Raw genomic sequence first — 72,089 nt, 5'->3', positions numbered from 1 at the left:
TCTCTCTCTCTCTCTCTCTCTCTCTCTCTCTATCTGTCTATCTATCTGTCTATCTATCTATCTATCTATCTATCTATCTATCTATACCAGGACCCTGAAACTAGCTCACCTAAATGGAATGCACTTGATTTTTAGGTTATCAATTACACTTGTGCTTTTCCTGTTATGACAAGCCAAAATGTCTGCTGTGAAAAAGGTCTATTGAGAGAAGCTTAACACTGAGCAAGGTGAACACATGACTTACTTAAAGCTTCTTTGCAAAATCTTTAAACTGAAGGAAAGGTCTGATTCTTGCAATATTCCTCCCTTAGAAAAAAAATAGGACTGAACACGGGATTTCATATGGAGCTCAACATTTTTGATATTTTTGCACTGGGTTTAACATTTGTGGCAACTGAAACAATTACATTTTAGTAACTGTGCATAACGGCATCTGGGCCAATGTAAAAAATTACCGTTTTGCCAAGTTGTAGAAAACTGCCCTAAGGCAATTTTGGACTGTGTCTACGGGCATTGAAAGAGAGACAGCGTGTCATCAGCTAAACGTTTTGTGGCTAAACGTAACTAAATGTAAATAAAAATATAATAAAATTCAAATAGTTGTGAATAACTTTTCATATGAGGTCATTCAAACCTGTTTATGAGAATGCGTTGCCAGAGGACTGCATGTATGTGATTGGACTAAAAAGAAATGCATATTATAGGGCCTAATAACAAAACACGATAATTTATGGCGATACAGAAAGTCCGTTGAACCACTCTATCCAGTTATCAGTAGGCCTTTGTCAGAGCTTTTTGAGATGTCACAAAAGTAAAAGCACTTTTACTATTAAAAGCACATGTTATGGCTGAATTTCATTTAGCAGCTTAATTTTCAGGGTCCTGGTATTGTTCATGTTGGCTCACTTTCACACTGTCATGGCTTACTGGGACACTTGAATAGAGCCATCGTTACCGTTATAATTACACCTATGACGAGTCAAAGTTTCCCTATAGTGTCAAATGCAGTACTACAGCTAAATGGAATTCAGTTGTCATTCATTTCATTATTTACACCTGTGCTTTTCCTACTGTGGAATATGCGTCTTGCGGGCGGCAAAATTACGAATCCCACTATGGCCACGCCAAGACCCGCCCTACGAAGCAGCTCGATTGGTTGGGGTTAGGCATTTCACCTCGAGAGGTTAAGGTTAGGGTTAGGGGATTGGTCAGGGGATGGGACCTCTACATGTAAGAATAGACGCCTGGCCAATAGTAGTGTGTAAATGCTATTGAAGGGCAAGTCTTGGCGTGACCATAGCGGTATTCGTAATATCGCTTGCGGGAATCTCCTGTTGCTCCAGACCTGGCTCATCATCTGACCGAGCTGTTCCTCGTCAGCAATCAGTCCCGCCTGGTTGCGCCACATTGTTTTTTTTTTTTTAGTCAGCCTTTTAAACATACTTTTTGGTAAAACATTTGTAATCCAGGGTTAAAGCTTTCATCAGTGTGTGCTGTTAGTAATTGATCATCACTACATTCATTTGAAGAACCGAGTACATTTTCCACTATATGGGAAATCTGAAAAATTGAATTATGGCACAACATAGGTGGACTGTGCTATTCTTCAAGCAGAAGGTTTCAAGGTTTTTAAATGAATGGAACAAATGAAAGATTGATGGACAAATCACTTTAGTTATTAATGACTCTGACACCAGGGAAAAGAGAGGAGGAGGAGGAGGAGGAGGAGGAGGAGGAGCGACATGTAGCACTGGGGTGTATTATAAAACACTAGCATTAACAATATCACTGATGTGAGATAAAGGGAGTAGAAAACATTATGTAAACCTTTAATGAGAAAGAACCATATAGCCAGTTTGTAGTACTGTCATGATTTTTGAGATTTTGTGTTTGACAGATGTACTATATCGGCTGTTTGGCACAAATGATTTTAAAAAACGGATACATTAAAATCAGGATGGGTTAGCACAGTCGCCTCACAGCAACAAAGTTCTGGTTTAAACTTGCCTGTATGTGTCAGCGTTATAATTGACTGGTGACCTGTCCAGGAGGTACTCCGCCTCTCGCCCTGTGATAATGGGATCGGCCTCAGCCGTCCCATCGCGCACCACCCCCACCCTTCCTCCACGCAGTTGCTTGTAGCCAAGGAGGACACGGAGGATTAAAAAAATATGATGGACTCTTCAGAAGAGGTAATTATCTTCACTCGACACCATTTCTAAACACAGCCATACTGAGATATACAGAGTGAGTTATGTGGAGCTGATAGTCTTAATTAGCTTTGTATCAACTCATTTGGCAATGGCTTGAATGTAACGGACGTTCATTAATATAAAAAGGTTACGCACTAAGGCTTTAAAAGTGAGCAAAAGATAATGTTAGGCTACTCAAGAAAATTACCATGAAGATCAATTACAACCACTAATCTACAATGCTTCAATACGATGCGCAAATCTCTCTCTCTTTCTCTCTCTCTTTCTCTGTCACACCAGTTAGCTGCAATTTATTATTATTATTATTATTATTATTATTGTTTTGCATCATCCTGTCTCTGATGTTCCTGCAAATGGAGACTTCCAAGTAAATTGCCTGTTGATTTAGACCATACAAGTACTGTATGGTCTAAATCAACAGGCGATTTACTTGGAAGAAATATGAGTACTATAAAATGTCGGCAAATCCCGACTTTGTCAACAGTCTCTAAGTGGACATAATGTTGTTATGATCATTAATCCTTAGAAAAAGAGTCTCTGGTGAGGTATTTGTAACATCAGAGTTTTTATGTGGTTACTTTATAAAGGAATGGATTCACCACATTGAGTGAATTCATCTTGCTCAATCCCCTGGAGGAGCTGCAGATGGAGATCATATGATTGTCCAAAGATCACCCACAAGATTTGTGTCATCCAGCAGCCAGTGGAGAACAAAACAATGATCAGACAAATTTTGAGGAAAGGCCTGTCCAAGCATTTGGTTTTGATTCAAACAAACATAAAGTAATCAAACCTGAGCTGAGCGTGAGTTGCATACAATTTTATAATATACATGATTGGATGTAGATGAAGAGTTTTTCCTGACACCGGTTCATATTGAACAGAGTCATAATCTGATCGACCGTCTAATAATCAGAAGGAAATGTACATTATAATGGCAACTTGCTAGAAACTAGAAGAAACAACCTCAAAAAGCTATACAATGCATGCGCTGTACATGTACAAGAGCTAAACATTCTCTGGTTATTTCCGTTAGTGAAACGGACCAAAAAAAGAAACACAACTCCATAACGACATTCATACCCAGAGGAGATATGTAAATGAGGCTGCACACCAGTGGGGATCCCCCAGACAACACTGAAGAATGGATCATGACATTGGACTCTCCTCAGCTCATCTTGACCTTTCCCATTGTGTTCATCACATGTCTGAACCCTCGGGAAAACACAACACCGCATTGTCTTTCCTTAAGTGTTAAATACAAACTAAACATTGACTAGAGCATGCAATTATCATTAGCAAAGGCCTGGAGAATTTATTGAGATGTTTATCTTATCTTGACAAAAAAAAAAAAAAAAAAAAAAAGAATCATATGACATCCAAGGCATGTGATACTATTAGCTAAGAACCAGACAGGGCAGGTTACTGTTTCATATTTGTTGCTGCTTTATGTTTTCTCTCTGGATTTGTGCTCAGCTTTGACATAAGCAGACATGTTTAGACTGGCTCAGTTGAATGTGCAGCACAGGCTAATGTATAAATGCGACCCGCAAATTACCGTATTAATAAATTGTACGTGATGTCTGGTCTGACATCTGTGGACAATCAGAAAAATAAATGATTATCTTATTTTAAAGTCCCTTTATATAATGCAAACAGACACTTGGGCGACAGACATTTCAGTTCATATTTTCCTAATTCAATTATAGGCCTCAGGCATACCAGCATCTATTCAGTTAAAGAAGTTCTCTTAGTTAAGCACTCTGCTTTGTCCACATTTTACTCATTTGCAGGCAGCAATCACTGTCTTCAGCCCTAGTGTCTAGAGTTTATTTATGGACACGAAGGGCAGGATGCTTTCAGGTCTGTGTACCTCGATGTGATAGAAAATGATTTGCTGTGGCAAGTCACTGATCAGTTTTAGATTCTGTCTATTAAAGGTGACTAACTGGATGTCGAGTTTGTTAAATCATCCAAATGAAATGTGGCGGGGGACATTAAAACAAATTTTGTGTGTGCATGTATGTGCCATATTTATATGCGTGTGTGCAAATGATTGTGTATTATCTTACTGTAGACGTATGGCTATGGCATCAGATTGATGTAATATGTCGCAAGCACGAAAAAACATCCTCATTAGCCAATTATATTATTTTATGATATAAGTTCTTGCACACCAATTCAATACACAAGGGAGGCACTGGCCCTCTAATGATTAGTCACCTTTGATTGGTGTGATGGTGTTAGCCAATCATACGAGGGCCAGTGCCTCCCTCGGTTTCTGCCCCAAATTGTGAAAAGTCAGGTCAATTTGTGCAAGGAGAAACCAATTTTGAGAGCACAGTTACCTGTGAGGGCGTGTGTGCCATCAAGTGCTCCTCAAGCAGACGCTCTCTCACATGTGGTGGCTACTTTCTGCTCTTGCTGCTTAGTTTTACACACGCAGGTATCATTCTTTGCCTCTCCTTGTTATTTTCTCGCCCGCAGCTGCCTGTACAACTCTCGGTTGTTGAATTGGTGCACAAGGACTTACATCGTGCGGCAGGCAGTTAATATCTGCACATGTGAAATAATATAATTTCCTCGTGAGCATATTTTATCGCGCTCGCGACATATGACTTAGGCTAAATCTGCTGCCATATATGGCTCTCTACACATGAATGATTCTAGCAGTCAAACAAGTGAAAAAAACACCAAGGACGTTCTGTTATCCTATCACCCTTGAAGTGACAAAAAAAAAAAAAGTTATAAGTTATCTTGTTTACATGCACCTTTGACCCCCAGTGACAGAGCATCTCCCTTCACCATGGAAACACTGAATGCTACCTCCACAGCACATATAATGGGTTAAACCACTCTAAAGTGCCCTTTCCCTCTCTACCTGAGCTAAGTGACAGCGGGTTCATTCTCTCACAAAGAAAAGGATGATGAAATGAGTGCAAACTCCTTAATCCTGCCAAATTCATGTCTTCATGTCCCAGGAAATTATCCTCATTCACTATAATGAGAGCTCATCAGGACTGAATGGAGAAATGCAAGAAGAAGAGGATGTTAAGCCGCCACATGCAGTGGCATCACAGTAAGACAAGCATGTTTACCATTTTGACATTTTGAAATTGACATTTATGCTTTATTCAATCAATGTTGGATTACTTACTAGGCAAAACAGGCAGCGCTTTTGGGGTCCCAGGGAAATTGGGGTGTAGTAATTTAAAGAGAATTTTACATTTTGGGAAATAACAACATATTCACTTTCTTGTTGACAAGATCAATACCACTTTCGTGTCTGCATGGAAAATATATTTATAGCTTGAGTTTTGCATAAAGTTTGGAAACGGGACGAAGCAGCTTGCCTGGTTCTGTCCAAAGGTAGCAAAATCTGCCTACCAGCAAATCTGCAGCTCACTAATTAACTTATTATACCTGGTTTGTTTAATCCCAAAGTTTTTTTAAAAAGTTTAAATTATGTGCCAGACTAGTTCTTAGTTGTGAGCAGTTGGCAAACAGCAATGAATTCAGGAAGTTACTGGTCCCAGCTAAGAAACCGTCCAACAACTTTTCGGACCAGGCTAGCTGTTTCCTGCTTGCGCTAGCTGTTGGGCATTTCTTGCAGACCTTATTAGGTATACCGCTTTAACCTGGGCCAGCTGATGCTCTGGCTTACTGGATTGTGTCTTGGATTTCCTACCACGTATGTTCCTTCAAAATTAGCTCAGTTGATGATTTGTGATGTTTGCGAACATTCCGGGCCAAATTTTTGTTGGCCGAGAAGAGTGAAGCTGTATGGGTCTTTAACAAACTGTGCTTGTCTTTTCACTTTCTTCCATCTTTGCTGTCAGAGATATTCTGCCCTCCGGAGTTTGCACAGCTGTTCTTGATACCTTTTTTTTGTTTAACCAGTGAGCTGGATTTTAAAAAGTACAGCTCTCCCAAAACTAGAAGACCACCCAACATGTGAGGTCTTTTAAACCTTCAAGTGCATTAGTGACAGTGAGTGGACTCTGAAAGCTGCTTGTCCAGTAACAAATCTAGTTCCAGACTTTCTGAATCAAAATGAAGACAGTCGACTCATTATTTTCACTTCTAGTGAATAAAACATTCAGTTTTAACGTTTAGAATCATTCTTTTTGTCACATGGATTACTTAATCTATTTCAGTGACCAAGCGAGACAAGCTGTCAGTAACAGGAACAACCCACGCAGTCATTTTGCTGATGGGAGTATTTTTACATGCACATACTGCTGTGTGATACTGCCGGTAGTCCCCCTCCACATGCAGACTCACTTTTAAGGGGTTTGGGTTTGTGACTGTGTTCTTTTTTCTCCTGTTCTACTCCTCTGATGCCACCATACTGTGGGCTTTATGTGATCTGTTTTTATGAGCCACATCAGGCCAGTGCGGTGTGCACATTATCTCATTAATGAGGACTGCCATACTGTAGGTGGTCACAATTAAGTAGTCCAGGACTCTATTGTTTAGATGTAGCCAGCTCATATTTATTTATGTCTTTCAAAAAGCCAATTTTAAGCTAGGGTTAACTATTCTTGTTTCAGACCTACTTTGGGTTTAATTCATATTCTGAATTGGCCATAAAAGACTACACGCTTTAACAAGCCATCATGTTTATTCCTCACTTGATCCAGGCTGAAGTTTTATTGAGCGCTTGTGCTCTGTTTTCAGCAATGTCCTGCTTCACATTCACACAGGTGCACACCTGTACACTCAGGAGCTGACCAGGGCAAGCACCGTCCTCCACTGTCGACCACTGAGCAGATGGGAGCTACGACCGTACTAACCTCGTCTTGCACCAGTACTCACGGTGGCAGTTGTTGAATGAAAGAAAAGACTTGCAGAGATTTGTATCAGCCACAAGCCCAGTTCTTGAAACGTTTGGTAACTGCAGCACACTATAGTTCAATCAGGAGAGACTTCATTGCAGATATGAACAGATTTATTTGTAAGTTACATAAGCAAAATAGGAAATGTACAAAGTCTTTGGAGATTAGACTCCATCGTATTGAATATGTTTAAAAGAAAGACATAAATAAATATGAGCTGGCTACATCTGAACAATAGAGTCCTGGACTACTTAATTGTGACCACCTACAGTATGGCAGTCCTCATTAATGAGATAATGTGCACACCGCACTGGCCTGATGTGGCTCATAAAAACAGATCACATAAAGCCCACAGTATGGTGGCATCAGAGGAGTAGAACAGGAGAGAAAAGAACACAGTCACAAACACAAACCCCTTAAAAGTGAGTCTGCATGGAGTCTAGACACTGGTGGTGGTGATGAAGGAGCACAAGAGACCATATCAAAAGTGCCAAAGGGGCGGTCAGCAGACACTGACAACCCGCAGAGGAGAGAACAGGTTTAAAGCAGGGATGTCATGCTGTGATTGGCTTGTGAAATACATGGCTGAATCTGATTGGTTTAACTGAAAAGTGAATGCCTAGAAACAGTTGATCAATTAGGAGAGATGCGAAAACGTTATCGAAGTCTTCCTGAAAGAACTTACGCTGAGCTTCATTTCATACCAATGCCAACAACAGTGCTGTCTTGTGAAGAAAGTTCAACTTTGTCTTTGCAGTAGCAGGCTGCACAAAACCAAACAATATTTATCATTCATGGTTATTTATTTCACATAATGCTTTATCTAAGATAAGATAAGATAAGATAGACTTTATTAATCCCACACTGGGGAAATTCCTGTGCTACAGCAGCTCAAAAGAAAAATGTACACACATCAGAATAACACAAATACACATTAATTAGAAATAGGAGAAAAAATATACATAAACTATAGGAAATGGATAAATATAATATAATTAGTTATAATAATAAAAGTAATAAAAACAACTGTATTTACAAAATAAACAACCTTATATAAACACACATATATATATAAACACACACATATATATATATATATATATATATATATATATATAAACACACATATATATATATATATATATATATATATATATATATATATATATATATATATATATATATATATATATATATACTACTGGGAATAACTGACATATGAGTGCCTTCTAAGAAATTACTTATCACATGACTCACGGACAGATCTAAAGCACTGTAAATCAAGAAATTAAATTATAAAACATGAGACGTATTTACAAAATGATTATGTTAGTAGGAATAACAGGGGCAAAAGGGAACCTTTTAAGCGCATAGAAAGCTCCACTGTGTACACATGTTTTATGAGTCTTTAGCTTAATGTTGACTTCAGCTGGCTGTTGACGATACAAGCTTTTGACATGTGTGTATCTGACAGTCTGAATGTATTGTGTGCTGGAGAAGGTTTAATACGCTGCCGATGGAATTTAACGTTTCATGACTTGGCAACCCTCCCTTTGCGGTGGAGTTTTGCACTCTTATTCCTTCAGCATCATTGCTATACTTTGTTGAGAAATTAGCATGAACCTCACCCGGACATGACTGGATGAACACAGCACTTTCTTCATTGTCCTGACTTTCAAACTGACAAAACATGGCTGCTTTGGAAAAATAGAAAAAATAGACAACAGACAAATAATATAACTATGTTATAGCCTACGTGTGTTGATATTAACAGAAGTTATGTGTCCTCATATTTATACCCCAAATCACAGTAATAACAAGATGAAGTCTACTGTCATGCTAGCGGCTAGTGCTTTGAAGTAACTACTACCGTAACATCAGCATGCTAAAAATGTTAACATGGTATAGCAGGTATGATGTATGATGTTCACCATTTTAATTTAGAGTGTTACCATGCAAACATGAGCAAATGTTTCATTGCAATCCATCTTACAGCTTTTGAGAAGATCATGCAGCACAACACTTAACAAATACAGAAAAAATTGATTAGTACTTGACTTCAAGTTTTTGCTCAAGAACACTTTAGCAAAGAAGATAAGCTCCAACATAGGGGACTGAATACCTATGTAAGAGTTCTAAGTCAAAACCAACTGGAAATGCTGTTTTAGTCCAACGTGTTTTTAACTTGATGACTCTTGGTGTCTGTCTCTGGCAAAGTGGGATTTATACTCACAGATCTAAATCTAAATGATAAAATATAAAGGAATAAAAATGTATAATGAATAATTAATTTTATTCAGGGACTTTTCTTTTGCTGTCAGTAACTGACAGAACTGAGTTTAAAGAGCTCATTGAGGCAGGTCTGCTATTGTTCTGGACCACTGAAAGTGGCCAAAAGTCATAAAGTGTATTTTCTATGAGAGCCTGAGTTAAAATGATTACATTAAGGTGCACTTTGAACAGAGAAAGGAAGCATCATAGGGAATTAAAGCCAGTTGAGGAAAGCTCACATGTACTCCCCCTGACCTGTGAGGGGAGAGCCCTCACAGTTGAGCTGGATCAAACTGTCCTTTAAAGTTGATTCCCAATGATGTCAGAACAACGCTCCAAAGAAAATCACATCTTTGGTATAAGGGTTACACTGCAGCCTTTCGGGCATATTCACCATGAAAAAACATAATTGCTAGTGATAACCCAAATCACTTGAATAAAGCTTAAACTAATCAGCATTTAGGGGAAACAAGCTCAATGTTTAAAATCTCCCCGGGAATGTGTGGTTTAATTGAAATGCAAAAAGTTATAGGCATCTCTTTTTGTGTAAAAGTAATTGAAGCATATGGCTTAATTTTGCAGGCATATTCTGGAGTTAAAGATTTCTTCCTGTTTTATTTTCCCAGCGTCTGCCCTGTAGTAAGTAACCTTTAAATGTTGTCATCTTTAGTCGTATTGATTATTCCATTTTGCCATCTTACAGTTTAAACATGGAAGTCTTTGTCATCTATGTATTTATCACACTGCAGAATGAACATTACTTAAACTTACTAGGCAGCACGGTGGCTCAGCAGCAAGAAAGTTCTGGGTTCGATCCCAGGTCGTCCCAGGCCTTTGCTTGCGTGGGTTTCCTCCGGTTTCTTCCCACCATAAAGACATGCATGCAACTAGGACTACAGTTGAAAATTAGCCGACTGGCTAACACTGGCGCATTTACAGAAATGTTGATTAATGTGCATTGTCCTAATATAAATAAATAAATCTTCTTCTATTAAAGTATACAATAGCTAGAGTTTGTTTACTCTCCTTCTTAGTTTAAATGTGTTATCAATGTGCAAAGCAAGCCACAATTTCTGTCTTTTAGACTTTAAAGCCCATTCTTTTCATTTGCTTGTCAATTTACATGACACATCGAATTATATTTGAAGGGAGGGAACTAGTGTCCCCTGAGGCGCGCTCTGTGTTTGGTAAAGCGCACAGCGGATGCGCAACGCAAATGGTCATAGTTTGCCTTCAGAGATAAACATGTTCCAGGCACCATCGCTGCTCGTGTAGTCAGACTTGATTAGATTTAACGTTTTCATGTTTTCAGTCATATAATCTTTGTTTGGGAAAAACACGGACGAACTCAAGGGGACAGTGAGCGAGTTTGCCGCCCAAGTTTGGAGACCAGACGCCGGCTGGAGAGCGCCTGGTGCGCGCTTTAATTACAACCACAACAACACACCGAGGCGATTATTAAGAGGATTTGAAGATGAATGTCACGGGCGTTTTTTGCAAAAACAACCAAACAGAGAACGTGACTGACCCGTTATGTTTGAATTCAACTCACTCATCCTACAACTACATCAACATCACCACTTTCATGCACATATTCCCTTCAATTTATGGCATCCTGTGTTCAGTGGGAGTTATAGCCAATGGACTGGTCATCTACGCAGTGAAAGCATGCAAGAAGAAAATGGTATCTGACATCTACGTGCTGAACTTGGCAATAGCCGACATGCTGTTCTTGCTTGTGATGCCCTTCAACATTCACCAGCTGGTCAGAGACAGACAGTGGGTCTTTGGAAACTTCATGTGCAAAGCGGTCGTAGTGGTGGACGTCAGCAACCAGTTTACCACAGTGGGAATTGTTACTGTGTTGTGCATTGACCGGTAAGTGTTAAATCCATCCATATCACAGATCGAAATTCTTGTCAATGGTTTATCATAATTCTTTTAGAAGTAAGAGCTGTTCTTTAGCGCATCACAGTACCACATTTTGACTTTACTGAAAATACTGTATTTGGAAATATATAATAAATAATAATAATAACAATAATGATAATAATGAAAAATAATAAAATTGAATATAAACAGAAATATATAATACACAAATATAATTATATTCATTATGATGAATTAGGGCAATCATACTTGTAACAGCTCATGAAGACACAATGTTCCCTGCATAAATGATGTATGTGTCATGTTTATGACCTGAACACATTGAGGACATTAAAATGAGTCTGTGTGCCAAGTGTAAACATCTCCATTTGAAGGTAATTACCAGAGCAGGAGCAGCTCTCGGAGCTATAATGCCACACATCTTCAGTTTAATATAGATAATGCATTTGTATTGGGCCACTAGACCAGCTAATTGTGTTCTAATGAGCAGCACCACCTGCACTGAAAGTATCCTTCACTAGTTCTTTCCCATTTAGTAGTAGTGGATGTATTACTTTTAGTTTAATCGTTATCATTTCATCAATACTGTTACGTGTTGTGTATCTTGCCGCGGCATTACTTTACTTTCAATTCAACTCCGTCCTTTAAAATTACTTAATTTGTTAAAAGCTACCCGGGTTTTGCTGAAGCAAATGCTGAAAAAAAAAGATCAAACAGAAACTCAACTGCAACACCATCAAAACAAGCAATTATAGGCTCTTCTTTTAAATTTACATCAAATAAACGATAACCTATAACAAAGAAACAAACAGAAAGCTATCTTGTGTGCCAAAAATCAATATAATGCTAGTGTTTGAAATCTGTCCCAGGGATGATTAAATGCATTATTTGGAATTGTTGTTATTGTGATTGGAGTTTGCCACTTGACAGCTCCAATTACACCCCTCAGACTCATTTCCAAAAATCACATTTATTTGCAGTTGTTTATCTGAGCTTAGGAGCACAGTCTAGTCCTAGTGAAAAAGTTAACTTTTAATATCAATATTACCAAGTTTTCTCTGATAAAATCATATATGTCCACCCACTGACAGCTCAAACTCTCTCTAAATGTTTCCTTCTCAGCTGTTAGACACATTCCAAACTGACATTATAATTTTACTGTTAAAAAAAACAGTGGTGTTTAAATCAACACAAGAAACAGTTATTTCTTCCACTTCAAGGACACTGTGATTTCATATAATGGCAGTGTTTGTGGATACCAACATGTTCCGGTTTCCAAACCACAGCAGAGTTAAATATATGTAATGCATTTGTTGAAGGGCAACTTTAGATGGAAATACAATAAATATAAGAAGTATTTATTGATAAGAAACATACTTTTAATGTGGATGTTTGTCAAAAGAAACCTTTTTCACTTGAATATATTTGCTCTAATTCTATTTTTCCTTACACAGCAGCGAGACAACCACAGAGCATAAAACTTTCAGTGTGCTGGAATTCTGGCCAGACACTGGGTATTGATCCGCACTTACTGATTTAACCATCACACTAAAAGAATATTTATTTAACTTCAAAAGAGGACACCAGCTTGATTAGAATGCTAAACAATTTATTTATTGGGTAACACTTTACTTGAAGGTATCGACATAATCGTGACATGACACTGTCATAACTATGACATGACACTGTCATGAACGTGTCATAAACGTTATAAACAAGTCATAAACCTTTATGACTTGTGTCATTAAGTGTCATTCGGTTTTTGTCATGACAAGTTGACATTGTTTGGGTTGTCTTGATTATGACAACTTGACATTAATCTAAGTGATATTACCAGAAGTTGTCTTGGTCATGACAAGTTGACATTACATTTGTTTGAGATGTCTTTGTCATGACAACTTGACATAATGTCATCCTGTTTAATGTCAAGTTGTCTTAATAAGGACACTCCAAAGAAATGTAATGTCAAGTTGTCATGACAAATACATTTTCTGGTAATGTCATCCTGGTTAATGTCAAGTTGTCATTACAAAGACATCCCAAACAAATGTAATGTCAACTTGTCATGACTAAGACAACTTCTGGTAATATCACTTTGATTAATGTCAAGTTGTCATAATCAAGACAACCCAAACAATGTCAACTTGTCATGACAGTGTCATTTAATAGTTATGACAGTGTCACGATTATGTCAGTACCTTCAAGTAAAGTGTTGTGTGTCTAAATTGAAGTGTGTCTAAGATAATTGCAATTTAGCAGGTTGTCCCGGAGAAGTCGGGAGTCTTACAAGTTTACACGGCTGCTAAATCAAACCAGAGTGGTCGGGCACGAACACACATGTAATATGTAGACAGTAACTGGAAATACCTCATTTGCTCCACTTAAATCACACTTGGGTTAAGTGATGACAAAGTGGTTAATTTCCTGCAAATATCCTGAAGACTGTCAATGTCATAAGATATTAGAACTAGCTGAGCTGCTCCTCAAATTGAAAAACAATCAAATGCAAAATCCAAATCGAAATGTGTTCATTTTCTACGGCTGTCTGTTTAAATTATACAAATTTTCCACTGCATTCATCACTCTACTGAGCACATACTATATTGAGATTGTATCTCTGACATGGTACCTGATTTCATAATATCCCTTTTGCTTGATTTGAGTCTCTGAGCATGTCAAAGATGAAAATTACCTCTTGAAGCAAAACCAATGCTGTTTACCATGCACTTTGGCAAAGTTCCTTTTGTCATTTGTGTTTCTGACTGCAGTCCAGCTCTAACATAAACTTCTTCCTCCTAGGTACATAGCTATTGTCCACCCCACGTCAGAGAAGAGGACCATCCAGTGGACCATCATCATCAACCTGCTGGTGTGGCTGGGCAGCTTCCTCCTTACCGTCCCTGTCATGCTGTACGCCAAGGTTGTGCGCAGACAGCATTTGGAGATGTGCATGATGTACCTGGACGGCCCTGAGGATATGTACTGGTACACTCTCTACCAGTCTATCCTGGGCTTCATCATTCCTCTCATCATCATCAGCACCTTCTACTCACTCACCCTCTACCACGTCTTCAGCTCTATCCGCCGCGTCAAACGGAAGCAGTCGATTTGGGCTAAAAGAGCCACAAAGATGGTCCTAATGGTTATCGGCCTGTTCCTCATCTGCTGGTCGCCCTACCACGTCATTCAGGTGGTCAACCTGACCAACAACACCCCGACTATCGCCTTTGTCTATGCCTACAACATCAGTATCTGCCTCAGCTACTCCCACAGCTGCATCAACCCGCTCATGTTGCTCATCTTCGCCCAGAATTACCGCGAGCGTCTGTGCTCCAGGAACGTGCTGCACAGCTCCCAGCACTCATCCAAGGGCACAGTGGTGAAAACGGATGGTTCCAGTACGACCAATGAGCCCAACTACCGCTGCACTGTCATCTAATCAGAGAGGTGTCTTTTTGTATATACTGTACACATTTTGATGTAAATGCTGCTCGCCCCCAAAAGGATGTAGCTTGATCAATGGTGTTGCCTGTCAGGCCATATTCTGCAGCTTTTCCCAATTCAAAAAACATTCAAAAAACTGGGCAGAAATCACTCACTCACCAGCGCTTTATGTTGTTATTTATTTTTATTTATTCCTTCTCCTCCTACAACATCATAGGCACAGCCAAGCCCGCCTGAGGAATCACACATGTGCTTAATGTCAACCCACTTGCTCACTCTTTCATCTGCTCATTCCTTTACTTTACATATTTGTCTTCTCTACACCTACTTACATATTTATTTACCCATCCCAATTTCTCCTGTCCTCATTTATTGATCAAATTGTCTATTGTTGCCTTTCTGGATCTTTTATTTTTATTTTACTTTATTAAATAATTGATTTCCCCTATAGTTTCATTATCTCCGCCTCCCAATTATGGCTAATCAAAATAAATTCAACAACCGGCTCACTCCCAAGAGTTTGGGGGCAGGTTCTGAAAGGGGCCACAGGTATCTGTAATGGGTGCGGGCCCTCCACAGGGTCCCCCCATGGTGCCATAGATGGAACGCAGAGGTGCCATAACACTTATTTAGTTCGTTGCAATTTTAAGTGTATTTGGTTCCTTCTCTTTTTCTCCTTCCTCTTTGTCTTTTCTCTTTCAGTCATAAATATACACACACTCATACACACACATACAGTATATACACACACACGTATAACTGGCTTCCATATATTTTTATTTTTGTTTTATTTCCCTGTTCCTCCATGTGCGCATTATTGGATGTGTTAACCTTTGTCCTCTGTCTATTTCTATGTATTTTATGTCTCAACCTCTGTGTTTGTGTACTGTCCCTTTGGACCAAAAAAAAAAAAAAAAAAAATGGTTTCAACAGGAAATCTAAGAAAAAGGAAACAGATTACTGCTCAGCAAAAGCTCCCTTTATTTAGCCGGCACGCTAAAAAGGAAAGCAACGGTTTCTGAGACAAAACTAGAAGGAATATCAGCACAGACTTTCAAAGATGCACAGATAAGAAGGGACGCTGAGGAGCGACTCAGGTGTAAACCGTTTTCCTTTTGGACTGGGAGCTATCATTAACCTTTACCAACCACAGGCTACATCCAGTGTCATGCTGGTTAGTGACAAGACTGATGAAGTGCAGCTTGTGAGATCTGTCACTGACATTAGCATGGTTAAGTGTAAAATGTTTGGAAGAGTTGTTTATCTCCACCCACTGGGACGTCTTCACTCAAAATACTTTCTAATAAGAGACCCTTTATGAAAGGCTTATAAGTTGTAACCAATGGCTTTAATAATGGTTGATAAATAATGTACTAATGCTTTATAGATAGTTATAAGGATGTAAAAGAATCTCATTGGCTGGTGTTTATTCTTTCTATTTTGTAAGAATGCATTTATGAATATTGATCCAATAATAAATGCTCAGTTATTAATAATAAGTCATAATTGAAGGATTTTTAATAATCAAGTCTGCCTCTGTAAGTTGTTAATATATAGATTTTGTTCCAGATTGTCTGCCAAACTAGCCAGAGGTAGTTTTCACAACTTGGCAACCCCAAAATTTGTACTTATTAATGGCTCATAACCAGACGCAAACGGAATCTGCAGATTGTTTTACAGTTTTCAGCGGTAATCCTGAATGAAAATCTGCAGCATTCTTTTTGCTTGGGGTGGAGACGTGTTAACATTCTAAGTTAAGTTACATTTTTTTATTTAATTATTATAATTCTATGGAAAAGTCTACGCAACATTCTGCATCTGCAGATTCCATGTGGCTCTGCTCATAACCGATCTATGAAAGATATGTGAATGATTTATTAACCAATAATAATCATTAGTTACAACTTTTAAACCATTTGAACCCTTTTATCCCAATTAATAATCAAGCAAAAGTTTGATACATGAAAGAAAACAGACACTTTATGGCAGTCAAACATTAGAGAAACATTTCACATTTACAGAGAAGTACTGGTCGTTCATCGTGAGCACAGATTCAGAGTCTGTTGTTTTGCTCAGCAGAACAGCCCCTTTCTGTTTGTCTTAGAATCTAATCACATGCATGCGTAACACACCAGTGATTGCTTCACTCACCAAAATAAAGATAAACAAGAATCTTTCAGATTGTCATGATAGACCTATAGCAGGGAAATTGATGTATTACAATCTTGGTGGATTGGTTTAAAAAAAATGATATACATCAGACATTCTGTGTTTTTTTTTTCTTTCTTGTTTACTTATCCGAGTCTTAAACGCCTCTGAGCTACAGTTACTACTGTATAATTTGAGCTCCACACCTCACCACCACTGTCCTGTTATCAAGGACGAGTACAGTGATATTGCAGAGACGATGAAGACAACATTAAGGACATTTGATGCTCTCGCATTAAGATCATGTAATTTGCCTGATTGTACATTTGCATAATGAAAAGTGAGAGGCAATGTACAGGAAATATGTATGTGTATTGTCTCAGAGTTAATAAGTATGTTCACAATGGCACTGAAGCACTAAATGTGTGTGTACTGTGTGTCCTGTAAATCACGCCTGCTTATGTTCAAGCAGAAGTGCGTCAGACTGTCATATATGGTTCTTCTCTGTGCTGTGTGCAAAGATTGTAGGCATTGTTTTTACTCTGATCGAGGCTGGATTAACGTAAAAGTAGGGAACTGGGCCCCGGTGCCGTAGGTTCATTTGTGCAAACGAGTTTATGATAATTTGATGATATGCAAGTTTGTTTAGTAATATTCATCACTAACGCACAATATGACTGCACTTGTTGTTATAACCTTAGCCTGTTTCACAATTATTGTTTGTATTTTGTTAGATTATTTGAAATGGCAGGCTAATAATAAGCAAAACGTTTGTTGATTTCTTTATTTATGAATCACTTTTTAGTGTCCCCTGGAAACAGTTTCCGTTGTTTTGTGTTCTACTAGCAAGACATTTCTGTATTTGGTCATGTTTTCTCCATTTGTAGCGGGGGAGTTTTTTCTTCTAAATGATGCACGTGTTGGCAAATTGGTGAAGATGTTTTCTTAGGTATTTGAGGCATATATATATTGAGCTCTCAGGGCCACCATATATAACCCCTGATGACATCACTGTGATGTCGTCAGGGTTATTTTCTCAGACTTGACAAAGCTCCTCCAGAGCCACAGAAGACATTATACTATAACTGTTTGCACTGTGCGTATTCCTAAATAAAGTTGAGAGTAATCAAATTATCACAAACTAACTACGGGACAGTTTATTAGTGCCTCACTGTGGGTTAATACGGCCATAGTCTATATATCCTTGACGTTCCACTTTGGGGTTTTACTTCGGTGCCACAGGAAATTCCGCTGGATGCATGTCTTTTTGCCGATTTCCGTTTCCTTCCGTTTTCTTTTATGTTGGAATTTTAAACTCCGGTGGATTTATGAGGACTATAGTTAACCGCTCCTCAGATCTCTGCAGGGTAAATCCAGACAGCTAGCTAGACTATCTGTCCAATCTGAGTTTTCTCTCCCGACTATTTCGCAGCGGCTCCGTCCGGCGCTTAGCACCGCCCATGACGATTGTGATTGGTTTAAAGAAATGCCAATAAACCAGAGCATGTTTTTCTCCCATCCTGGAGCGCTGAGTGGACTAGCCAGACCCTCCTCCGCTCCGCAGCGTGTGGACGGTCCGACAAAGCGAGACTAATACGGCCATGACTTTGATGTAGTCTTTCTCAGTGTTTGGTAATGTTCAGTAGTTGTCGCTGTTTTGTGATTGTTACTGTAGGCCTATCCACTGGCCAGTGAAATCCTTCAAAGTTTATGTAATCGTTGAAGTCTGTGGTATAACTTAATGAATCAATATATGAGTTATAACTGGATGTAAACATTGTTTGTAAAGATTCACATATAGACCCTATTACAGTGTTTGTTCATAATAACTTCCGGGTAGAAAACTCCTGCATCCTGTACATACAATTTAACAGGCGCTGAGCAAAACGGGGATGAGGAACAACTGGATATACTCTCATCTCATTCATCTAAAATGCGTGTTTGATGCTTTCATATCCCAGCATTTTCACTTATGTTAGGTTGGATGCCTAATATACCTGTTGGGCCACAGACAAATAAAAATGACCCCATACAAACTAGTCCCGACCGCTAGATTTGGTTTATCACATGACCAAAGCAACACAGTACAGAAAATAAGCACATGAGAAACGTCCGACAGGTCGGACCTCCGTGTTTAACTATATATCTTTTAAATGTTACAGTTACGGCTAAAAATGACTTTGACGGACAAATGATGATTTCACGTATCTACGAAATTCAAATCAGCTGCCATTCCTCTACCCGAAAGTGATTTTTGTGTTAGCGTGATGTCATGGTGATTGTACAGTATACTTGTATACTTTCAATTGTGAACACGTTGAATTGTAAATTGTAGATGTTTTAATGCAAACATCAGAGTAAACACAGAGGAACAGGTGCAGATGGCTACGATCCCGACTACATGGACAAGCAAGACTCTCTATCTCTACATCAGAGGGGCACCGAGGCAAGATAACATTTCACTGGAATTATATACCTCGTATGATTTCATGTGACAAATAAAAGTTGATTGATTGATGGATTGTTTCCCAAATGTTGTCAATGGAGAAACAGCAGCCTGTACTTTGACAGTCACTAATTTAAGCAGTGCCACACACACTTTGTCCAGAGACTACTTTCACTTTTTATTTAATTCATCAGTGCTCTTATTTCTTATTTTAACAACCAGAAAGAATACCTGGATGAGGGTCAGGCTTTTAATGAATTGATTGGTGCAGTGGTAATATTCGAGATTTATCTTTGATTGCCCGCACCCACACGAAACAAAAACACTTGACTTTGCTATTAAAGTTTTTTTCATAAGCTCTTAGGTTATTTATGACTGTAGCAGGCTGCTAGGGGATGCCAAGTGAAGGAGTAGAAAGGACTGCATGAAAATGAGAAGCAGTGTCATTTATGGTCTTGCGGGAGTCTATTTGCCTCAAGTTTCTCTGATGTCTGATGCCTTTTTGGGAGCAAATATCAGAGGGTTAACAGCAGAAACAGTTTCACAACAGTCACAAACAATCATCCACTTAAGTGACCGTGGATGAGACCTCGGTTCTTGTTGGATTCTCATGGTAACATCTGCCGATTCAGACTGCAGAGGATTTCATAAGCTGTATTGAATTCCCTCTGAAGTATGAATGTGTCGCCACAGCAGTTTTATGAATTTATTTTGTTTTTTTCTTGTCAGAAGGCCAAAATGCTTTGGGAATTATGGATCCACTGCTGTGTAATTTGATTTGAAAGTTGTGGACATAGTTGAACCAAATTATGATGGTAGTCGCTTTGCAATTTCTTTTTCCTATTTAAGAAGATTGCCTTGAGTAAACCTTTTGACAAGTCTATTCAGACTGGACCAGACTGACATAGCAAATATGTGATGCTAATGTGCAAATTTCCCTTTGAGGACAACAGAACACACGCTAAAAGGCTAGAAAGGAGTATTTGCATATTTACAGAGGACGTGTGACACAATCTCATCAATGTCCGTTAAACACGGAGCTAAGGCTACAGCAGGCAGTTAGCTTGACTGGAAACAGGGAGAAACAGCTAACCTGGTTCTGTCCAAATTCTAAAAACAAGCCTATACCAGAATTTCTTAAGCTCGCTAATTAACAAGTTATATGTTGTATATGTAATACGTAGTCTTGCCATCCCCTTGACGTTAACAAGCAACAAGTGGAGACTCTAGGAAGTTTCTGAGCCTGAGTGCTAGTTTTTGGGACTTTGGAGGAAATTCAATTCCACGGCACTAGGCACACAGAGACAACAGTAAACTAAACCCATGTAAAAAACAGTTACATTTCATTTACTTTGATCAAACAAATCAGATATAACATGGTAATTTGTGAAATGTAAGGCTTCTGGCGCACAGACATGAGATTGCTATCAATCTAACTCTCTGCAAGAAAGTGAATAGGCATATTTGCCAAAATGTCAAACTCCTTCTGCCAGAACATAATTGCTATATATATTGAATAATAAATTGGTACACTCAAATAAATTGGCAGGGTAGGATCAGCCAATGACAATCACATGCTACAAAATAAATATAATTGAATTATTTTATTTGAATCATAAGACAAAAACATCCACAGATATGAGAAAACAACAGCTGAGAAAGAGAACGAACAGCGTGTGTTGACAGTTCGTTATTAAAGGTAAAAGAGTTAGACATGTCATGTTGCCCTCCCATTCACATTCACTGGTACAAGCAGCACCTGTACGGCAGCAAAAACACATCCCAGTCCTGATCAAAAAATGGTTGGACAGCAGTCCTTTTATGGTCTGGGCAAACATATAAATCACATGATTTTCTCCACTCCTCTTCTTTGCACTAACTTCTCTTTCCTATCTCGGTGAAACAGGACCCTCGGAGTCCCACGGGAGACAACATAAATCAAATTATGGATTTCTTACACTCATGTCTGGGGAAAAGAAGCCAATTTTTTTTTCTCCCTTCCTGCATTACAGCAAGTGCTATCATCACAAGATCATAAAAGATGCACATCTGACAAATTCTTCGCTCTGCTGCTGAAACATTAAAAAGGATCACTGCATGCAGAGTAAGTGGGCTGGTTTTACAGTGCTTTTCAGGTGCTCAGGTGGGAGTTATAGCTTGGGAACCAACGCTGACTATGAAAATTTCACTTGATACTAAAATGCTGCTGTAGTACAGTGTGGTCGCAACAACATTGATATTACACATCACTTTACTTTATCATCCCACATGGGAAACTTGATCTGCAGTCAGGAGCGCAAGAAGAAAAAAAAAACACATAACACAATACAAAAACACAAAGTACAAAAATGTTTCCTGTACATACAATATACAGAACACAAGTACTACACTAGCAATATCTAAAAAAAAAAATCAAAATTACATGTGAAGATTAAGTCAAGTTATTGCACAGGGAATGAAAGAGTTCTCACTACTCTATTGCTCTTGAACCGGGGTACTCTCAATCTACGGTGTGAGGGGAGGGTTTCACACTCAAAGTGAAGGGGCTGGTTTGTGCAGTCTAATATAGACCGGACCTTCTGATTTCTTGCTGGTCAAAGATAGCCATCAAGGGGGTCTGTGGGATACCCATCACCTTACCAGCCACCTTCACAATATGGCTTAGGTGGTTTTTGTCCCTGATGTTCAGTTTACCACACCAAGTAATCATGGTAAAAGTAAGAACAGATTTAACATTCCACTTGACCCTAAGATGACTTTGCTGCACCTGTATCCAACAAAATCTGAATCTGAAACCCCCAAGAATATAAATCGATTGTGGTATACTACAGGCAAAAAGGACTATAGCTCTCATCTGGAAGAAAATGGAGACAGGCACCTACAATTGGTGCTTGGATCATGAATATGGCGCAATGTATGAAGAGACTGACGTATATATTGGGAGGCAAAATGGGGGCGTATGAGAGAATCTGGAGGCCATCTGACCGGTTTGTAAAAGAAGAAGACACATGGGAGCTACTACCGTGATACTGTCATATCATTTGCTTTTTGTTTTGTGATTGTTGTAGTACTGCAGAGGTTGAAAGAAAAATTCAGTTGTGGGTTCAGACGGCGGGGTTGTTTTAAAATTGTAACTGTAAAATGAAATTTTTTTTATATGATAATATAATAAAACATTTAATATGAGAAAGGCCTCATCACACCATTTGACAAACAGATCTAGCACTGGCCAAGCTCAGATTCAACGTTATAGAGCAGGCAAATTTCAGATGTTGCTGGATTGGTGTAAAGACTGTACAGCAATGGGGCCGGGACACATCCCTGAGTGGAAGAGGAGCGCTGTTCTGACAGAGAGACATTCATCCTCACCTTCTGAGACCTTCATGTTAAAAAATCTACAACCCAGCCAACAAAAATTTACATCAAGATTAAAATAAACAAGCTATTTATGAGCTAAAAATATGTGGCTGGATAGTATTATATACTGATGAAAAATCTATAAACAAAAGTCTGGCATGGGGGGCCAGGACCTTCTAGGTGCTTATACAGGAAGTTGAGTAGTGTGATTGAGGAATCCTCTAGCCCCAATCTGGCCCTGGGCTCTTATTTGTCTTAATTTTCTGAAATTCTGCCTCAACATAAGCATCAAACATCTGGTTTGACTTTGTGGGAGGGGGAAGAAGTCAAGGGTATCAAATCTTAAATAAAAAGTGTAAAGTGTTTCAGCTAGGTCTTTGTTTTTATCATAGCATGCAATACTAACTGACTTTTAGTATCCTCATTCCGTACCACACTCTCCTCAAATTGTTGCTGCTTGACTCTCTAGCTTACTTTTGTATTGTATTTTGGCCCTCTTAAAAACAAAAAAACTTGTCCTCTTAGTTTACAATTTGACCTCTCTCCTTGCCTTCTTTTTCTGTCTCATCACCTTTCAGAGAGCCCCCAATCAAAGCATCCCTGTAATTTGAAATTATTCCAGACCTTGATCTCATTGGTCTTCACATATTGCCTGTGGAAGTGGAAGTAGGGCCTCTACTATATTTCGAGAGTTAGACTATAAATGAATAGCATGTACATTTCTGCTCATCCACTGTCCACACCCAAACTTAACCCAAATACATACTGTTCCACACAAAACTGCTATTAAAACACATAAATGAGCCATACCAGTGCACTGGCTGACATGTTTCTTTATTACAATAAACATCTGTTTATCTTAAAGCAATCCCACATGAACCATCCGGCTGCTGTAAATACTCATTAGAGCAGTGGTTCCCAACCTTTTTTCCTTGGCGCCCCCCCTACTTAGGTCTAAGAAAAGCTGAGCCCCCCCCCCTCGAAACCGAAGTTGAGGTAACTCTCAAGATAGAGCCTTACTTTCTTTTTTGATACAGAGTTATCAGCACTTTTACGTTTCTCCACCATGTTTCATTCATAAAACGGTGATGCCGTGGCGGCAGGAAAGACGAGGATGATAGCAGCTAGCAGCTGACCTGATGACAGCAAGGGTCACAGGTTAAGAGGTCCCGGAGGTTTGGCCTACTAAGTAGCCTGCCTACAATTTTAAGCAACAACAAAAATATATAGTTTTTATACAGACTTTTGTACAAATTATATATTCTAATGTATTATCATAATCATAATTTGTTTAACAAATACATTTTTTGTGATCTTTGCCGCCCCCCTGAGGGGTGCCTGGACCCCAGGTTGGGAACCACTGTTCACCAAATGTGTATTAATCCACAGCTAAAATTAATCCCTCAAAATTGCACAATTCACTCCTGTTTGAGTAGCGTTTGCTGAAAACTACATTGCTCAGCTGTTTTAGGAAATGTCACAGCCTTTTTTTTTTTTTTTTTTAAAGTGAAGCTTTATTAGACCCATTATTAGAGATTTACTTCTTTAGTAATAATTAATTATAAATAATTATACTGTTTATGGATCCCCCAGTGGGGAAATTACAATTTACACTCAGTTAGAAATCACTACACACAGGCCTGAAATACACACAGACATGCTCAGGACCTATTCATGCACAAATGGAGAGATGTCAGAGTGGGCTGCCAGTACTGGACCAGCGCCCTGAGCGGTTGGGGGGTATGGTGCCTTGCTCAAGAGCACCTGGCAGTGCCCAGGAGGTGAACTGGCATCTCTCCAGCTACCAATCCACACTCTGTACTTTGGTCCATACTGGGACTTGAACCAGCGACCCTCCGGTTCCCACCCCAAGTCCCTACGGACTGAGCTACTGCCACCCCAAGAACCAGTGGACTAAGAGCTTATTGCCACAGAAAGGGCAGGGAAATCAGAAAGTACTGAGAGACTGGCTAACACAAATTTGGTTTTGGTCTCTTCATGGGATTGGTTGACAATGAGAAAAATATGGAAAGACACCAGCTTCATCTGTTCAATCATCAAACTCACGTGTGATCAGTTAACGGCTACTTCTCCAACTCAGGCTGCTTACATAGAAGGTCAGGAAGCATAAACCAAAAACATGTTGTCCACTACTGCATTTCAGTTAGCCAACTCAAGCGGAATAGATTATTGTGTGAAAGTAGAATGTGTTGAAGTTTGCAGTCTCCCCACAAGCGAGACGACTAACTTCCTAGAGGGGAACGTAGACTCAGAGGCTATAGGTGGATGCTGAGGTGGAGGTGGCATAAGCATAGCTTTCATTTGAGCAGTGTGGCAGCGGGCTTAAGTACACAGACGTAATTAAAAGAGTAGCCTAGATCCAGAGTAGAGTGCGGATCGGGCCACGTTTTTCTGTCTGACCCTGGCCCGCGTCCGACAGAACAGCAACCGAACCCGACCCAAGCCCGACACAGTTAAAATCTAATTTTTTTCTCATACTAATGACACATGTATGTTTGTTTGTGTGGAAAGCCCACTTTTATTAAGCAACTGTAGGAAGGCATTCGGAATTGTCAACAGATGAGCGCATCAGCGCACACGGGGCAACAAGTGCACGTTAACACAGGCAAGCTATTTTAAATTTAAAATGTTCAATGCCTTATTACGCTGATGTGACCGAGCCTAATATAGACTCGGGAAGGAACTTGTTTTGGTGGAATGTGTACGTTGAAAAGTTGTTTTAGTCGTGCAACAGAAAACTCAGACTGGACAGATAGTCTAGCTAGCTGTCTGGATTTAGGAGTTTAAAATTCCAACACAAAGAAAGCGGAAGGTTACTGACATCTGGCCAAAATGAGGGACTTCCGGGAGAATTTCCGGTGGCACCGGAAGTGGAACGTCGTTGATATAGACTACAGCAGACTTGCGTTAGCTGCCTGGAATAGACGCTTCATGTCTGATGTGTAAACCAGACCTGTTGTGTTTGAGGCCACTACTGCTAAGTTAAATTTTCTGGAGGTGCAAAGGGTGACTGCCCTGGTGTGACTTGATGCTGATCTTCATCTTACCTCTCAAGTACAAATTAAACATAAGTGCACTCGGATTCAGATTCCACTGAAAATAAATCTTTGCTGGTTTTACAAGATTTACTTACTTACTTTACTGGTGACTATATTTATTTAAATGCCCACAAGAAACCAAATTACTGTATAAAATTAGGTTTAAAAACATTAACATTAAAATGCAGTCAATTATCCATTTGATAATGCTCAATCTCAAATGTCATTCTAGTGTTTTCAAATTGTTACTTAAAAGTTTACTTTAAAAAGAGAAACGATGAAATGTCTCCTGCTTCCTCCTCTTTCAGTTTTCTAACAACATAATTGTGCATTGCAGCCATCATCTGGAAGAAAGTGGGTTCAAATCAATAGACGACAAGTGTGACAAACATGTTTGGACACTTTGTGCTTGTTCTCAGCAGGTTAAATGCCCATTCTATCACCTTCAACTCTAGTCAGCACTTATTTTTTGTGTTCAAACACACAATTCAAGTGTTTCCAGTTGACTTGTTGTTCTGGTTTTGTTGTCCACGAGAGGGTGGGTGCCTCCTTTCACTTGAGTGCCCCGCAGTTTGAGGCTCAGTGCCTGAATTTTATGTGTCTTTAATGGGTGTATGATTTGTATGTTGTTTGAGAGCTCCTAACCTAAGACAATTTTCTATAATTACGTGATAGACAACAATCTTTCGAATCTTGAATCTTGTTGGACGACTGCACAGCTGTAAAATAGTGAACTTGTCAGGCTTTACAATGCTCCCTTACCATATGGAGTTTTATTCCTATCTTTATTCAAGATCGCATACTTTTAATTTGAGAGCATTTCTTATTGATTTTATGTTCAGATACACCAAGGCCAACGGTAATACCTGAGCTGCTGCATTGACACAGCCAAATCAATGCTTTACACTCATGTACTGTTGTCATCTGTCAATATGAAGATACAGTATGTCATTAACTCTACTGTATTGTGTGATCAGCTATAAAATAGGAGAATAAAACACAAGTGAGCACATTGCTGCTACACAGAAATACTCACTTTGTCATATACATCCATGTATTCACTACGCTCAGTTTTCCTCACTTACCCTATAATAAAAGACCTTCCTCCACAGCGCTGCGGAGGAGGGTCTGGCTCATGTCTATGGTCTGGCTAGTCCACACAGCATTCCGGAATGGGAGAAAAATGTGCTCTGGTTTATTGGCATTTCTTTAAACCAATCACAATCGTCATGGGTGGCGCTAAGGTCCGGACAGAGCCACGGGAAGGAAATTGTTTTGGTGGAACGTGTACATTCAAAAGTTCTTTTAGTCATGCAACAGAAAGATTGGACAAATAGTCTAGATTATCTGTGTTTTAAACCCCAAACGTCTCCTTCCAGGCAGTGCTGCCTGGAAGGCACTAGGATTAGGCAATGGTTATGGTTATGGTTAGGGTTAGGGATAAGGTTAAGTTTAGGGTTAGGTGCCTTGAAGTCGACGGTTGCAGCGCTGCCCTAGAAGGAAACGTTGGGGGCTTAAAACACCATTGAGCGATAGTCTAGCTAGCTGTCTGGATTTACCCTGCAGAGATCTGAGGAGCAGTTAACCATAGTCCTCATAAATCCACCAGAGTTTAAAATTCCAACACAAAGAAAGCGGAAGGTAACTGACATCCTGCCAAATTTCTGGCGGCAACGGAGCAATCCCGGAAGTGGAACGTCGTGGATATAGACTACACATGAATTAATGTATTAATGTACCTGTGAATTAACATTCCTTAACTGAATTATGTTTATAAGTATTTAAGTGTGAACTAATCACATAAAGTCATTGTGACTTGATTAATTGTTAATGGTGAACAACAGGAAATCATGATACGTCCTGCATTAATTCATGCATTAAATCATCATGAGTCATGCGTTAGTTAATCACTACTTAACTACATGATTTGTTCCCTTATTATAAAGTGTTACCAACATTTTTTTAAAGCACTTATTCAGAATAAAAAAAAAAAAACACATTCCAGCTGTCTTTTAGAGCATCCTTGTGATGTTCTTTGAATTGTTTCTCAATGTTCCCAAAGATATTTATTGGGGTTGAGGTCTTGTGACTGCTGACAGAAAGCCATGCGAGTGAACACTTGTTGCTTTGGACTTTAAATAAGCCCGGCAGAGAGAGAGAGAGAGATCTGATGCACGTTTAGCTTTCATCTTGCTAGCAAACCACAACCCTATTTTAAGTCGGGAGGGATTTTACGGCATGATTCTGCAGGGCAGTGACACTTCTCTGAGGTCAGTGGGGATAATCCTTGGCAACTCTGAATATGCTAAACATCCCTCTCCCATACTTCCATCACTGTATTTGACTATAGGTCAAGTGCTGTAGCATTGAGCTCAGGTTGAAACTTTTTTCTATTCTTTCCAGCAGTTAAACCTGGGTATTTTTTTGGTCCATTTGGTCCGATTGGTTTTGTTTTCATTGCTTTGTCACTGATTTGGAAAATGTACTTCTTTTGACTGCACTAAGAGGGTCAGGCTGTTCTTCAGTCAGCTGGCTTTGTATCAATTTGTTCCAGCTTATAAAAGTTTGTAAAAAAAAATAAAAATCACAACATAATGTCATGTGAAGCCCTCTTACAAATGTAGAAATTTGGCACTCAGAAGAACAAGTTGGCTCTATTGTTCTTGAAAATGTTACAAACAAGCCCTAACCAAACTGAAACATTATCAGAAACAACAATAACATGATGGATGGACAAGGATGTGAACAATCTTACAATTTCCAATTTCTCCCTTTTCCTCTTTCTCTTATCATCATCATGTCTTCAGTTCTTCTATTTGCATGTATCCATCCATAACTTTATCAATCCTCAGAGGTAAAACTAATGTCTTTCAGAGAGGTCCCAGCAGACAACATAAAAGACATGCTGACACTATAGTAACGGTAACGCAAAAACTAACATATTCCAAGAGAACATTAGTGTTAATAGGGAGCCTGTCTAGTCTAAATAACTATGTAACACTTTGTAAAAACAGCTGATTAATACTGTTAAGACTGTTGCAGCCTCAATGCAAGAAGGAGCGATACGGCAGGTCCTTTATTGCAGCAGCAGTCAGACTCTTTAATACAACATCATAATGTAGCACTGCTATCTCATTCTGCAGCATGAGCCATCACTTATCAATATTCTGCACTATGCATATTTATTTATTACGCCGTGTCACCTCCTACAGTGCAATATATAATTTCTATTCATCTGCACCTTACTCATCTGTATATCTGTGTGTGTGTGTGCGTGTGTATATATATATATATATATATATATATATATATATATATATATATATATATATATATATATATATATATATATGCTTTACCTGTCTGTTTATCATAAGGGTGTTTATAGTGTACATATTACTGTTATTATTATTTTTCCATTTCTTAGAATACATTTTGTATATTTTTCGTATGTCTATTTAATGTGTATTTGTGTTATTCTGATGTGCGTGAATGTTTATGTTGAGCTGCTGTAACAGGGTCAACAAGTCTATCTTATCTTATCTTAATTAAACACCATACATAACCGAAGCACTTGAAAAAAAAAAAAGACATAAAATAGACATATATGACATACGAAATATAAAAAAACTATATAATTTTAATAAAATTAATTAATCAATAATAACTAAGCAAGTCCACAATGATTGTCATAACAGACAAACAGCAGAATAGCAGAAAGTTGACTTTCTGCTATGTACTGTAAATCTTAAATCACAGTAACTTCCTTTTATTCTTTGCAATAACGATTTGACTTAAAATAAAAATGTGACTCTTATAGTGCTAAAATTAGGGCTGAAACCATTCTTTGAGTAACTCGAATAATTCGATTACTAAAAATCCTCGATGCAAAATCCTTTGCCTCCAAGCTTCGTTGAATCAATGTACGGCTCACTGTGTTTCCGCACGGATGATTATTACTAGCGCTAGGGCTGACACAAGACTCAATTACCTATTTTTGAGGGGGGAATAAACTTCAAAATTTCGCCGCGAAAGCATGAACTGTCCTCTGGAGGACCTTCACCAGACCAGCGGGCGCCTGTGGATTGTTGTCGGTGCGGCAGGCGAGGGAGGCGGGGCGAAAGTAGAAGCTGGATGCCGGTCAGCGCTGCTAGCCTGGCTAAGGAAACTACCACACAATTCGCCACTGCAGAGACTCATATTCACCAACGACAGCACACAAAATGGATATTTATGCTACAAATACACATGGAACTGCTGCGTGATGATTATTACCGGAGTCTGGCTGAACACACTCACTCATCCCAGACGGCAGCTAGCAGCTAAGAGGGTAGGTGAATTTAAACAATAGCTAAGTTGCTAAATGCATCTTGTTGTCATGTAAGGGCCCTGTTCATGTTGCACAGACATTTTAATTGCATTTTGTGTCTGTTAAGAGGCACAAAGGCACTCTTTATCTTATGCCCCCATAACTGCCGTTTTAGCTGAGTGGGAGCTCTCGGCATTAGCTGCAGCAGCTCCGTGTTGCTAGCACCGATTTGGCTCGTTTTTTTTTTTTTTGCTATCGGCAGTACTCATATACGTATAGCAATCAAGATTAACATAAAAACTTGCCCGGAGTTCTCCTTTAAGATTCGATTCAAAATCGATTCTCGATTAAAAAAAAACGATTCACAGTATGTAAATTGTATCTGGGAAATGTCTGGAAATGAGATGGAGACTAGAACAAATGCTGAATACAATGAGTTCAGACTAATGCAGCTTTATTCACACAACAAACAATGTCTCATGAAAGAGAGTTGACATGCACCAAATGTATATGTCAAGGTTTCTCTCCTAGAAAGGAAGATAACCATGTGTAAACCCTCCTAAGAGCATGTACCCATAATGTCTCAACGAACATCAGAATAACTCCTCCTTTATACTTTTTGTCCTCACACACTTCAAGCTATCTATATCAGTGCAACAGTTTACTCTTAAACTACACCTTTTATGGCCTATGCTCCTAATAGATTCCCAGATTCCTGGCTCCAATTCCTCTGTGTGAGGGTTTGTACTCAAACTCATAATAGATTTACACATTCTAAGCTGTTCCTGTGGGTGAAGGTTGTCCCCAGACTAACCTTCTTGTGTAGTACCCTACATACAATACATGAAATACACTTGAAACCCTGAATGCTGAAATATACAACCTATCATAAATGATCAGTGAACAGCTCTTTTGCATATCCAGTGCAAAGAGCCAGAGGCAAGAAGGGGAAAGGGGAGAAAAAGATTTACATTTGGGCCACCAAAAATTAACTTTTGCGAACAGAATAAGGGGCTTGGTGGCCCATACTGCCCAGTGCTTAAAAATATTAGCATATATCCATATATCCGATTACTCGATGAATCGATTAAATAATCGGTAGAATACTTGATTCCTAAAATAATCGATAGCTGCAGCACTAGATAAGAACCTCTATCATGGGGTCCTAAATTACAAAATACCCTTGGAGAAAAATGTGTGATCATCTCTATGTAGTTGCAAGTAAACTATTCTGGGATTAGTGTTGGAGACTGACAAAGCTGCTGGTATGTGGTTAATTGTGTGCATCAACGATCCACAATGAAAGCCATTTGTGCATTGAACTAGACTCATAAAGCGTAAGTCATGCCTTCCTTTCATCTAGACATAATGACCAGCGTTGTGCTGATAAACACCTTCCTCCGGGCCTTGCCAAGCAAAGCCTGTATATTTAGTGTTCATGCACTCTGAAATAAATAATAATAAATAAAATAAATAAAATAAATAAAATAAATAAAATAAATAAAATAAATAAAATATAAGTGTGTTGAAAAAATATCTTGTGTAATTCATGCATGATAACGTGTACAGTAATGTGCTCACATGAAGGCTTTAAGGAAAATCCTACGCACTAGTGTAAGTCTTCATTCTCTCTCAGCCAAAGTCAACAGCAAGCTGCATCAGTGTTTCCAGGCAAGGTCAAGTAAACAAGATCATTAGCTACATCATGGCCCAAAAATGTTAAGAAAGACTAAATGTAACATTTATTTTTGTCTCTATAGGAGAGATAAGTGAACTACATTAATCACTTTATAAAGCTGTTGGAATGTTCTGTGACCCTGAGAGCAGCCTGTGTTCCTGTGTGATTTATTTCCTATTTTATCATTTGAGTATTTACTTTGTGTGTATTTATATACTTATATACATAATATACAGAATCTTCTCTTCCTATAAAGGAAACAGTGCATGGCTGAGATGAGATGCTGGATATGAGTTTAATATTGTGGGGTCAAGATAATAAAGTAAGCAGAAACTGAATGAGATGGCAATAGCCTGGTGTTTTGTTGCTAAATATAACTATTTAAATAAATAAAAAAGTTATTATAATAAGAACTCAGACTACTAAATGGGCCGGAGGTAGGTTTGTCAGGTGAGTGCACAAAGTTGTGGATGAAAATTTAGACAAATCTAGGCAGAGAAAGGTGTTGTGGGTAACTGTAAGTCACAGTGGCTTGGAGGAGCCAAAACGCACAGGTAACAAATCTCTTTTTTAAAAGATTTTTTTTGGGCATTTCAGCCTTTTTAATGGAAATGACAGCTAGAAATGAAAGGGGAGAGAGAGGGGGAAGACATGCAGAAAATCGTCAGAGGTCGAACTTGAATCCTAGACCTTCTGCGTCGAGGCATAAACCCCTCTCTCTCTATATATATATATATATATATATATATATATATATATATATATATATATATATATGCGCCTGCTCTACCCTCTGAGCTAACCCGTCCACACATGGACCAAATCTCAACTATGCGCTGTGCGGACCTGCCTTTCAATCAAGTTGATTGGTTGATTCAACCTCCGTTGGGAGGCATGAATGGAGACGAAAAATCTAACTAACTAACTAACTAACTAACTAACTAACTACATGCCATAGGCATACATACTGAGCACCCGCGTGTGCCAGACTGCCAGTAGGCTACATTCATTTAAAATTAAACATTGCAGTTGGTGCTAAGTGGAGCGTCTGTCATAGTGTGATTGGTTATGTTGCTGTCAGTCCCCTGCTCCATATCCTATCCACCAATCACAGCGTCTCTTGGAGGAAAACGCCTGTTTTAGTGACCCCCCCTCCATCCCCCCCACTTAGTGCATGATGCATCTCCAATATTTACCTGTGTTTTACCTCTTCTCTGGTTATGCAACTGTTTAGAAAGATGCAGAGTTTTTTAAGGTCTGGTAGAATGAATCTATCTCTGTTAATCCAGTTTGTTTCGATAGCCAGGCCCAGGCCTACTAATTCATGTTTAGGCCTAGGCTACTAGACAGGTGGCATTGATTTTTTATTTCCCACAAAGCTGATCGCGGTTACGTGTCAGTTAAACTTCTCATCTCCAGTCCTATCTGTATTTGTGAGAAGTGGCGCTGTCCTGAGTTGAAAGATAGCCTACTTTATGGCTTTATTATCAAGTTAATAGGCACGTGTTCGTGTCGGCCGCTGTCCATTTCCTAAGGTTCTGAAATGCAAACATTTTTTGACTACTTTTTTTTTTTTTTTTTCAAGGGCATGCACCCATGAGCACCCACAGAGGAAAACATAAATCGGCGCCTATGCTACATACAAGTATAAAAGAAACAACCATGTGAATTTATCTGAGCATGTTAGTCTACGTGCAGTCCGGAGATGCATAACTTCAGTGTCTTTTTGTGAAAATATGAGTGCAACATGCTGATTGCAAAGAAGTGCATTATGTTTTGGTTGTTTTTTGTCAACATGCTGTTTGCAAGGTCAACAATAGACCTTCAATTCATAATTCTTTTTGTCTATGAATGAATATATATATAAAAAAAGCAAAAGGGACAACTTCTTTTAAAACTTTTTTAACCCACAGAAATTGTCCTCACCATAAAAGTTTGTCACCATCGACTGCACACAGACCATCCATCCAGTGACGGAAGTTATCTACAAAACAAACAGCAACAGCTAATAGCTAACTACTAATATCACACACCTACCCACATAAACACACACTGGCACAACTACTGAAAATGATTTGTCTCATATCCTGAAGGTGTTCCTCCTCAATTTGTCATACAGCATCAAAGGCTCACCAGAAAATCTCCACCTGCTTTAAACACACAAGCTCACATGCACTTTTTGACGCCACAGTATCTAGTTACTCTCTGATTAAGCGATTCTCAGTCTCAATGAGCTGTGGCGGGCCTTCCAGTCATCGAGCAGCCCTGTGTGGGATGATAATGTGGAGTGAAATAACTGAGATTGAATATTGATCAGGTGGATGTGTACAGCCTTGGGGCACCTCAATATAATCACTTCCACACTTGTTCTGCCTCCTCCTGAGCGCGGCTGATGGAGTGATGACAGAGGATGCAACCACACTGCGTGAGGTGTGATTAGTCATAACCCAATGGAGACACACACACACACACAAGTTATGAGTGTTAGATTAGGTTACATTCAAGTGCTGCTCCAGATGCATCATAACTTAATTGTTTTGATCATCTATTTAAATTAAGGTGTGAGATGTAGATTAAATAGCGGGGAAATGCTTGAGTGTACCGAAACTGAAATGAGTTAGATCCAGTTCCATCCACTAAATTCAGCCCTTTTTTTGCAGCACAAGTTTAATTGAACTGTGTCAGCAGTCTTAAAAAAAAAAAGTGGTGCTCAGGCTGAAAAAGAGTGTGTCTGAGAGGCATATTGATTAGCTGCTCCTGGAGGAAAGGATCCTCCTCATCACACTTCCTGGCAACACCTCCCAAAGGGTATCCATCTTAATGTGATATGACAACCCTAAGCCGTATCAAAACTAAATCTGGACATCGATTTCGACATTCAATTTCTGCGCTGAAAAACACTTTTACGCTTTCATACGCACAGCCAGACGCTGGGGTGTTTGTCTTGCTGAGAGGGACTCCAGCTGAGGCCTTACACAGTGCACGCTAGTGGCCCAGGTCCACTGCCAATAAATACATGTTGCTCAAAGTTTCTTGCTGTTGTTTTGTATTGTATTTTCTATTAACCATATGAAATAAATATATATATATATATATATATATATATATATACACACCCACACACTATATACACACGGCTGACCACCACAAAAAATCTGAACTACCTTTTAAAGCAAGAAACCTTTCAGAACACAACAATGCAAAGAACAACTTCTATTTCTTCTCAATAGCAAATTGAGGATACGTGATTAGCATTTTTCATGTTCACTTAAGCAAGTCAATCTGCATAGCGAATCACTAAAAAGTGGTGGTTGCAGTGGGCTTACCAGAGAACATACTGTTCTTGTCATGGCGCTTAACAGGGAGAATATGGTTTAAAAGGTATTGGCTCAGAGCTCAGGAGGCAATAAAAGGCCAAAGGACGAGAGTTTTGGCAGCAAAAACCAGTAGACCAGTTTAATAGGTGGGCTCGGCAGCGCACAAATCTGCTCTGAAGTTTAAAGAATAAAGATGGCCAACAGTAATGGCGAGCCCAAGGCCGAGTGTGCTTACTCACGCAGTGTACAGTACATCATTAAGTATACAGATTGTTAACCACACATCATTCAAACAGTCTTGGCAAGCTAAACTTTTGTTTAGAGAGTTACTATTAAATGGCCTGGTTGGCTGGGGCATTTTGTGATGCTATCGATTGGATTTTAACAAGGTTCAACAAGTTCAGCCAGTCAGAGAAAACTGCCAGCACCTGTTGTAAGGTTCACAAATGACAGCACATGTAGGTTAAGAGCTTCAGGACTATTGGAGAACACTATTTTTACTGTTTATTTTTGTTTACTTGTTTATGTCTTTCCTGGTGTCTGCTCGAAAAGGGAATAAAGAAATAAATAGAATTTTAAGGATTCACAGATTCAAAGTTTTACCAACAATAGCCTATGTGCAGGTACTCATAGGTCTGTGCTAGAACCAAAGAGTCGCAATAAATAATAATTATTACGATACAAGTAAAGAATGTAGAAGGAAGAATGAAGAATGTATTTGGCCCCGTGTGTAGGTGAGCTGTACAATTTCTTTTGTATATAAAAACATAAAATGTACATTATGTCACAATGGTATGGCAAACTATACAATGCTATTTTATTTTACTTACTTTATTGCATACATTACAACAAAAGGTAAGTTGAGGTTGATGCTTGATATTAAAAAAAATTATATCACAAGGTCTATTTAGTGGCTGCTTTCAACCATATCACATGATCTTCATCAGCAGGTGGAGTTTGCTCAGTTGTCATGTTCAAATGTCTTCTTTTTTTCCCTGAGCAGTTAATAAAGATAATATAATATGGTTGAAAGCTTCAGAACAGCCAATAAATGGACCTTGGGGTGACTTTCTTTTCTACAAAGATTAATGAGACTTCAATTGTGCTATAACTTGCAAATAAGTAAGGTGAATTTTCATCAGTAACATGCAATGTCAACATCAGGACAGTTTTCTGGATGAGTAGCAGAGCGGTTGTGTACATGTTCACGTGAATGTGTTCGCTACACGTGCTTCTTCATCCCCCTCTACCATTCCTGACAACTACAAAGGTCCCTTTCAACAAGGTTGCCTCCGCGTTTGGTTGTCCGTCCCACACAGCAAAAGAGTGACTCAGTTTATGTAGCTCTCAGCGACAGTATCAGTCCATGGCTTCACTTAAACCAAACTAAAAAAAACTGATTAACTTGCCTCCTAGTAACATATATATTAAGGTGGGAGAAAAACAAAGTCGGAGACATTAAGAAATCTGTTTCTCACTAATATGACTAAGTAGAACTTGTTGGCAGCTGCATGTGTTATGTAACCTTGCCTTGGTGATATATAGAGGAATGATGTTATTATGAGCATAAGGCTGTTCAGACAGGATTCCATGGTTCATGCTAAATCAAGCTTAAACTCTTTGGTACATGAATTGTGTAAGAAACTCTTATTGCACTTCACTTTTAGCTGTTTATGGGATGCCATTAGCTGATCCCTTCATGGTGGAGTTTGACATAATTAATATTCTCGAAAAGCAGCCATTAACTTGCTAATTAACACTATTCACGGCCTTTAAAAAGCCTCACTTTTACACTTTAATTACTCCGTATTTATGAAGAGAAATAAGACGTTTAGGCGCTCAGGGGGAACCTCTTAATTAGTGTTCTTTTGGGGAAAAGGGCACACGCTCTTTAGGCCTCACAGAGCTCTGCAGTGAGAGATCTCAATAAAGGAGGTACAGTAGTATGTGTTTGTACACCAGGTAGAAGCTCTAAGATCACATGCAAACACACACATTGGATTATTTTACTTTCAGGGATGAACTGATCTGACTTTCCTAAAATCAATTATGACACCTTGCATATAGTGATAAATAAGGCAATATTATGTACCAGGGATTGCTGTGGCACTAAAATTTAAGCAGACAACATGAGGTGACTGAAAGAAAAGCAGAAACATAGAACGCTTTAATGACACTGATTAAGAAACTGTATTTAATGTAATCGCATCTGGCAGATATCCGGCCTACTTACTAAGGTTGGTAACTATTGGACATTTTCTTGCTGAACGTTAGATGAGAAAATCAAAACTTCTCTCTTATCTGTACAGTAATGAAGATAGAGCCAGTAAAACAGCTAGCCTGGCTGTGTTGAAACAGAGTTAAACAGCATTATGTCTACAGCCATGCTAGCTGTGAGGCTGTACTTATAGGCCCAGCATAGGGTGACCAGATTTCCTGGAGCTAAAACCAGGACACTTTGCCCGTGACCGTAGTGTGTTTGTGCACGCACACGCTTTTTAACGTGAACATGTGCCAGCCCTGTTCAGACACAGACACAGACAGTAACTTCATTATTTTGATCCTAGGCTCCTCGTCTAATAAGTGTTTTTTCCTGTGAAATTAACAAAAACAGCCTTTTTCAGTTTAGTGTGAGATTTATGTTGAGATTTTTTCTAAAAAAGATTTTTTAAGTGTTATTTATTCCAATAACAGCAAAGTAATTAAAATGATTTATTGAAAATTTTGAGCATTAAACACTTAATTTCCTGCATTCTGGTGAATTTTTATGCACCTATTTCTACCTTTTTCTGAATCAATGTATGCTGCAAATATCTTTATTTAAAGAGAAACAGATTACAATCCAAATATAAAAACATAATGGAATATATTGTAGTAAGGCTGTCAGGCATTCTGTATTGCTTTCAACTATTTATTCTCCTTTGGATGGACTTTTCTAATTATATCTGAGTCAGCACACATGTAGCCTATAGGCATCATTTACTCTTACCTCCTGTTTTGCATCTTTTGTTGGTTAAGTAACCTCCTTAATGTGCATATGACAATTATTCACCTCAATTATACATTCATTCATTTTAATTTATTAATAAACCCCTGGACTGTAATTTTTCAGATGTTTGAGCAAGATTTACTGCTCTTGTCCAAAACTTTGTGCACATTCAAAGTAAACACAGTAGTGTTCTCTGTGATTTGGAGGAGTCGTGATATTTTGAGAAAAATAAAGTGATAATAGGCTATTACAAGAATAAAATCACAAGCTATATTTCAGAAAATAATCTATACCTGCACCATAGTCTGCTGTGCATTACGTGATTGCTCTGCTGATAAGGTAGATCTCAGACCTTCGGAAAGACACAGAGCCTCTGGTCTCTGAATGAGACAAATTGTTTAGCTATGGAAGTGGCTGTACGCTGCTCCACGTCGGAGGTGGAAACCCGAAACTAAAGAATACACGGAGCACAAACGCAACACATCTGCCGCAGCATGGCCACAGCTGAGCGCATCCATGAACCTGAAGCTGCGCTGCATTTTACAGAGAGAGTGGACACTAAGAGACCCACAGGTCTGCTTCAGAGCTCCGTGTGTTTGAGTCTGAACCGTAGACTGGAAACGTCACGTCACGGGAACTTCAAACTAAATCATTAATATTACGCTCCTAAACTTTGTGTTGATGGCATCACTGTATTAGACTGATTTGGCTACGATTCCTCCGAAAACTTCACCCCTTTCACAGCTTTCCTCACGGAGAGACGGTTGCTAGGTGATAGCAACAAATGCAGCATGGTCGGACCCCGCACGTAGCTGCCCTTTCTATTCGCCTCGGAAAAATAAACTGGACAAAGTTACATTCGGGACTACACTCAAAACATTCGGGGCTGAAGACACGGCAAAATCGGCTGACGCCGCTCCTGGTGTAAACCGGGACATTTTAGCGTCCCGACAGGCTTTTGTCGGGACTCGGGACAATAGAGTCTTTAAACGCTTCAGATGTAAAGTTATTCACTGTCAAAGTGGCGCCAAAATGAATGGCAGTCAATGGGATGCTAACGGGAGGTGATGGCTTGGTAGCATCAAAAGCCGCTTTCTGACCAAGTAGTTACAGGAACGTAGTTACAGGAACAGTCCACTTCTAAACAGTTCTACCAAGTACTCTCCCCCAAAACCGGTTTTGCCATTTGCTTTGGCACTGGCCAAGTGGCCATAGGAACTGGTAGGAGAGGTAAGGGAATGAGGCAGGCATGGTCACGGCGTCGTCACTTGACTTTAGCGCTACAATAAAAAATAAATAGAGTTTGAACGGCGGTGTTTAAATACTAGGCTGGAGTATTTAACAGAAACACAGAAGACGAAGGCTCCAGCGTAATATGATCCTAATTAATATGATGGAAGAAGATAGAAGAGCAGAGCACCACAGGCAAATTGGTCCAGTCGGAACACGAGAAAAAAAGGGTTCTAGGAACATTATGTTCTAGGAACTGCAAAAATCCCTCCGGTCGGAAAGGGGCTATAATGGCGCCATAGGAGCTACTCGTTCCAGGGAGAGGCTTACCCCCTTGAAAACTACCTGAAAAAGTCAGAATATCTTACCGGATGCAGTGACGTCCTGGAGTCTTGTTGTCACCCTGAGGTTGCCGGGCAAACAGCAGACTCTCAACAAGAAAGCAAATAAGCAGGCTGAACAATTCTTTTAAGGACTCTACATTGACTTACAGTACGCTCATTCAGTGTAGGCTGAGCTTAACCATGACAAATAAAACTTTCAACAATGTCCAACTTCAACCATCCTTGAGCCTTAAAGGTCCAATATGTAATATTTGTACTGTAATAAATCCAAAAATGACACCAATGCCTCATCAGATATTAAGGAAATGTTAAACTGAAATACTATCTTTTCTGACAACAATGCTAATGTCAGTATTTTTTCTTTTTTAAATTTACATTCCGTTACGGAATTTATGTTTATGTTTTGATCTGTGTGTTGTTATCAACGGCCCAGTTTGACAGGCAGGCCGGGTTGCCAGATATACCTGTAAAAACATAAACCCAGCACGCTACAGCTGTAACGGTAGTACAGCCATGAAAGCAGCAAACAAACGAACAGGATCAACGGAGATAGATTCTACATGACATAAAAAAAAGAAAACAGCATGTTTCTAACAGTTGCGTGACCAGAGACGTAACAACCCCCTGGTAAATATTGGAGATGTATTTGAAAGATGGAGACAGCTTAGATCCCAAAAGGACGCAGAGTTGGCTTATTTTCTCCTCAACAGGTAAGCATTAGCTTCAGGCTAATTTATCACAGCTACTAGGGATGGGCATTTTTTGTCATTTCAACATTTGTGTACTCACATAGAATTATATAGCTAGAGTACCCGAGTTGGTTACTCGCAAAAACAATTGAGACATAGCCAGTAAAGTGATCCCGACTGGTCCTGGCTAACGCCGCCATGCTAACCCTGCTAACGTTACCGGGAGGACCAGGCAACAAGCCCATGGCTGTTTACAACGTGTAGTTCAGCAGCTGGAGCCGACAACGGTGAGTTATTTTAAGCCACGAGAGGGGGGCTGTAAATCGGAAAGAGAGGACTGTGAGTTTGCAGTGTGTTTAGCGATTGTTGCCGTAATTCTAAGCCAATGAAGTGTGTTCCGTCGGCAAGGTAGTGGTATTTTTAGCGTTTCGTATTGTAATTCTAAGCCAAGGAAGTGTGCCTGACTGGCGTGTGGAGAGGACAGTGAGGTTGTTGTGTTTTTAGCGGTTCATACTGTAATTTTAAGCCGAAAAAGTGTGTCTGTCAGTTGGTTACAAAGCTCCGCGTGAGCACGGGCTTTTATGACTGTCAATATAGCCAGCATCTAACGTTAGCTACTCCGCTGTGCTGTGGAGTAATGTCTGGCTATGTGAGAACAGCGTCTAGCAACATTGTTGTGAATGCTGCGGTCTCAGCCTGGCAACCCCCGTGAACTTCGAGTCTGGGCAGGAGGGGGCGGGGGAGACGACTCTCATGTATTTTGAATTGGTAGTGCAGTAACTATTTTAACCGCTAGCTGCCAATATTACATACAATATTACATATTGCACCTTTAACTTTAGCTTCAATGAAAACAGAAACATGCAACTTTACTGAACTACTGAAACCAATTTGTCCACACAACAACACCCTACTACCTGGTTTATATGTAAAACTGTGTCCCCATAAGTGGCCTAGTTCAGAATCTCACACACACACACACACACACACACACACACACACACACACACACACACACACACACACACACACACACACACACACACACACACACACACACATCCATCCTGCTCTTCTGGTCGAGCACCTTGAAAGCACTATAAATATATATAGCCCAGATAAATATTCCAGCTAAAAATGGCTGACATGCAATTAGCTCTTGTGTGATTCTGTCTTTAAAGCAGAGCCACTTGGGTGAATTATGGTTGGCCTGAGAAGCTCTATCCTTCAACTTAACCCCTCGGCATGCTCCTGTGACTGAGGTGCCAGCAGATTAAGAGCAGTGCTGTGAGTTTTTTGCTTCGGCCGCAATCCTACTGGCCATTAATTAAATTGGGCTCTGATTCAATCACGGTTTCTCAGGTAATTACAGAAACTCATTCAATTACATCATCAACCAATCAAGTCTGGTAGACCACAACAAATGCCACAAAGCTCAGCCATAATGACATTGTTGTCTATTTGTCTTGTTTGGGAGGCCAGCGCCTGTAAAGTTGTGGATCATGTGGAGTCAAAACTCAAGGATCAGAGATAAAAATCATTTCCTTTTCTTTTTTAAACTAGATAAGAAAACACATAAGGAGGAAGGAGCACACCACTTCAAAGATTAAGTGTGTTCATGTTTTTCCCCCCCAATACTTCAAAGATTTATATTTCTAGCAACTTCTGTATTTCAATAACTCCCTCGTACCTCTCCATATCTGCCCTCTCTCAAAGAGTGCCTTCAACACCACATGAAAAGGCGAGGAGCTGAGTACTGTCATGTGATGTCTGTTTCTCCAAGTTAGCTGACGCAGATGTGACGTCTCCTGCTACTGAATGGGCGCCTTTGACAGTTTGGCGGGGATAGTTTGCTCCACAGAGCGTTTCAATAAAATCAATTGCCGTCCATGCCAGCGGCACTAACAGCCCTATCTGGAGGCTAACATGGTCCTTCCCTCGTGGAGAACCACAGGAACTTTTCCCACTGCCTCTGAATGAGTTGGTGTTCCTAGATGACTGATGCTTGTTCAGAACGTTCCGTGCATCTGAGTTCCTGCCTAAGTTGTGGGTTTGCTGAACTGAAAATTGATGATTCGTCTGGTTAATTTGGGTTTTGTTGATAAGGATTGGAAGTTGCTTAAATGTTGCACATGAGATTGTTTCCAGCATGGATTGTATTTATATTGCCTACAACTTCTTTTTTTTTGCATAAATGTATCATATTCAACCTGAACTATAGGCATTTTTTTTTTAATCTAATTTGTAATTTGAAATTATATGCAGTGTTGTGAAAGTGAATAATTTATCTTGCCTTCTCCACTTGAATTCAGGTTGAGCTCAGTGACACACTTTCAGGAAGGGAGGCTTTTTATTATCGGAGTATCAAATAGAGGCCAACCAGCCACTCCTTTAAGATTGCAAACTGTGGCTCCACCGTGCTCTTTAATTGGCTAATTACAAACTGTGTGGATCTAGTTTAGCTGCTCAGCCAAGGATTAAAACAACATGGTGAAATCCTGAACATGAATGTAGGGGCTCTTGGACTACGGACTGAGTCAGATACTTCAGGGCTGCAAGGATGCGTAACTGGGGCCCCTGCTGTCATTCATATGATCCGTCAATCTCACTAATAAGTCTGTAGAGTAAAAAACTCAACAGACTTTATACATTTTAAAAGAGAGCAAGGCTTAAGCCCTTCTTGGCAGAATAACACAATGTCTAGCAAAGCACCTCATGGGACTGCGTGGTAACTTATTCACATTCAGCCGGCTGAAGATTCTCCACTAGTAGGCGCCATCCAAAGAATAAGAAAGTAAAAGCAGACGTTTCATTCCTGCAGAAGCAGAGTTACAAATGTGGCCACATACCATAGACAGTTAAACTAATGGACACAGTGACGCCGTAGACTTCCACTGAGACCAGTGAAGTCTATTAGAAGCACTTTTCCGGTGATGGCTGAGCGTCACTGCGCAGCCTCCAACTGAGCTTGAAGACGTAGATGTGACGTGAGCAACCTGTCTGAAAGTTGGAAGTCTTCTGGTAGCTGTGCCAAGAGAAATCTCAATCATTCCCAATCTTGCAGAGACGGAGAGCGTAGGTATATGTTAGGAGATTTTTTTTTCTTCATCTTTTTTACAGCTTCTATATTTTTTTTGTGCAGTTGTACCCTATACTATGATCCTGCAGTAAAGGAAGCTGCAGTTTAAGGACTGCATTTCTATGACTTTAGTTACCAAATAAAACTGGCACGTAAATTAGCAGCTAGCTAGCTATTCAGGGATAAGGTTAGGGTTATGTTAAAAGACATGGTTTGGGTTAGGGTTGTTAAGTAACGAGATGTAAGATCTACCTGAAAACACTAGGGTCCTAGAAATGCAGTCCAAAAACGGCAACTTCCTTTATTGCAGAACATGCTACTTGTTGTATCACCAGGTAGCTAAAATCAAGCTAACAAAAACAGGATTTATTTTTATCAATTACTGTAAAGCAATTGATACTTAGAGATTTACTAACGGTTAACTGGCGCAATAGTCATAAGTTAACCAACACAAGCATATACTTAAAGCTATTTAGTAACAAAGACAAAAACAATAAAGGACACATAATGACAGAATAAACTGTATTCTTCCCAGTATTGTGCAGATGTGTAGTTAACACAACTTTAACACATTTTGGTGGTTTAAGATGTGACACAGATACACACAAAGAGCAGCTTTGAAAATGTTAAAGTAGCGCTTCAGTTACTTTCCTTGCTTAAAGGCGCCCCAGGTTGGACTGTCGAACAGATGGTGCCGCAGAAATGAATTTGATGATATTAGCGGAGTCTGATTTTAGGGACTTTGTACTGTAGAAATGATTGTGTGTGTCCTTTTAAACATACAAATTAAAAATGATTCACCACCACCTAGCCTACAGTAGCAGCTACCAATCCTTCATATATACAAATAAAGTATACAAGACTAGTGTAAAGTTCTGAAGAAGCCGTCAAGCCTGTTTAAACTATATGTTATATGTAGTATGTAGCATGTACATGTTTCATATATACATATAGGTACCTGTTTATGACCATGTAGAAATATCTGTTTGTTACACACAATTATAAATGTGCCATCTTGACCACATTTCAGCCCAAATGCATCTTATAATTCCATTATTAGAGTATTATTGATCTTGAAAAAAATGAATAAAAACAATTCAACAAAGCCAAGATTTTTTTTATGGAAATGCATTCATGATCAGTATTTGTAAAGCCAAACGCTTAAAGCTAAAATGTTGTTCACACACCGTGTTCAGTCAACCGCAAAACCAGAGTAGATTATCAACTGATAAAATGAATATGATAAAACATCTTCATGAGAGACATTTTTCTTATTGCACACAAATCTGTCTCCAACTTTACCACAACCTCACAGATCTGCAAGCCACCAGCACATGGATTCAGACTTCAATTATGACTTTGCCGGAGCTCCAACTATCTCTTCAGTGAATTACAAGGTACCAGTAATACACCATCTACCACATATGTACGTTAAAGTCAGATGCAGTAGCATGCTTTGTGCTCTCCTACAACTTGTAGCAGAATACAATAAGAAAGCTGCAGCAGCAGTGTCCAGTGTGGCCTTGCAGATCTGTGATAGTCTTTTCAATTTTACTTATTAGAGAATGGAGCATGTGATATCACTTAACTGTATCCTTTTAATAATATTAAACGGTCTGGTTTTCAATGATGAACTACTGTTTGGATTTACGGAATTTGATTTGGATTGACATTACTGTTCCTGATGTTTCCTGTGCAGATAAAAACGCATGGCCAGTCCTATTTATTGGGCAGATAATGCTCATGGTAGCAGCTGCTTTAAATCAAATCAAAAAGGAGGAATCTCAGCTGCAGTAGCTGTCTCTGTGGCCATGGAGCCATGTGCTTTATGTAAACAGGTACAACACTACATTTATGGATTTTCAAGGATGACTAGGTTCACAAATGATCATTCACTGCCGTTCCCTATGGCCAGAAGCTGGAACCTAAAGGCCATAAGAGCACTGAAGCAGGTTGTCTATTAATTCATTTGTTCATTGTCAAGGAAACGGCTCCAGTTTGGGCATCCTGCTGGAGTGTCCTTGGGTTGCATAGTGAAAGACTATGTCAATAGCCTGAAGTTGATGGATACATTTTGTTTAAGACTTACTGTCTTTGATCTCAACATCAAGGCAGCGCTGCAATAGCAGGTAACTGAATTGATTTCTATAGCTTCCAGCTGCTCTCCAAAAGCCACTAATGGCAACAATTTAATACACACGTTAATTTCCTACTTTCTTTCTGCGTTGCATTTTTGCTGCCTTACAGGATTAAAAGATGAAGTCACAGCAGAAGTGTGCGAGTGTCTGAGCTCACAGTCACGGTTTGTCTCCCTCTATTGGCTGACTCATCCATCATATGATAAATGAAAGCATTTTCTAATCACAGAAAACCCTAAAAACAACAGTGTAACTGGGACAATTAGTGTAGCGTTCATTCTTAAGTGTATACAGCACATAGCTGATTGACTCCTTTCCTTAAGAGTTTGGTGGTGGAAGAAGTATTCAGATCCTTTGTAAAAGTCAGAAAAGCAGCATTTTAATTTTAAAGAGACTAAATTTAATTATCTGTCTCGCTTTCTCTCTCATTATTTTTTTGGGCATTTTATGCCTATATTTTTGACAGGACAGATGAAGACATGAAAGGGGAGAGAGAGGGGAATGACATTCAGCAAAGGGCCGCAGGTCTGAGTCGAACCCGGGCTCGCTGCGTCAAGGAGTAAACCTCTATGGGCGCCCGCTCTACCAACTGAGCTATGTGGGCACCCTAGAGAGAGAGAGACAGACAGACCGTTTGGAATTTTTTAGGAGTTGATCATGAGAAATATTTTAATCTGTAAATTGATCAGTAACTACACATCAAATACAGCAAAAGTAGTAAAAGGTATAAAGTAGCGAAAATATTCAAGTACAATGGTGTCAAAAGCTTAAATGCAGCACTTGCATAAATGTGATTACTGTCCATGATTGATTGAGTTAAAAAAAGAAGAAGAGAAAAACACTCCTGTTATCATAAATCCTTTAATATATGAAAGAGGCATATTTTAACACAATTTACAGTGTAACAGACAATGTCCCACAGTTTTCATTTACAACATTTCTTTACAAGGCTACCCATCCGAGTGGACAGGTCTAACTGAGAGAATGGAGAGATCATATGGTTTTGTTTGTTGTACGCTGAAATCGAGACAACTAAAAACTGTACTTACAGACTGTAAGTAAAACTGAGAAAACTGGTCTTGTTGCCTAGCTGAACAAATGGATATTCATAGTGGTTTCTGTGCGGCTAAAAGATCGTTAAATACTAAAACTGTAAACCCATCTTCAACTTAAAACGCTTTTTTGTCCCAGTCAGATTGCGTCATCTTGTTCAAATCACAACCTGGTATGGAAATATCCGTACTAACAACTGTGATATTGCTGTAAATTTTCTCACATCAAGTCAACTATGCTGCTCCTCTGAGCTCTGACAAGACCAGCGTCTGCACACAATGAAGATTGTGAATAGGGCTGTACCGAATATAATTTTTTTTTTAATTCAAAGCTTCTATTGAGGTTTTGGAATGAAGCTTTGTATGTCTGTTGTCATATTTTATGACATCGCCCTTAAAAATAAAATAAGTAAAATAAGTAAAATATAGTGATTCATCAGATTAAATGATGTCCTTTTTTTTATTAAATCAACTTTCTTTAATAAATATAAATATAACCCCAGTTTCGTCAGGCAACGGGCTAATTCAACAAAATAAGGCACCCTTAGGCTTATAGCAACATTATGCTACGACAGGAACAACGCTCTAGAATTACTGGAAATGTTTGGATCACACAAGTAAGAAACAATCCTACGCAGACACCACTAGCATCTAATATTAGTTATTAAACACTCATAATATTAGTGTAGCCTCATCTTTATCTGCAACTGTGCAGACATGACATTCATAAACAGAATGAATAAGAAGAAAAAGACGCTGCGCAGCATTCAAGGGTTAAATTTAGAATTTGCCTTCTCATGATCGAGTTTCAACAAAATCATATGAAAACGTATGCACAACAATGGGTACGATAACCTACCGAACTACTCATGTGACAACCAGTTACGATAAGCTGTCTTTACGGTTAAATTTAGCGGAGAAATTGTTACTGTGAGCTGGGAACCGAGCACCGTGAGGTCCGCTCGTTTAAGCAGTTGCAGTTGAGTTTGGCCGACAAAAGGTGATCGTCACGCGCCGGCGACAGTTTAGTTTAGGCACCAAAACGACGAGTTCAGATTAGAAATAAGAGTGTGGTTTGGATTAAAACACCAGTCCCCATAGTACCCCTAGAAAACACAAGACTTTCACCCAGGGAACGCATGTTAAGTGTTACGATGAAAATCTTGTTTTTTTTCCCCTGGGACACAACTCCACCCCCCCGCTAAAAGCCCTGTGGACGAGAGTGCAGCTCGGGCCGCATTTTTCTGTCCGAACTCGACCCGAGCCCGACAGGCATTAAGATATTTATGTCCGAGCCCAACACAGTTAAAATCTCATTTTTTTCCCCCTCATACTAATGACGTGTACATGTAGCCTAATATGCACGTGTTTCGTTGTCACAGCTCCATAAAACAAATTTCCGCACACAGGAAGACGGATGCTAGGGTAATATTTTAAATTTATTTTAATCACAAAAACGAACCTTTGCATCAAGTGAAACAGGCCCATTGGCTACCTACGTTATACATTTTAAATGTTCAATGTCTTATCGCGCTGATGTGACCGAGCCCGATCCGAATCCAAACATCATTTCTAAGTATCGGTCCATACCCGTCCAGTCCGGTCGGGTCCCGTCGGACTCGGGTATCCATCCTCTACTGTGGACCACATCGCTCCTATACAGCTGCAGTCAATGTAGTCCGTGCAGCAATACATATGTGGGATACGAGTTAGAGTGCGTTACTTTTCGTAGCTATATTTACGAATGGTTCATGAGAACCGCCTGGTCAACGTTTTGAAGGAAGCTTCGAACTATTCGGTACAGCCCTACAAATGTCTCATGTGCTGCTCACTTGTGTAAGAAAAAAATCCACAGAAATTGACTTTGTATTTATATGCATAAAAGGAGTTTTGTTTTTTAAAGTTAAGTCAAACCATTCATAAATGCACATGTAGCAAACATTTTTATAATCAATAAAGAATTATCAAAACCTGGACAAAATCTTCATCATCCACATTGTTTAAAGCTACTGAAGAAGAGATTGAGAATTAAAACATTGTTTAACTGGTTGTTTCTGCTAATTTCAATTCTTTGTGATTGCATATAAGGTCTGCACACACACACACACCTGCAAACAAGAAATGGAATGCTCATCTGCTGTCATGCTCACTAGAGCAAATAAAAAAAAAAAGAACGACATCTAGAAGTAAAGACACTAAAGACAACACTTTATTTCACATTCCTAAGCTTCACTTGTCTTGTGCATAGCACTGTACAAGGGGACCAAGAATGTCTGACTGAGCGTGGAGCAGTAGGTCCGTGCTGATACAGACTTATACATTCATCCTATGCGTAAGGCTCCTCCTCGGGAATGATTTAACTGCCCACAGGGACAGCAGAGAAATTAAGAGGGCGTTTCATAATGCAAGGCCATTACAATAAAGGACAAAGCATAATTAGCATTGTTTTCTCCCTCCTCCTTTCCCCTGCATTAATACAGGAATACAAAAAACAGAATTACCCAACGCTGTTAAAAACAAACATACATACTCCAGAAAGTCACCTTTGTAGAGTATATGTATATTAAAGCCACACTGCTATAACAGATTATTATGGCATTATTGTCCTTATTACCAAGGTTACTGTCTGATTACTGGCATATCCATCCAGACACAGTGGTGGCTGCAGAGACAGAGCAGGAGTGATTTTTGTTTAAGAGCTGTAGCTCTGTACTGCAGCAGAACTGACAACCCCGTGGCATCCATCTGCCTTCAGCCAGATCCTCAGAATCACTCAAAAGGCAGCAGCCCACCATTTTATCATGTACAACACAGAATCGTCTCGCATGCATAAGCAGAGGGGTTTGTGTTTGTTTTTTTATGAGGGGAAAGGGGTGTCCAAGACCCTGAGCAAACACTTCCAATTAAGGGTGATTTAAGAAATATGTTAAAACTTCAAAAGATTTGTTGAACTAATTAATCACACATCATCTGTTTCAACCCACTTTTCAAAAGATGAAGCTAGAAAGGTATGGAGAGAAAATAAACACTGGTTTCATCCTGATCTTCTAGACTCGAGTGGGACAAATTGATATACAACAGTTAGTGAAATCAAAGAAGCCCACACACACACATTTAGAATAAACAGAGAGAAATCATGTTACATCAGGCAGCTGTAAGTTGCGCTTTATCCTGTAAATGTTTCTACATTTGATCTGAAAGGGGGGAATGTCTGTTTTCTCACATCGCTTGAGGCTCTAACTCACTGATTATACCTACAGCGCTGAGAAGAATGAGCCTCGCCTATGCAAACTCACCCATTTCAACTGAGAGAAGTCAATAAGATGCGTTGTGCTCCTCCTCTGGATCTATTCGACTGGCACATTCATGACACCTAAATTCAAATAATTGTGTTGCGTTTCTCTTTTTTCAAAACAAGCCGTGTTTAAAAATACATAAAAATGACAGGCTTTGAAACAGGTGCAGTCAGATCAGGTAGTGTTTTGAAGAGGGAGCATGTGGGTGAAAGCAACATGTGAGCACAGCAGATCATAAGGTGCCGTTACTGAACAAGCTCCATATATAGCAAATGCATATCTATATTCTACAGACCGACTCCGTGAAGCAGGAACAGTTTTGGTGTACTGCTCACAGAATATTAATGCTACTCATCTTTCAACTTATGTGCATTGCAATCCAAGACATTCTTTTTTGTTGTTGGTCTGAGTGTGTCTGTATTAAACCCCACCCAAATCATGCCTATGCTGTGTATCTGAAGGATACTGCTACAACCAGAAACAACTGTAGTGGTCAAATGCAGACAGAAATGTACAAAAGTATCAAGTCAACCCAGTCATATGATCAGAAACGATATTGTGTCGCGAAGATCATGAACGAAGATGACAAGCTGTGAGGGCGACTAACTGTATAATGGAATCCAAAAGTATTTTTTTGGATAATTAACAACAAAAGGGCGACAGGAGTACAAATTGTAAACTTGAGAAAGAACAAATAATCTGAATATTTTCTCAACCTGGAAACAATAACAACATAGCAAATTGTTTAAATTCCATCATGTTAGACTTGTTAGCTTGTTATCAATAATCTAGTCAACGTTAAAGCAGCATTCATGTTATATTGAGGCTTTTGCTAATATCGAAAAGGTAACAGCGTGTTTTTACTATTCTATTTAAAAACCAGTCCAAACAAAAGACGCAACATTAAATTAAAGATAAAAGCGATATTATAACATTTTTAATTTGCGTTTGACTTCTCATTTCAACTGGCATTTCCCACATAAAAAAGGGACAATAAATTCACATTTTGGCTATCTAGAAATGCTATTTCTTTCTTCCCGGCATTCCTAATAAAATCACAATTGTAGCCAGACAAAACCTTGGCAGTTTGCTTGTGGCCAGCTGATATTATTTGGTCAACAATAAGAAGCTATTTCAAAGTTGACTGTCAGAGGTAAAACGGGTGCCTGGTAAAGTCAAACAATGAACCCAGAATGAAAATGTGTGCCTATGAAAGGACAGGAAATAAAAAGGATGAATAAAGGACATTTATAAACAGACAAATATTCTTATTTCAATATGCAGAGGACAAAATATAAGACAAATGTGGTAACATAAGTCAAGTAAAAAAGGCCCAAAACCAGCAATCCCATGTGCCTTAGGGATGCTCAGAGATAAACAATAATCTCAACTATCATTAAACCCATTTCCCTGTATAGCATAGTCCTACGATCCTAACCACACCAGGCCATCCCATATAATACAATACAACATCCTTCAGTAAATCAACGGATAATACAATCACTGCAGGGCAGACAGGGTGACTTTCGAGGAACTGTCAGTGTTTTCTGCATTAAGTTAGTCCATCTAAATTCAACAGACATGGATGGAAAAAATAGATATGCTTTTAACCGGTGGCAGAAAGCATATCTTTTCGGCCAGGCCCTGAGGTATTGTGGGGCGGGGTGCAGAAATTCCATGTAAAGATCAGGAAGGAGACAAAGATATCACAGGAAATTAATGGCACTTCTTACATTTTGAGTTAGAATTGAAATCCCCTGAAATGGTTTGAAGTTGCAGATTTGACCAGCCAGTGTTCAGAGTCTTTTCAGTGGTCATAAAAGGTCACCATGGGAGAGAAAAACGACACAAGAGGGATCAATGTATTTGTTAGCCTACTGGCCAGCCACCCACGATTCCCTACAGCAGGAAGTGGGGACAAGCATGTTGTAGGCGGAGGTGTTCAATCCCTCGCTGAGTGGACAGAGGCTCTGTGACAATGTAACGCTTGACTTACTCTCTTTTTTTGTTTTGTTTCATCCATGGCTTCCAATCTCCCAGTTGACAGGAGTTCTTGTGCAACTGCACCCCATACATACACTTGTCCAAAGAACAAAAATCAGAAAAAGAAAAAAAAAGAAAGAATCTAACTATGAAGTAGGCAGGACTGTCCTCTGTATATTTGGGTTAAAATCCCAGCTGAGTGGCAGACAAAGTGTTGACTGTTTGGTTTGTGTGGGATATTCTTTTCCTCATACAAGTGTCACTGATAAACAGGGAAGTAAACTCTTTGTGTCTGCAAGTGTGAGAGTGTGAATGTGCTGCTTAGCTCAATGGCAAAGAAGACAGCGTTGAAGGTCGGCTCTCCGTCCTCAGCCGGGCGGGACTCTTTGTGTGCTGTGTTGACCTGGCTGGGCCTAAGGGGCGGGGTGTCTCCCTCACTTCACCTCTCCTATCACCAGTTGGCTTTGACAGCTTTGACATCACTCACCAGGTTTTGAGCAAGGCAGATACCAAAAATCTGCAGAGGAACACACACAGGACAATAGGTTAAGTGTTGCTTAGAGAAAATGAGATCAGATGTTACAGTTCCAAAAAGAGCAGACTGCTGTATTGCAGGGGTTTGCTTGATGTTACCCGTTGTCACCATGAGATGGCAGTGATAGAAAATTCAGAACCCAGACATATTGCTACTTTCAGGTAAACACCTCATTTCAAATGCAATAGGTTTCCTCATGTAAATGTTTGCAAGAAGAAAAACATCTACAAAAAAGGATATCTTACCTGCAAAAGTGCAATACCAACAAAGATTCCAGCTACAATGATCAGGTTGTCCTGAAGCCATTTCTCAAACTGTCCCACACAGCCCTTGGTATGGATATATTTCTGCCGGTCCAGGTCCTTTTGTTTTTTGAAAACAAACAAAAAAAAGATTAGAAGTAAATTAAAATTAAGAGTGAATACATGGTTTCTTAAAACCACATTAGAATGATCAGATTCCAGAAAGGACATTGGCCTTTTGCCTGATTTAAACAAGCATCTGAACTCTTACCTATGACTAATGCTGAACAAAGCAAACAACACAGATAGCATTTTGCCCAGTGACTCCTTCACTGCTGAGGAGGGCATGAGGAGAGAGTGATGGCTGAGTCAATCGTAGATTACAGCGCGTCAGTGTCTGGACATCATGGAAAATATCAAGGCAGTGTATTCAGTTTCTCTAAAGGACCCTGTCAGGGCTGAACAAACAGGCAGAAGCTGTTTCCTGTTAGCTGGCTGTTTATGTTGTCAGATTCAAACGATGATGTACATGGTCTATTCAGAGATGGACATAAAATGGTGTAATTTAGAGCTGCAAGGGGACTCAAATGGGGAGAGGGAATGGGTGTGAACAGGATCCTATACAATTCTCTCTTTGTTACTCTTCAAGACAAGTCAACCAGACAAACCCTTTGTTCTCTTTGCTAAACCTGAAAGCTAGCTGTCAACCAATCGGAGGTAAAGAGAGCCCCTTGGCAGCCAATAAAAAAAGCAGGAAACGCAATGTTGTTCTGGCTGTGAACTTCCTCTAAAGCTATTTCATCCCTCTGCTTTTTTTTGTGCTGCTGTCCTCCACATGTCTCTTCCTCTTCCCCAGCATGCACTCCATAAACAAGCTGGATAGAAACGTACTGCACATCCCTGATAGTTTCAGCAAAATGTCAAGGCCAGGGCGTTAGCAGAAGAGCACACAGAAAAAAATTAATTCATACCAACTCAGTGGCAGGTGGTTCACCGTATTACAGTGCGCCTAGCAACAGCAATCTTTCCGACTGCAGTGCAGTGAGTTGTAACCACCACACCCACACACAGAGGAAAAGGGAACAGACTGGCATAACCCACTGAGTCACCAATTACAGAGTGTAGTAAGGCTGCTCTCTAGGCTATAACTGGAGCCTAATTATCCCTGTTAGAAGAACAATCTGTTATTAAGGCAAGAAGCACGAAGAGGAGCCTGTGTGCGACTTAACCCTATACATTCTCTGTGTCTGCTGCATTGGCCAAATGTTTCTATGTACACTTCTATTTTGTGTGTTTAAAAAATAAAAAATAAATAAAAAAAAAGGAAATTCTTCCACATCTTTATCAAGAATATAAGTAAAGATGCTGTAAAATCTCAATTTGACTGGTTCCAATCAATGTAATTTTATTTAAACCATTAATACATTTTTACTGGGGGGTTTGAGACAAGCAATCAAGCCTAAAACAAATGAACCTGATTGCCACTCCACCCTCCAAGAATGCTTAGATTGTTTCAATCAAACAGGCTTGCAGCTTGTCAATCAGCTCGCCCTTCAGAAGTAATTCCACTCAGCAGCTTCAACGTCATTTTAAGGCTGACATTGCCTGCCAATCATGCTCCACTACTGCCACTGACTGTAGTGTGAATTAGGTTTTGGTTCTGCTACTATCATTTTTAAAGACTTTTTAAATCTTGATTTATTTGAAAAATAACAATAAAGCTAGGTCTTAAAGAATAAGAATAACTGGAGAGCGAAGTAAAACAAATATAGGGTTAAGTATATAGAGAGTCCTACAGATCTACAGAAGTGTTATAGTGCGTTCCATTTGTACTCGGAAGTCGGATTTTCCGAGGTCAAAGTCGGAAACGCTACCTGACTTCGGATTTCCGAGCTTGGAACTCGGACAATCACAGCTTAATGCGTTGTTATAAACTGGTATTGCTAACAATGGCTAACCTGGCTAGAGCTAACCCCACAACGAAAAATCCGACTTGTAAAAGGAACGCATTCAACTTGGGTGGGACGTCATTCCCAGCTTCGGACTCCAAGTTCCGAGGTAAATGGAACGCACTATTAGAGACCAGAGATACAAACCCCTTGAAGCCGAACATCATAACCACACTGCGTGTTGATGACATCCTCCTGTAAGAACAATACAAAAATGTGAGAATCATTTCCATTTCAACAACTGTTCACAGTGTTTGACATGTCGGAGTGACGAGAGGAGAAATAAATTAAGAACTGCCTGCTTCATAAAGTAACTTTATAACAACGTGTTGATAAGACAATGGTTCAACGGAGTATGGCTCCAGAATAATGTATTATGTGTATGTATTATATAGCTATATAGTAGAGTCATTATTTGTCTGAAAAATCCAAAATACTCTTTTGTACTCCATCATGTCCATTTTTCCGACTATTTTCTGAATTCAATTCTACAAGCCCTCAAAATGAATTAGAATGCTAAAAGAAATAAAAAACTAGTTTAGGGTTACATCTTAGGTTTCTTTTCATTATCGGTTAATCTGCAGATTATTTTCTCGATGAATCTTTTTGTCTATGAAATGCCAGAAAATGGTGAAAAATGTTAAAAAATGACTCAAACTATTATTGGATTATCAAGATAGTTGCTGATTAATTTTCTGTTGATCGATTAATCCTTACAGCTCTAGATTATGAATTCAAATAATGATATATAATCATGCCCGATTAATCATGCATTACTATGGTTGAATGACTCACAGCCGGGTCTTTGACACAGCAGGAGAAGGGGACTCCACAGCGTTCCCTACTGGGGTTCAGGTCAGTGCAGTTGAAGTAGATGTTCAGGTTCCAGTCGTCGGGCCCGTGAGCTCCGCAGCACGACCACTGAGACATCAGCAACAACAGGCAGAGATTAGGCAGCCAACTCCAGTTAACGGACAGATTTATTTTCTCTGATCTGGTCTTGAAACCTGGCTCAGGCCAGCTTGGGTGGGTAGCCAGTTTACTGTGGCGGGTAGAGACTATAGATAGTGAGACACAAATGGCGAGACAACAGCAGATCTAATCGCCTTTACAGTGTGCCATGACAGAGCCCAGTGTTTACACCCGGGAGCCAATTATCTAAACTGTCTCATTCATGTAATTGGATAATCATTTGAGGGAAATACCATCACATTAATCACAAGATTTAATCCACAATTGCAGTGCCTGACTCAGTCTCCTCTCTGCCCAGAACTTAGCTAAGCTGATTGAAACTCATATAAACAACAACCTTTCTAAAGAAGGGAGTGACTCCTTCCAGCTAAGAAAGATATTACTGTTAGTGACACACAAGTTATAGCCAGTAGGTGTGGACTCACATATTCCTGGGCAAAGTCAATGAGATTCTGCAAGTCTATGTCATCGCGGTAGGCCTTGACATTATTGTTGATAAAAAAGTTGAGCTGGTCTTTGATCCAGTCCTTAAAGACGAAGGCAAGAATCCCCGCAGTGAGCTCCAAGAAGAAGATCAAACCCAGGAACACGGAAAACTGGGAAGTACACAACACACACAAACATGAAACACACAAGCGCTTAAACAATAAATCTGTCACTTCAATCAGGGGATCTGGGTGTGCCAAAGAGAATCCTGTTTTCTAAAAGGATCAGAACACTAATAACGTGTTTCTTCATTCAAGCATTTCTTGTAAAATAATGAAAAAGCAACAACTCTGATGTAATGTTCCTGTGCAGGTCTGGTTGTAGGGCCTGTCCTGATTTGCTGAGTGAGAGTGTGGCAACAAAAACCGCAGTCCCAGAGGTGCCATTATATTTTCCCTTTACAGTAAATGTAGGAGGAGACGGGGCTAATGATAAATGCACAAAAGCCACATTAGCTCCTCGCTCGGACGCCTGACTTACTGCTGCTAATGGACATCGGCTGGACTTAATAGCTACTCAGAATCGCAGCCAGCAACAAGACAAGTTTGTCTCCGTCAGTCACATGTAGTTATCGATACAGCTGAACCCAAACAGATCAGTGCTTCTGATCACTGCTTTCTGATGAAACAGGACTTGGTTTAGTGAGGAGATAACACATATTTGTGCCATGCAAGCAGCATTTGGCTTGGGTGAGACAAAGTGACACCTTCTGCTGTGATAGGCTCATCTGGTGTGAACTGCAGAAATAGGGGGGTGTGAAGTGGGTGAAAATGGTGTCTGCGTTGGAGAAGTCGGGAGCTTGGCTTACAAATTTGAGCAGGGAAGTGTTCTCTCTGAGTGCTCCAATACAGCCAGCAAAGCCCAGGATGAACATGACCCCTCCTACGACGATGAAGAGCCACACGGGGTCAAAGCCCCCTAGGTCTGTTATGGTTGACAGATTGGCCAGCACGCCCTGAGGGAAAGGAAAAAAAAGACAAAAGAGAGTGGTTAATATTCTGACTATAATACATCCAAAATCCAACCTTAATATGTCTATTACAAGGTCCCATCAAAATCCCTCTCTCTTCAAAAACACACAGTTAACCTTGAAAAGAGATTGTGGTATCAAAAAGAAATAGTGAGAATTTAACTAATCACACAGCCAAGAGACAAGCTGGGGTTGCCCTGTTCAGAAATGCAGAAGCACAGCATAACAATCTATTAAAAAGGCAATACTGTTATTTGATTAGAATGGTATCTACCAAGTCTGTTGCTTCCTAAATACAATAACAGAGCCCCAGAGGGTTTTTTGATCAATTTATCTACAACACAATTTCACTCTCTGGCAGATCTCCGTCCAACCTATAAAACTAGTAACGTTTATCAGAAGAGGCACAGTTCAGAGCCTTCAGCAAACATTCACAAACGGACATCTGTCCTTCCTCTCTGCACATCCTGCCCTCACAGCCTCTGGGCCAAAGTGTATCCAACATTTTTTCCTGTCAGTCTCTGGTCTGCATCATGCCTACCTCTCATTCACACAATTATCTTGTTTAGGTTTACCTTGTTCAGCTTTGTAGTCCTTGTTTTTAGCCGTATGTCTATTTCTGTGCATGTACTTTGAGAGCAACAAAAAGCCAGGAGTCAAATTCCTTGTATGTGTGTCACACTTACTTGGCCATTAAAACTGATTCAGATTCTGGAATGACACCCTGACGTCAAAGAATGGGCTCCCTGGACGATGAGTCAATGTCACAGGGTAGCACATTAGAAGGAGTGCAGTTGTGTGTGTAAAAAAAGCATGTTTCAGCAAGTGTTCATCTATAACGTGTGTTCCGTGTTCGTGCATTTGATCCCACCAGGGTAAATGTGGGCGCCTGCTCTTTCAGTTCTGACATCCTGTTTGCATGTCACATATAGTGCACAGTTCAAACACTTGCAGCTAAAGCCCAAGAAGCTGAAATCTCATACTGTTTAAATTCAGCTTCAACTGCACTGAGCTAAGGGACAGCTATAGCATAGAGGCATAACTGCATTATTGTGTTTTTATGGCACTCATGCAGAATGAAGTGCCTTCATTTGAATTTAAGCATGAAGCCCAGAAACAATGTAGCCTGGATGTTTTCTGGCTGAACGCAGCAGGCTAGAAACTAATCATCTTAGTCACCGAGACCAAAACTCCCCATTATGCCTTTCCAGTACCCGCTATTCATGATTCGGCCTAATCCCTTTAAATTATTCATGCTGTTCCACCAAGGTACTCCGGTGCAGGCCTATTTGCACAAAGTTCATGACCAGACGTAACGAATCAGTACATGCTTCCACGCTGGTGCAGCCTTTACTGAACAGACTGGTACAATTTCTAGCTAATTAATGAACAAATTGACTGTTAACTCAATTGGAAGGAGTTTTAAATGTGGCCATGATCCACTGCACATGAGAAGCTAATGGCAGCATCTGATCTTTGTAGCTGGTATACGGTGGTAAACAATAAGTAGTTCCCATGGAAATTTGAGGCATTCATTTTGTGACGGGCAGAGGCATTAAATTCCTGGTGACTATGTGTCAAATGAGTTGGCAATGTTGGTCTTATGGCTCCTTATTTGTAGCTATGCCTATCACTAGCTTCAACAGCCACAAATCACACATAGGGTGCAGCAACATCATTTATTTCCTAAGAGTCAAGTATGACATGTTTACCAGGACTATTATCATGCAATATGCCTTTAAGTGCTACAAAGCATTACAGGAATAGTGCCTCTATTTTCCACGCCACTTCTCTTAAAAGCCCTGTTTTCATCTAATCTCTCGCCTGCAAATTGTACTTCCATCTTATTCCCGCTGGAATGTGGAGAAGAATTTTAGCTATGCTGTTGTACTTCAACAGTATGTTTGTGTGCATGTGTTTATACTTACCTTCTCCGCCCATGCCCACAGGCCTATGCCCAAGAATGCAGCTCCTAGTAACTGTAAAACAAAGCACAGAGAAGGCTTGACTGTCAGACGGAAATGGTAAAATAATGAAGACAAATATTTTAGACTTAATTAGCATCAACTAAAGTTAAAGATAGAAAAAAAGAAAAACTCTCTCAGTGACAAATAATAGAACTGTATCAGAAAAATGTGGATGTGGTGGGTTCACTTTTGATTTACAGCGTGTCTCCCTGGCAACATATGCACACAACCCAACAACAACCTGTCTGTTGTTAAACTCCGATTGATCCATAGTAATCCATGATATCACCCTTTTCCAACAGCCTCACCCACATCAAACACACGAGAAGGGGGGCACAGTCAAATCTCTCAGTGAACATAACCAGTACTCTTCTAAAAGTGTGCTCATGCAGAACTCCATCATCATTTATAGGAAAAAGCTAATTGAGAACATTGGCTTTAGGAACCTTTAACAAAATTGACTTCTGAGAAGATGTTTGAGCTTGCTGTGAACAGAGTGAATCATTACATATGTAGGTTATTGCAGGTAAGAGTCATTGCACTGGGCCACTTAAGAGGCTGGAGAATCTGATATCCTGAGAGTTAAGGAAAATCCCTTTGGCATTAGCCTCCCGTCCAAGTGAAGGATGGATGGATGCAAGACTCACAGATTACAATAAGAGAACTTCAAAAAAGAACTGGGTGACTGCTTGAGAGGGCCACAGTACCGGACCACCCTATGTAAAGAAACAACATTTAAGAAAACAACAGTTAAGGCTTATACTAACCAGAAAGCCTGCAAGTAAAGAAAATCATCATTTCTGGGTAGTGTGGTTTTACTCCTATAATGTTATTGTCTACTCAACTGCCTAGCTGCCACAAAATGTCATTCCTTAGAGATTTGGGACGGTAATGAACTTAACTGAGGCGCACTATAATGGCAGAGCCTGAAATATAATAGCGCCATTGAAATTGGATTAAATCATATTGTTGAGAAGCTGATTAAATCTGGGGAAGCAGGTAAACTGATGGCAATCCGTCAGCACGCATAACAAGTCCAACAATGTGACAGTATGCAACACGACAACAGCAATTGTGAGGGGTTGCTGCAGGGTTGGTCTGCTGGTTACATAAAATGTTGTAGTGAAGGGTGTGGTGGCTTCAGATGGAAAGTGACATGCAGGAAGAGTCGAGGTAAACATGTGGCGATCACGTAGGAGAGATTAGATTGACAGAGTAAGAGTATTGAACCATTTAGCCTCGGACTTTAAATAATCCACGGAGATTAAAAAGGAGGGGACAAAAACACAGAGAGAGAAAACAACTCTCACGTTACAGCCTGGAAACGTACTACTACACAGCTCCATCTAAAAAGTAGAATGTTACATGTTATGGTTCTTAAGATATTCTGGTTAATTACCAGTAGTGAATGCTTATTCACAATTAATTATATAAACATGGAATAACTATTTTCATTGTAAACCAAAGAAAATCTCTAAATGTTGCCAATATTCTTGGATTCTTAACTGGGAAAATTAGAACAGGGATATAATTTACACTGTGCTATGAAGACTAGCTTCAGACAGACTTTGTCAACAGGAAACCAGGAAGAGTTGATTAAACTGGATGGGTAATATCTGCTCACATAAAAAGCGTGTATTTCCTTAACAATGGTTAATATTATCTACCATTGATACACTTGGAAAACATTTAAATTTGTCATAATTAGCCAGACATCATTAAGAACAGCTTGAGTGGGAACATTACCAGGATCTAGTGATGGCGTTGAGTGCTTCAAAACTGACTGCTATAATGTGGGGAGAGCAGACATTTCTGGTGATACCAGAGTGGCAGAAATGCAACATATAGGGAACAAAGAGCACAGAATCCATACTGAATGATGGTAGGCTCTGTCATTACTGTTTATCGTGCAGCAGTCCATGTTAATTATAGGTACTTAAAATACATACACAACTACTTATGGCTAATGCAAACATTTAATTGGGTTCAGTATGGACGCATCGCACTGTCATCTCCAATCTCTCCTGTGAACTATCCAATGAGGCAGAAAGAAAAATTATCCTTATTCACTCTGGTGCTTTTAAAATAAAAAACTAAAAAAACAGCTAGACACCAGAGAAGTACAAACCCAAATTCAAATGAAGTTGGGACATTGTGTAAAACGTAAATAAAAACAGAATACAATGATTTGCAAATCCTTTTCAACCTATATTCAATTGAATAAACGACAAAGACAAGATATTTAAAGTTCAAACTGATAAACTTTGGGTTTTTTTTGCAAATATTCACTCATTTTGAGTTTGATGCCTGTAACACATTCCAAAAAAGCTGGGAAAGGGGCAACAAAAGACTGTGAAAGTTGAGGAACGCTAAAAAAAAAAAAAAAAACACCTGTTTGGAACATTCCACAGGTGAACAGGGTAATTGTCATGATTAGGTATAAAAGGAGCAACCCCAAAAGGCTCCGTGGTTCACAAGCAAGGATGGGGCGAGGTTCACCACTTTGTGAACAGCTGCGTGAGCAAATAGTCCAACAGTTTAAGGAAGGAATATAGAATAAAGGAATTTCATCATCTATAGTCCATAACATTACCAAAAGATCCATAAAATCTGGAGAAATCTCTGCACGTAAGCGGCAAGGCCGAAAACATTGACATTGAATGCCCGTGACCTTCAATCCCTCAGGCGGCACTGCATTAAAAACCAACATCATTATGTAATGGATATTACCAAGTGGGCTCAGGAACACTTCGGAAAACCATCGTCAGTTAACACATCTGCAAGTTAAAACTCTACCATGCAAAGCGAAAGCCATCAACACCCAGAAATGCCGCCGGCTTCTCTGGGCCCGAGCTCATCTGGGATGGACTGACGCAAAGTGGAAAAGTGTGCTGTGGTCCAACAAGTCCACATTTTAATTAGTTTTTGGAAATCATGGACGTCATGTCCTCCGGGACAAAGAGGAAAAGGACCATCCAGATTGTTATCAGTTATCAGAAATTAGTCAATATTTGCAAAAAGATTATAAATTCAATTATAGATTGAAAAGGATTTGCAAATCATTGTATTCTGTTTTATTTACGTTTTACACAACGTCCCAACTTCATTGGAATTAGGGTTTGTACTTCTACATGTATTATATGGCCAATTCTGTTATTAATTCCGGTCAAAAATACCTAAATGCACATCAAGTTGCATTTCCCAGTGCTACAACTTGAGGCAACCTTGGAAGGCAGCATTAAGTGAGACAGCTATGGGAGGTATCCATGCCTGGTACCTTGCCATTTTGGCTTACTATTTCTTCCACTATTTCACAATGTGTTTCTCTCCCACTGAATAGCTCCATTAACTTTATTTATAAAGCACACTCAATAATTGAGACCCTTTTTGGAAACTACTAGACGAGTAGAATGAAACACTCCTTTTTAGGGAGGCCAGACTGCTGAACAAAACTAAACTAAAATTCACAACTAAAATGTAGTCAATTTAAGCACAAACGAAAAATGAAGCTCAACTAAATGCATTTTCATTTTGATCACACTATTAAAACTGACTAGACCTACCGTTACTTCAAAGTATCACTAAGCTGTGAATTTTCTTTTAAGCCTAACACACTATTTAACATGTAAGCATATTTGTACCGTTATTATGTCTTTTAAAGCCCTATCTGCAAACCAAACTTGCCTCACGAGACAAAAAGGTTTCGATCAAAGTGAATTTGACTGAATGAGTACACTGAAACTGAACTTAACCTGCCTTTGTACAGTGCTTGCGTTCTTTCCTTTTATCTAACTTATCCCACAGTGTGGGTAGCCAGAGTCAAATTCAGGTCACTTGGTGGCACTGAAACACATTACCTGTGCTAAACTCTGTCAATGCTACCCTGAGACTAAAATGTTCTACAGATAATCTCTGCTTTTAAGTGAGCAGTAAATAAAAAAAACTAAGTGAAAATTAAACATAAAAATGCTAATTTTACATGAGATCCACATAATATTTATCTCCTTGTCAATTCAACAGTAAAACCAAGAAAAGCACAGTTCTGCATCTTTCTTCTTGCTTGGTTTATACTTGATTGCTTCTGTTTATTTGGAGACAAGAGGTTTTAAAAGCCCATCAGGATTTGTTGCTTTAAATCTCACCTGCTCTAGTAAGTCATTTGTTTCCCTTACTTCTGTACATTTGTATCATTCCATCTAATCTATCTCCCTTTTATCCCTAAGCAAATAAACAAAGTCTGGAACTAGATGTCCCTGTATCCGCCTAGTTATTCAAATTAGGATTTTCAGGTTATCTTTTTGTCAAGTGCTGCCGCAAGATGTGTGTGTCCCAGAACGAGGGCTTCCTTCTCCATGTGGACAGAGAGATTATCAACACTTGAGAAGATGCCTCCCTGAGCCAGCTGATCCCATTAACCTCAACTAACTAGCAGACAAACCAAGCTCCACGCTGCCTGGACACACACAAATACACAGAGTATAGACTTACTCAAGTGGGACTGCCCTTTCACTGACTCCCTTAAAAGCTGAATCTCTAATGTGGCCGGCCGTGTGAACGCAGCTATTCTTGACGATATGATATCAATGGCATTGGTAACATAGTGAATAAAATGTGAAGCTTACACAGATTTTTGCATTCACACTTCTCAACACTTGGTAGTGCAAAATCAATGTATGAATTTGGCTGAATAATTACAACAGCATGTAACTAGAGATGCACCGATCACAATTTTCTAGGCCGATTTCCCATTGAGTTTGACCTGCCGATACTGATTTTAGCCGATTCCGATTTCATTTTTTTCTAACCACTTTACAGCACACACAGATATTTATTTTCCATCTTTATTATTTTTTGTCTTCTTCACACATGCTGAAGAATTTCCAAACAGCTGTTTGTTGCAGGTTAATTCACGAGGTTTCCTACGTGTGCGTTCTTTTTATTATCGATTAACCTGCCGATTATATTGGTTTTGCCAAGAAGTTGTCTGTGAAAAGTGAAAACGGCCGTTCTGATTTCCCAGAGCCCAAGGCGACGTATTCAAATTCTTGTTTTGTTTGATCAAAAGTCCAAAAACCCAATATATTCATATAGCAATTCCATTAGACAAAGAAAATGCTCCCATTTGAGAAGCTGTAACCAGCTAATTTAATTTATAGATCAACAAATTGAGTAATCACCTTATTATTTCAGCTCTACTATACGCACAGGCAAAAGTCTACTAGGATTTCTTCCATTGCCATCAGAGATGCATAAACACAGCAGGTGGAAACATGAATCCCAGTCAATCTCTAAATGTGGCCTGAGTGACGTGTCCTCAAATGGCTGTATTTACACTTGATTCTTTACAGCTGTCCACCTTCGATGTGATAACCCAATGTCCCTTTCAGACACTTATAACTGTAGGATTTGATCACCTGGTCTCTCAGCGCAATTGACACCATCTTCTCGACGAGAAGCTCGGGGGAACCTGACTGCCCTGCCGGGACCTTCGCAGCTGGCTACACGATGGACGCGTGGGAGAGGTGGCGGGTCGTGTGTCTGGCGGTTCTTTCCGTGGAGGACATTGAAGATATCTACCTATTCGGAACCATGACAACAGGTCTTTTGCTGATTGGCTCAGGCACTGCCCTGGTTTATCGAGAAATTAAGAAGAAGACGGGAACCGAGCAAAATACCAGGCTGCCCGTCATGGTTGAAGCCGTGGGCAGAGCTGTCGGAACTCAAATTGTGACTTTGACCACCATGAGCCACAAATTGGATACTATGATCACCATGGGCCAAAAATTGGATACCATCTTGGAGAGACTGTCAGCTCTGGATAGGCTGGACAACATCTTGGGGAAACTCACGGTTTTGGCAAGGAAATTTGATCGATACGGAGACCAGAGGGGACATTTCAGAGAAGTTGAGAGTGACTAACTGCGGCCCTAAGACAAAACAAATTCCAATCTTATCTTTTTCGGCTCCCTGAACCAGCGCTGGCCTTGGCCGAGGCCGGTGTTGAATAATCACCTCCCCCTGGAGCACTGCAGCGAGGCACACTCTTAAGTTCCCTACCCGATTCCCACAGACACCTGTTGATTGTTGACTCGGACTGGGTCCTGTTTCAACTCCATGGCAACCGTCTGTGTATCGCAATGACAATCGTGCGGACTGAGAAAACCAGATTACGGGGGCCAGACGTAGCTTGACTACTCAGGCCTACATACACACGAACTCTTACATATATACAGATATGCAATCACCCCCCTCCCCCAATCCAGCACCTTCACCGCTTCTACCCCCAGGGAGGCGGGCGGGTCTGTGACCAGCACCTTTGTTTGGCTGCAGGACCAGATGTCTGCTTGCCTGTGCTGGACTACCTGCACCCCAACACCCCCCCTCCCCCATGCCCCCCAAAGCTCCCCTCACCCATTGCGTGTCTTGTGTGCCCTTGTATTGGTTATGTGCTTATGTTGCTGAGGTGTTTTTTTCCTGTTCCCACACTGTGCTCCTAGTGGGGGCATAGTCTGGGAGTTGCCTTTTTCTCCTCGTCTCTCCTCATGTCATGCTGTATTTTCTTTACCCAATGTATGTTTGTATGTACCTTGTAAAGCGCTTTGTTGGTTTCTTATCTGTGAAATGCGCTCTATAAATAAAATTGGATAGGATTGGGTAGCTGGCTACACACAGCCTGCATCCAACCAACTCAGCAACTTGGTTACAGCTTAACAAGCTCTTAATTACAGCAGGCAGAACTTCCAAACAAAATATGATTAATTAAGTGGATGTGAGGAAGGTGTCTATTGTAAGGATGAGAGAAGGTACACCCTAAAAAATGCTGGGTTATTTCATCTACCCAACCGCTGGGTTATGAAATGTTTTACCCATTATGGGTTATTTATATGGAAGTTGGGTTATTTTGTGCAACTCATGCGTTGAGTCAAAATCCATCAACCCAACATACATCGGTTGACCCAGCACTTGGGTTGTTTGTGCTTCGAACGTCATCAGATCATCACCAGAGTCCACACACACCGAGCGCTTGTCACAGCAGAGAACCAGTCTGGTCATCCAACGAGGCAAATAAATAATAAAAGGTTTGTGTACACTAGCTAAATGTCTAATTCACATTGTCTGTGTTGCGTTACCTATTAAAGTACTATCTTTATATTGTGAGGCTAGTTGGTTAGTTTGGCTAACAACGTAGCTAGCTAACGTTAGCCATTTAGCCGTTATCATGGAAGCATGGATAGCCTACAGCTTATCCGTTTGGTCTGAATTATATTAATGAATTAATGAAACAAGTTCATAATGCCCATGGGCATATGGTCATGTTTATTGAGTTCACCAGGCTAATTTGCCAGCTAGTTTCAAGCTAGCCAGGTGATTCGCCAGTTAACAAACTATCTAGCTAGGTTTACTAGCCAATAGGCTGTCAGTTAGTTTCTTTGCTAGCTATATTATTTTAACTGGCTATAAATGAACGCGCTTGTTTTTCCTGAAGCTTTTAATGTGAAATGTGAAGGCATAACAGTGTATGACTGATTAAAGTATGTAAAAACAGTGAGATAACCTGATATGTCTGACTAAATGCATTTATGTGCATTTATTTAAGTAATGTGGTGACCCACAATAGATAAGAACAAATGCGTATTTAAAATGGCGGCTTGGCAAACGACAAGGGCCACTTGAGTTAAGGGTTAAGAAATATATAATAAAAAGTTTGGGAACCACTGCTGTACTGTTGTACTGACACTCGTGCCCTGAAGGCTATGCTTTGAGCAGCCACAAATATTCTTGTAAAAAGGTAAAAACAATTCACATGCATGCAATTTGTCATATAAATTGTATAGGTAGAGAGGGAGGATTGTGATGCTAAATAAAATGGCTGTTATCTTCACATTGGATTACATTCTGCTGTTAGTCTGCATTGCTTTTACATGGTGATATCTGAATAGTTAATACAATACCAATTGTATCTTTGCTTAAGCTCTTTTTGTGTTTGTTTCAGATCAATGAATAGCTTTGTCATTAACACTTTGACAGAGTGCCAGACCTTGTCGAAAGATTTAAAAGGTAAGAAATATGTTTTCCCATCCACAGCATATCAAGTCTGCATTGCTACTAAAGCCCTTTTCAGACATGAATTCTTATGAAATATAATTTCCTCTTTTTTTCAATAGCTTCCACGTAATATGTCAAAGTGACTCCAATAGATGAATAGAGCCGGCCACTGGATTCCTGGAGGAAAGGCTGCGGAACGTCAGGAAGCGGCTGAGATCAACCAGCAGGTCGCAGAGCACGGCACAGACACCACCACAAACGCCAGATGATGGCGCTCTAGCAAGGGCTCTCATACCAGGTAATTATTAAACTGAAAAATTATTTGATGAAGCAAAACATCCATATTTCAGTGAATGACAACTTTCTTGATCTTTTTTACAGAATGTACCATATCAGACGAACGTGGGTCACAGCTTAAACAATGGTTGAGAAATAATTCTCAGCCCCTCAACCAGATAGAGAACTACATGCCGAACACAGCAGTCTACAGGGCCAAGTGGATTAGGGACAACAATTGGACCATCGATCAGATCCTCGAAGAGTTCCCTCACCTAATGACCAAAGGCATGGTAGGTATAGGGAAATATGATCTTACATATAAGGATGCATTGTTTATAATGTTTTATTAGTGTGCCACATTGAATTGGTTTTAAAAATGTGTTTTCCATTTTATAGATTGCACAGGCTTGTCCTGCATGCTTGATGCTGCATCAAAGTTGTTTGAAACTTGGTCACGTGAAATGCCAGGAGGGGAGTCTAAGTTTATTCAAAGTAGAATACTTGCTTGCAAGTAGAGCTAATGGCTCTTAATAGCAGCTTTTTAATAGGAATTTGAATTTGTTCACTATAGACCTGTTGAATGTTCAGCCAGTTCATTCGTAATTGTTGTTTTGCTCTGAATGTTTTCCTACCTGAGTGATATGAACTGCACCAGTTCCACTATATTGTTGATATAATAATTTTTTTTCAAAGATTCCATTATGTTGTTTTGTTTTTGTATTGTTTAAGCATGTATTCTGTTCTAGGTTTGTAGTTTAACAGTTTTATTGCAATTTATTTTCTTAAATTGTACTGTAATGTGTTAGAATTAATCTGGCATATGGGTTAATTTTGCCCAGCATTCGGGTACACTATATAACAAATATGTCGATGAATCAACCCAGAATTGTAATTAATTTGACCCAGCATTTGGGTACACTATATAACAAATATGTAGTTGAATCAACCCAGAATTGTAATTAATTTGACCCAGCATTTGGGTAGAATATTTAACTCATCTGTTGGGTTAAAAATGACCAACCCATCTTGCTGGGTCAAATTAACTACTGTTGGTCAGGTGCAATAGTGATCCAGCGGTTGGGTTATAAAACAACCCAAGTTGGGTTATTTTTAACCCATCATTTTTAAGTGTGTACGTCGTTCTTGGGTGAGAACGTCTGGCTGTTAACAGCGAGCTCGGGTGCTGGAAGAATTCACACAGAAAAGGAGGCACTAGGTTTTACTGCTCTATTTTGTTCACAAAATTTAGGGTCTTACAAGCATTCTGTCTTAATTTAGGCAGCATTTTCAAGCCTGACAAGATCACTATTGGAAAGACAAATGGGTTGATTTGTAGAGAATAAACCTCATCTCTCTGTATCTCAGCAATGCACTAGCGTGTCTGTCAAATCCTGTTTCGCAGCACCACAGACAAGAGAACATCTTCTAGCAATTATGAACGGAAACAGCCAGCGAGCCGGAACTTGTTCTACAGTTTTACAGAGAGCTTAGACCCAGGACTGTTAGCTTGGCCTGAGTATCAAAACAGTCTGAAAGAACCCAATATGAGTCAGAGAACAACACTATAGCCCTATGACTCAATATTTCCTATCCGATTACTTAGTCATATTGAATGACAGAACTTTTCATTTGTGAGGCCAATTGTAAAATGAATTAGTGCATTTCAAAAAAAAAACTTCGGCCTGTGAAATGTTTGGCAGTTCATATCACCTTGGTTTCACACAATAAACATGACCGAGATTATAGTGTGATATTCGTCCTACATTTTGAAGGGTAGTGTTGAGAAATGAAAAGGTGGTGACGAAAGGACGAGGAATAGGACAAGATCCAGTTGCATGTGGATCCCATGTGCCCGTCGAGATGAGTCCGTCAGAACAAGCATATGAGGGGAGAAAACACAGAATCACACCCTGTCGTGTCTCTTCCCCCCCCACCTGCCCACCCACCCAGTCTTTGTTATCACCATCCCTCTTTGTGCGTTAGTGGGTGTGTGAGTGAAAGAAACAATGCTGTCCCACAGAGCCGAAGCACTATAATGGTGGATGTAGTGAAAAGGGGTGCTTGAAAAGAGCAGGGATGGGTGGTATTCAGGCCCGTGTAGCCTTTTCCTTCCAGTGTGTGGGAAGACCCTCTGGGGCACACAGACACGCCATTTCTTCACCCACAGACATTATAATACACCAGCCGCCCAGATGCAATGCAGACGGGTGAGGAGGGTGGGGTGAAGGAAACTGAACAGAAGAACTTTTCAGACTGTGGAGGGATAAATATGGGGGGAGATGTGAAGGAGATGTGGGCTCACTTGCCACTGGTCTAACAATACAGAGGAGACATGTCATTTCTCAAACACAATGGTACCAATCCTTACTGCCAAGTCAGAGCAGGGAGAGAAACTAGCACCAGCACAGCTTTTGTCTGTGTAATTGTCTCGTCACCAGCTACTCTTAAAGATATTACAGCCATCATAGTCTTCTAGAAACGATAAGGTTAGTTAGCCAATGAAGTATTTAAAGCGACTGGTTATATTTCTGACTTAGCTAGCTTAACGCCAAAAGTTAATTTCAGAGTTTCATCAAAGGAAAAGTTGCAGTTGCCCAAAGGCCAATAAAGAAAACCACTTGGGGAAAAAGTGAACGTCTGTTAAAAGAAGCGAAATTTAATATTTTAAAGTCGTTACAAGAATTATAGCACACCTGACTAGCTACTATCCTTCGCCAAAAAGTAACGTTAATTAGCTAGTAACTTCCTCTAGGACACTCCAGTAAACAATCTGTTATGCAAGTTACCACACATAAACAACAACACATGGCAGGAGAAAAGCTGATTTAATACTTTAGTAACTGAAATGATATGTGTATTACTGACACCTCAGGGATCTTTAAGTTCAAATTCGCCAACATAAACAGTGCTAACGTTAAGCTAACTTTACCAGAATATTGAGACTTTAACTAAGCAACATTAGCGTTATTTACTTATGATATCGACAGACAAACCATACACAGACTGTATTTACTTACCCAGAATAAAATGTTGAATCCAAATAAAAAGTATTTTACGCAGCAGCTGACTTCGGCTCCTTTAAAGTGACGGTGTTTTCTACTCATTCTTCCGAAGATAGTGGTGGCTAACTGGCAGGCTAACTAGCTAGGTAACTAACTACTACGGTTGGTACTTTAAAGGCTTAACCAAAGCTGCAGTTCTTGAACAAATGAAGCCAAGGTTAACTGGCTCCATCAGCTACACAACGCCGAGTTTACTCGTCGGACAGCATTAAGTAAATCAAACATATGCGGCTAATTATCTGTTCCTCGCTTTAACTATTAGCTTGCTAGGCCAGCTAGCTCGCAACTTATATGGTTAGCATTAGCAGCTAACAACAACAAATGCAGGGACACTTAAGGCACCGACATTCATCTGCAGTTGAGTCGATATTCAAACTGCCTGGCGTTAATTTCGGAGCGCACACCGGGAGATAGAGATAAAGCTGATGGCCTTTCAGCTAAACTCGATTATCTCTGTTGCCGCATCGTCCATAGGAATCTTCATCCTTGTTGTTTTGTGCTGTAAAACAAGCCCCTGCTGTCAAACGAGGAAACCACTGTGCGCTGACTTTCGCCCTTTTCACCTCAAGAGCGGCCTCTTGTGTCTTAATGAATACTTTCACTTTACTGGGTGGACAGCAAAATGAGGACGAGCTAAATCATCCTGAATTGAGCACAGAGAGGTTATAAGCGCTGTATTTCAAGTTAATAGATGCATAGGTGCAGCAGGAATCACAGAGGTTTATAATTTAATCCATGCAAAATAGAGGGAAAATGATCCAGAGTATCCAGTATACAGTATTTTGACATGGTTCACAGGCTACCTTGTAGTTCATTTAGCTATCCACAGCAACTTAGTTCCATTTAACAATAAATTATTATTATACCATTCTTTATCTTATGGTGTCATTTATATTTGGCAACACAAATCCGTAAAAAAGAGAGGAGAGTTGTCTAAGGGAAACTGCTCAGCTTTTGAATATGAGCTCCCAAACCTGACTATATGCCACCTAATTTTCAGTTCTCTTGCAAGCCTTTCCCTTTTTGAGTTGAATGATCTGATATCTAACACAGAGTTATTACACTATTTTCCCTTCAACAAAGCGGCTTTGCAGAATCACATTAGTTGAAATCATGGAATGTAAGAAGTGAGCATCCAGGAGTTGGTACTGGACTGAAATTTATATGATAAAAGTATTCTTAATGTGGACACTGACACTGGGAAAGTATAGGAGATGACAGAGTTTGATTTGTCATAGCAGGAAAAGCACAGGTGTAAATAATAACATTAACCATGACTGCATTTAGTTATTCCCTGTGGCTATGACATGTTAAAATGTCTGCAGTGAAAAATCTCAGTTTGGAATTACATTAATTTCTTACTTTGATAAGGGGATACTGAAGTGAAACTGTATCTTTAATTTCCACTGTCCTATTTTTCTTGCCTCTTTTTAATTACTATGATACATCTTAAAATATATAGATCATAAGATATGTGAAATGTTTATTTTTAGAAACAGTTGCATGTGTACTCAAACAGTTCAGTGTTGCCTCATTTGAACTTCTGTCTGGAGTCCTACAGATGGCAGTCTATGAACCTGTGATGAATGTGGCTTTAGTTTTCTTTTTACCCTGAGGAGTTGCTGTAAGGGACATTTCAGGCCCTCTATCACCTTGACTATGTAGGATGTTGCACTGACAGGTTAGTATGACACAAGACTGTAAAACTAAATAAATATGTCTACTAATGTGGTGGGTGATACTGTACATCTGTCAGTACTTACTTTAAGAACCTATTCAAAGGGTAGTCCTCTAGTTATTAAGTTGTAATT

General features: G+C 39.6%; 2 protein-coding genes across 2 annotated transcripts; one reads left to right on the top strand and one right to left on the bottom strand.

Annotated features, from left to right (window-relative positions):
* Positions 1-10,570: 10,570 nt before the first annotated feature.
* Positions 10,571-16,155, top strand: mchr2b (melanin concentrating hormone receptor 2b). The gene is made up of 2 exons (XM_028589852.1): positions 10,571-11,200; positions 14,012-16,155. The coding sequence occupies exons 1-2, from the start codon at positions 10,797-10,799 to the stop codon at positions 14,649-14,651; spliced, it is 1,044 nt and encodes a 347-aa protein (XP_028445653.1). The 5' UTR covers positions 10,571-10,796; the 3' UTR covers positions 14,652-16,155.
* Positions 16,156-50,205: 34,050 nt separating this feature from the next.
* Positions 50,206-70,847, bottom strand: tspan17 (tetraspanin 17). Its single transcript, XM_028588708.1, has 8 exons — positions 70,234-70,847; positions 58,853-58,903; positions 56,763-56,909; positions 55,894-56,064; positions 55,292-55,417; positions 54,644-54,691; positions 52,551-52,667; positions 50,206-52,287 (listed from the first exon to the last, which is right to left on the bottom strand). Exons 1-8 carry the CDS (start codon positions 70,318-70,320, stop codon positions 52,222-52,224), a joined length of 813 nt encoding a protein of 270 aa, XP_028444509.1. The 5' UTR covers positions 70,321-70,847; the 3' UTR covers positions 50,206-52,221.
* Between the last annotated feature and the right edge of the window lie 1,242 nt (positions 70,848-72,089).

Source organism: Perca flavescens, chromosome 10 (genome assembly GCF_004354835.1).
Source record: "Perca flavescens isolate YP-PL-M2 chromosome 10, PFLA_1.0, whole genome shotgun sequence".
Classification (NCBI taxonomy): Eukaryota; Metazoa; Chordata; class Actinopteri; order Perciformes; family Percidae; genus Perca; species Perca flavescens.
Note: the sequence above shows the minus strand (reverse complement) of the source record. Positions and strands in the feature narration are given on the sequence as shown.

Bases quoted from the DNA above. Each gene is read 5' to 3' on its own strand.
- mchr2b (XM_028589852.1), top strand. From the start codon at position 10,797: ATGAATGTCACGGGCGTTTTTTGCAAAAACAACCAAACAGAGAACGTG. The intron at 11,201-14,011 runs GTAAGTGTTAAA...TCTTCCTCCTAG, and splicing joins ACTGTGTTGTGCATTGACCG to GTACATAGCTATTGTCCACC.
- tspan17 (XM_028588708.1), bottom strand. From the start codon at position 70,320: ATGAGTAGAAAACACCGTCACTTTAAAGGAGCCGAAGTCAGCTGCTGC. The intron at 56,910-58,852 runs GTAAGTATAAAC...CCTTTCCCTCAG, and splicing joins TGTGGGCATGGGCGGAGAAG to GGCGTGCTGGCCAATCTGTC. The intron at 55,418-55,893 runs GTGAGTCCACAC...CTGATGTCTCAG, and splicing joins TTGACTTTGCCCAGGAATAT to TGGTCGTGCTGCGGAGCTCA.